The 72,089-nt window shown below is 37.1% G+C and overlaps 1 long non-coding RNA gene across 1 annotated transcript; it reads right to left on the bottom strand.

Annotated features, from left to right (window-relative positions):
* Positions 1-27,033: 27,033 nt before the first annotated feature.
* On the bottom strand, positions 27,034-60,542 carry LOC106999302 (uncharacterized). Its single transcript, XR_013395355.1, has 3 exons — positions 60,313-60,542; positions 37,472-37,587; positions 27,034-32,865 (listed from the first exon to the last, which is right to left on the bottom strand). It is a non-coding gene; the product is annotated as an uncharacterized LOC106999302 (long non-coding RNA).
* Positions 60,543-72,089: the final 11,547 nt, after the last annotated feature.

The following is a 72,089-nucleotide window of genomic DNA, read 5'->3' as shown; positions in this document are numbered from 1 at the left end:
GGCATTTCCTGTGTTTTCTTCTAGGATTCTTATAGTTTGAGGTCTCACATTTAAATCTTTAGTTAATCTTGAACTATTTTGGTATATGGTGAGAGATAGGGGTCCATTTTCTTTCTTTTGCATACGACTAAACAGCTATTCCAGCACCATTTATTGAATAGGGAATCCTTTCCCCATTGCTTCCTTTTGTCAATTTTGTTGAGGATCCGATGGCTGTAGATGTGTGGTATTATTTCTGCGTTGTCTCTTCTGTTCCATTGGTCTATGTGTTTGTTTTAGCCTTGTAGTATAGTTTGAAGGCAGGTAGTGTAATGCCTCCAGCTTTGTTCTTTTTGCTTATGATTGCTTTGGCTATTTTTCTGATTCCATATGAATTTCAGAATAGTTTTTTTGTAATTCTGTGAAGAATGATGTTGGTAATTTGATAGGAATAGTGTGGAATCTGTTTTTTTTTTTTTTTTTTTTGAAAGTTGCTTTGGGTAGTATGACCTTTTTAATAATAGTGATTCTTCCTATCCATGAGCATAGAATATTTTTCTATTTATTTGCGTTGTCTCTGATTTCTTTTTGCTATATTTTATGTTTTCCTTGTAGAGATCTTTTACCTCCTTTGTTAGCTGTATTCCTGGGTATTTCCATTTTTTGTGGTTATTGTAAATGAGACTAGGTTTTTGATTTGACTCTCAGCTTGAATATTACTGAGGTATACAAATACTAATTTTTGTACATTGATTTTGTATCTTAAAGCTTTACTGAAGTTGTTTATCAGTCCTAGGAGCCTTTGGCAGAGTATTTAGGGTTTTCTAGGTATAGAATCATATCATGATCAAAGAGAGATAATTTTATTTCTTCTTTTCTACTTGGATGTCTTTTATTTCTTTCTCTTGCCTGATTGCTCTGGCTAGGAATTCAAGTACTATATTGAATAGGGGTGATGAGGGTGAGCATTCTTATCTTATTTAAGTTCTCAAGGGACCTGGTTCCAGCTTTTGGCTATTCCATAAGATGCTGGGTTTGGGTTCGTCATAGATGGCTCTTACCATTTTGAGGTACGTTCCTTCACTTCCCAGTCTGTTGAGAATTTTTTTTTTTTATCATAAAGGGGTATTGAATTGTACCTAAAGCTTTTTTCCATGTTCATTGGGATGATTATGTGTTTTTTGTTTTTAATTTTGTTTACATGAAAAATCATATTTACTGGTTGCATATGTTGAAACAGCCTTGTAGTCCAGGAATAACACTTGATCATGGTGTATGAACATTTTGATGTTCTGCTGGATTCAGTTTGCTAGAATTTTATTAAGAATTGTTCATCAGGGCTGTTTGCCTGAAGTTTGTGTGTGTGTGTGTGTGTGTGTGTGTTTATGTGTGTGTGTGTGTGTCTATTCCTGATTTTGGTGTCAGGCTGATGCTAGCTTCACAGAATGAGTTAGGAAGGAGTCCCTTCTCCTCAATTTTTTGGAATACTTTTAGTTCTTTGTATATTTGATAGGATTCATCTGTGAACCATCTAGTCCAGGGCTTTGTTTGGTTGGCAGGTTTTTTTATTACCAATTAAATTTTATGACTTGTTATTGGTATGGTCAGGATGGCTATTATTAAAAAGTCAAATTATAACAAATGTTGGCAAAGGCGGCAGAGAAAAGTGAATACTTATACACTGTTGGTGGGAATGTAAATTAGTTCAGCCATGGTGGAGAGTAGTTTGGAGATTTTTCAAAAAACTTAAAACAGCAAGTATTTAACCCAGCAATCCCATTACTGGGTATGTATACAAAAGAAAACATTGTTCTACCAAAAAGACACATATACTCCTACATTAATTGCAATGCTATTGATAATGGCTAAGACATGGAGTCCACCTAGGTGCCCATCAATGGTGAAATGGATAAAGAACATGTGGTGCATATACACCATGAAGTATTTACGCAGCCACAAAAAAAGAACAAAATATGTCTCTTGCAGTAATGTGGATACAGTTGGAGGCCATAATCCTAAGAGAATTAATGTAGAAACAGAAAACCAAATACTGCATGTTCTTACTTATCAGTGAAAACTAAACATTGAGTACACATGGACACAAAGATGGGAAGAAGTAACACTGTGGGATACTATGGTCTCACATTGCTACAAAGAAATACCTTAGACTAGGTAATTTATGAATAAAAGATGTTTAATTGGCTCATGGTTCTGCAGCTTGCAGAGGAAGCATAGTGGCCTCTGCCTTTAGGGAGGCCTCACAAAGCTCCCACTCATGGCAGAAAGTAAAATACATGCAAGACATCCCATATGCCAGCAACAGGAGCAAAAAAGAACAAGGAAGGGAATATTCCTTACTTTCAAATAACCAGATATCACAAGAAGTCACTCACTATCATGAAAACAGCACCAAGGTCACGGTGCTAAGCCATTCATGACAAATCCACCCTCATGATTCAACCACCTCCCACTAGGCCCCACCTCCAACATTGGGGACTACAATTCAATATAAGATTTGGTGAGGACACAGATTTAAATCATATCCTGCCCCTGGGCTCCCTTGTGTCCTTCTCATATTGCAAAATGCAATTATCCCTTCTCAAGAGTCCCCCAAAACCTTAACTCATTTCAGCATTAACTTAAAATTACAAAGTTCAAAATCTCATCTGACACATGGGTCTTCTTCCTATGAGCCTGTAAAATCATAAACAGGTTAGTTACTTTCAAGAATGTGGGTATAGGCATTGAGTAAATAATTTCATTCCAAAAGGGAGAAATTAGCCAAAAGAAATGGGCTAGAGACCCTGTGCAAGTCAGAAATTCAGCAGAGCAGTCATTAAATCTTAAAGCTTCAAAATAAACTCTTTTGACTCCATGTCACACATTCAGGGCACACTGATGCAAGAGGTGGCCTTCTTAGGCCTTGGGCAGCTCTGCTCCTGTGGCTTTGCAGGTTTCAGACCCCATGGCTGCTTTCAAGTGCTGGCATTGTGTGCCTGCAGCTTTTCCAGTCATGAGGTGCAAGCTGTTGGTGGATCTACCATTCTTGGGGCCAGAGGACAGTGACCCTCTTCTCACAGCTCCTCTAGGCAGTACCCCAGTGGGGACTCTGTGTGGGGGCTCCAACCCCACATTTCCCCTCCACATTGCCCTAGTAGAAGTTCTTCATGAGGGCTCCACCCCTGCAGCAGACTTCTGCCTGGGATTCCAGGCTTTTCCATATCTCCTCTGAAATTTAGTCAGAGGCTCCCTAGCCTCAACTGTCACACTCTGTGTACTTGCAGCCCTAACACCACATGGAAGCCATCAAGGCTTGTGGCTTGCACCCTTTGAATCAGTGGCCTGAACTGTACTTCGGCTCCTTTGGGCCATGGCTAAAACTGGAATGGCTGGGATGCAGGGACCAGTGTCCAAAGGCTGTGAAGGGCAGTGGGACAATGGACCTGGCCCATAAAGCCATTCAGTCTTCCTAGGCTTCCAGGCCTGTGATGGGAGGGGCTGCCTTGAAAATCTCTGAAATGCCTTGGATGTCTTTTGCCTATTGTCTTGGCTATTAGCACTTGGCCCCTTTTTGCTTTTGCAAATATCTGCAGCCTGCTTGAATTCCTACCCTGAAAATGGACTTTTCTTTTTCACCACATGGCCACTCTTCAAATTTTACAAACTTTTGTATTCTGCTTTCCCTTTAAATATAAGTTCCAAGTTTATGCCATTTGCTCATGCATATGAACATAGGTTGTTAGAAGCAGCCAGTCCATGTCTCGAACATGTTGCTTCTTATAAATTTATTCTGCCAGATACCCTAAATCATCATTCTCAAGTTTAAAGTTCTGCATATCCCTAGGGGAGGAACACAATACAGCCTAGTTCTTTGCTAAGGCATAACAAAAGTGACTCTTATTCCAGTTCCAAATAAGTTCCTCATTTCCATATGAGATCTTCTCAGCCTGAATTTCACTGTGTACATTTCTATCAGCAGTTTGGTCAGAACAATTTAGCCAGTCTCTAAGATGTTTCAAACTTTCCTTCATCTTCCTGTCTTTTTCTGAGACCTTCATACTCTTTCAGCCTCTGCCTGGTACCCAATTCCAAAACTGCTTCCACATTTTTAGGTATCTTTATATCAATATCCTACTCCTAGTACTATTTTTTTGTATCAGTTTGTTCTCACATTGCTACCAAGGAATACCTGAGACTGAGTAACTTGTAAACAAAAGAGGCTTAATTGACTCATGCTTCCATAGGCTGTATAGCAAGCATAGCATCTTCTGCTTTTGGGGAGGCCTCAGGAAGCATCCAATCATGGGGAAAGTCGAAAGGGGAGTGAAGTGCCTCACATGATGGGAGCAGGAGCAAGAGAGACCAAGGGGTAGGTGCTGCACACTTTTAAACAACCAGGTCTCGAGAGAACTCACTCACTATCATGAGAACAGCTCCAGGGCCATGGTGCCAAACCATTCACAAGAAATCCACATGTATGAAGGAACCACCTCCCACCAGGCCCAACCTCCAACACTGGGGACCACAATTTGACATGAAATTTGATGGGGACACAGGCCCAAACCATATCAAGGAGGGAAGGAGTTGTGTAAGGGTTGATCAACTACCTATGGGTAATACGCTCATTACCTGGGTGATGGGATTTGTACCCCAAACCCAATATGCCCGTGTAACAAACCTGCACATGTACTCTCATATCTAAAATAATCATTGAAATTATTTTAAAAAAGAAATTATGTTAAATGTTATCAAATGCTTTATTTATTTAGAGATGTTTTCTTTTAATATCTTACTGTGGTAACATATTAAATGTTAATGGGTGGTAACACAGTAACGTATTAAAAACATACATTACAGTAACAGTAACATATTAAAAGAATCACATTAGTGAATTTTCTAATGTTGAGTAATTCTTAATGTATAAGATACATCCAATTTGGTTTTGCTATATTATCTTTTCTCCAGAGTTGGACTTAATTTAAATTTTTTATATTTAGAATTTTTATACCTATATTTATTAAAAAGTATGGGTCTACAATTTTTTGTCTTTCTGTAACATTTTTGGGTTTGGTAATAAGCTTATGCTGAACGCAGAATAAATTGGTCCGTGATCCTTTTATTTTTAAAGTTTTGTAGATCTCAACTTTAAAGTAGACAAGGTCTGGAGTTTTCTTGTGAGAAAATTTTAAATCACTATTTAGTTTCTTTAAAAACCACTGGACTAATTATGCTTTATTTTTGCTTCACGAATTAATTATAAGTCACATTTTACTACAGATATGTTCATTTATCTCAGTTTTCTAAGTTGCTAGCAGATAGTTGATAATATTTGTATATCTGTTTTGTAACAGGTTTATGGAGATATAGTTCATAAATCATACAACTTACCTACTTAAAGTGTACAATTTAATAGTTTTTAGTACATTCACAGAGTTATGCAACTATCATCATAATGTAATTTTAGAATATTTTCATAGCCCCCAAACCCTATTCTCAATAGCTGTCAATTCCTATTCTCTGTCACCCCCAAGCACTAGACAACCACCTGTCTACTTATTTTGACAGATTTGTCATTTGGGGACATTTTATACACATGGAATCATATCATTTGTAGTATTTCATTATTGGTTTTTTTAATTTAACATACTTCATTTTTTTCAAATTCATTTATATCACACCGTGTGTTAATACTTCATTTCTTTTAATAGTTGAATGATATTCTATTGTTTAGATATACAACAATCTGTTAATCCAATCACTCATTGATTAATATTTGTGTTGTTTACACGTTTTGGCTATTATGAGTAATGCTACTATTTATATTTCTGTATAATATTTTGTGTAGATATATATTTTAATTTTTCTTGGGTATGTATCTAAGAATAGAATTGCTGGGACATGTGTTAATTCTAAGTTGAATTTTGTAAGAAACCCCCAGACTGTTTTCCAAAATGGCTGTGCCATTTTACATTCCCACCAGCTATGTGTGCAGATTTTGATTTCTCCACATCCTCACCAACACTTGCTGTTTTCTGCTTTTATAATTATATCCATTCTGTGCTTTAAATGATATTTAACTGTAGTTTTGATTTGCTGTTCCCTAATGATATTAAACATTGTTTATATCCTAATTGACTCTTGTGTAACTTTTTAAAGAGAAATGTCAATTTAGATCCTTTGCCCATTTTGGGGTCTTTGGAGTTTTTTTTTTTTTTTTTTAATTGAGTGGTAGGAGTTCTATATATATTCTAGCTACAAGTCCTTATTAGATATATAACTTACCAATATTTTCTCATATTTGCTGAGTTATATTTTTACTTTCCTATGGCGTCCTTTGAAGCATGAGCTTTAAATTCAATTAAACATAATTTCCATCCCATTTTTTCAACAAGGATGCCCGCTTTCGCCACTATTTTTCAGCATAATACTGGAAGCCTTGGCCAGAATGATTAAGCAATAGAATGAAAGGTTACCCAAATTGTAAAGGAATAGATCAAATTAGCCTTGTTTGCAGGCAATATGATCTTATTCTTAGAAAATCCAAAAGACTCCACCAAAAAACTGTTAAAACTGATGTCAGTTCATAAAGTTGAAGAATACAAAATCAACATAGAAAAATCAGTAGCATTTACATATGCCAACAGTGAACAATCTGAAAAAGAAATCAAGAAAGCTATTTCATTTAAAATAGCTATGAAAATACAAAATACCTAGAAGTAAATTCAGTGAAAGATCTACATTAAAAAAAATGGAACTCTGGTGAAAGAAATAGAAGTTTACACACAAACAAATGAAAGATATTCCATGATTATAGATTGGAACACTTACTATTGTTAAAATGATGATACTACTAAGAGTAGTTGACAAATTCAATGCAATCTCTATTAAAATGCCAATGATATTCTTCACAGAAATAGAAAAAAAAATCTAAAATGTATATGGAACCACAAAAGACCACAAAGGGCCAAAGCAATCCTGAGAAAAAGAACAAAACTGGAGGCATCACATTACCTGAATTCAAAACTTACTACAAAGTGCTGGCAACCAAAGCAGCATGATACTGTCATAAAAACAGACACATAGAGCAATGGAACAAAACCGAGAACCTGATATAATGTACATATTTACAACGAACTCATTTTCAACAAAGGTGCCAAGACCGTACAAAGAGAAAAGAACCATCTTTTCAATAAATAGTGCTGAGAAAACTGGGTAACTATATGTAGAAGAATGAAACTAGACCCCTGTATCTCACCATCACACACACACAAAAATATTAAAATGGATTAAACACTTAAATCTAAGACCTGAAATTTCAAAACTACTCAAAGAAAATATTGGAGAAATGTTCTAGGACATTGGTGTAGGCAAAGATAGTTTGTGTAAGACTTCAAAAGCACAGGCAATCAAAGCAAAAATAGACAACTGGGATTACATCAAACTAAAAATCTTCTGCACAGCAAAGAAAACAAATTGAGAAAACTCGCAGAATGGAAAAAAGATATTTGCAAACTATTTATCTGAAAATGGATTAATAACCTGTATTAGTTTGTTTCCATGCTACTGATTAAAGACATACCCGAGATGGGGAATTTACAAAAGAATGATGCTGTTTATTGGACTTACAGTTCCACATGGCTGGGGAGGCCTCACAATCAGGGAGGAGGGCAAGGAGAAGCAATTCACATTTTATGTGGATGGCAGTAGGCAAAGACAGAGCTTGTGCAGAGAAATTCCCATTTTTAAAACCATCAGATCTCATGAAACTCATTCACTATCACAAGAACAGCACGGGAAAGACCCGCCCCCATGATTCAATCATCTCTCACTGGGTCCCTCCAACAACATGTGGGAATTATGGGAGCTATAAAATGAGATTTGGGTGAGGACACAGAGCCAAACCGTATCATTCCATCCCCGGCTCATCCCAAATCTCGTATCTTCACATTTCAAAACCGATTATGAGACTCGTAATCTTCACCTGTCTAGGGAGGGACCTGTAATCCCCAAGTGTGGAGAGAGGAAAGTGATTGGATTATAGGGGTGGGTTCCCCCATGCTGTTCTCATGATAGTGAGTGAATTCTCACAAGATCTGATGGTTGTATAAATGGTAGTTTTTCTGCGCTGACACATGAGCTCTGACTTGACTGCTACCATGTAAGATGTGACTGTTTCCCCTTCTGCCATGATTGTAAGTATCCTGAGGCCTCCCCAGCCATGTGGAACTGTGAGTCAATTAAACCTCTTTTCCTTATAAATTACCGAGTCTTGGGCATGTCTTCACGGTAGTGTAAAAACAGACTAATACAATATGATAAAGTCTTTTTACTTCTGGGTTATGGTAAATACATCTTAGTTTTTTTGTTTTTTGTTTTTTTTTGTTGTTGTTTTTTCTTTTTTTTTTTTTTTTTGCTCTAGCTTTATTTTGTTTTATTATCAACAAACTTTTTTCTAGATGTTTTATCATTTTTACTTCATATATCTTTGCAGTATTACATGGATTTGTCTTTATTCTTATTTAAGTATTTTATTCTAAATTTTAATGAGTCTTTTGTAACAAAAATACAATTAACAGTTTTTTTAAATTATGCTTTCATATTTGAATGATAGTTTGGTTAATATAACAGCTTTGATTCTAGGTCATATTTCTTCCTTACTTTGAAAAAACTACTCATTGTCATTTTGCATTGTTTTGTTATTTAAAAAATATGATATAACTCTATTTTTTCTTTACATATGATTTACTTTGTATATAAATCTTTTTCTAGTTCTGTAATTTTAGATTTTGGTTCTTTGTCTCTGCTTATTCTTAAATTTTAGGTATGACACTGTAAATTCCTTATGATCTAAGTTTACATTTTATATGTATTCTAGAAAATTTCCTATTAAAATATTTCCTTTTCTTTATTTACATTAATCTTTCTGACACACCATCTTCTAGATGTTAGATCTTCTTTTTTTATCCTCCACATCTTTTAGCTTTTATTTTTATATTTTTAACTATTTTTCCTTTTATTTTTTTCTGGAAGTTCTCTGTAATCTGATTTTCCATTTTACAAATATACTCCCTTGCTATATTCATTCTTCTCTTTATTCTGTCTATTGAATTATTTATTACAACTACTATTTTTCATTATTAATGTTTCTGCTTGATTATTTGAATATTTTAGTCCCATATTGCTAATATTTTCTTGTATGTTTATTGTGTTAATCTGCTTTTAAATTTTTTTGCCTATTTGTCTACTTCTAACGAAATACATCATTCAGTTGATATTCATTTGAAAAAGACTGGATCCTCAAATGTCTTGTTATTTTGACATTTGAGTCCATTTTCCCCTAGAAGTATCGAATACTCTGTCAGGTAATACATAATGTGTAAAGTTAGGCCCAACTGTGAGTCAGCCCCAATAAAGTCACTGGAAGACGGGGAGAAGAAAAGTAGCAGAAAGTGATGGAATAAAGACTGGCTCCAGGAAACACTCAATCATATCACTTCCCATAACCAACTGCTTAGGCAAGACTATTCTTTTTGGGAAAGATAAATGAAATTGTAGATTATAATCTCCAATTATATTTCTTTAGCCCAGGGATATTTGATGGAGGGTATAAACAACCTACTACTTGGAGTTAGTTACTCCCTCTGTCCCATTTTTCCCAGCTATGTTCAAGGCTGACCTAATATAACTCTTGAGGACATGTGAACCAGAGCTACCACAAATGTCGCAGTAGATATATTTTGTTCCAAGGCCATGACAGAAGAACAATATCAGAATTTCAGGACTACCATTCCTATTTCAACATGTCATAGCTATGCCAGGATGCTTCCTACCTGGGGATGGCAAAACAATCACTTCATACACACCACTTCAAAACAGTACTCCGCTATCTGAGAATATTATTTCACTATTTCTCTCTAGTTATTTTCCCTCTAAAATTTATATTGGATTGTTCTTGGAGGAGGGAGCCAGATGTCATATCTATTTTTTATTTAGAAGTAGAATCTTCACATATCTTTTTAAAGACTTCTTTGTTTGGAGTTATGAAAAGAATAACAATTAAAAATTAGTGAGAACAAAAATGGAATTTTTGCTTTTTTATATTTGTGAAAACACCTTCACATTGTATTGTATGCACAAAATTTGCTAAGAGAGTAGATCTTAAATGTTCTTACCACACACACACAAATGAAAACTGGCCTGGCGTGGTGGCTCATGTCTGTAATCCCAGCACTTTGGGAAGCTGAGAAGGGTGGATCACAAGGTCAGGAGTTCAAGACCAGCTTGGCCAATATGGTGAAACCCCGTCTCTACTTAAAACACAAAAATGAGCAGGCACGGGGATGGTCTCCTGTAGTCCCGGCTACTTGGGAGGCTGAGGCAGGAGAATCGCTTGAACCCAGGAGGCAGAGGTTGCAGTGAGCTGAGTTGGTGCCACTGCACTCCAGCTTAGGTGACAGAGCAAGACTCCATCTTAAAAAAAAAAAAAAAAAAAAAAAGGAAACTATATGAGGTGATGGATATGTTAACTAGCTTGATTGTGGTAATCATTTCATGATGTACACATGTAACAAAACATCACATTGTACAGCACAAATATTTACAATTTTTATTTTTCAATCCTATCTTAATAAAGCTTGAAATTAGTAAACCAAACAACTGATTAAAAAAAAAAAGAAAAAAACACCTTCACACTTATTAACTAGTTTGGTCATCATAACAATCCAGTTAAATAGACAAAATATATTAATATTTGAATCTCAGTTTCATAAGGAAACTATGCTTTCTTAGAGTCAAAGAAGCTTGGTGATTTGCCAAGATCCCATATTTAGTTTTTCATGTCTAATGATGCCTTACTCCTTCCTTAGAAAATTTTTTCTCAGTGACTGAACCTCAGCTCTTAATTACCCTCCCAATTTTTAACCAAATTCCTGGTATCCTCCCTATGACCTCAAATTGTGTGTGATTTATTTTTCCTACTAGATGTTGGGAACTTATGATTTGAAGTAATAACAAAAGTAGGTACTTCATGGTAAGAATCTGGGAACTGTGTACCCATACAAGATACCATCAATAGTCATAGCTGTTATTTCCTTTTATAAATAAATATTAATATGTAATATGTATAAATATTTTTATAAATAAATATTGATATTGACATATATTATTTGTATTACATATATAAATATTAATATGCAATCTTTTATTTTCGGTCATTTTCTTGAATTCTAGTTTTTTGAATTTTTTTGCATTTTTGGTTTTTTTTATTTCAAGACTCCTATTATATGTATGTTAGATTTTCTTAGCCTACCTTCTTTTGGTTTCAAATCCTTTTTATTTCTCTCTTTACATCTTTTGACCTTATTTTTTTTTCTTTTTCCTCCTTCTTCATCTTATACTTCTTTTAAGTTCTTATTTGTTATGTTTAATTGTTCTTGTGTTTTCAAAATTATTAATTCTTTGACATTTGTTTTTCCTTTGCAATTTTTTTTATTTGTCACTTCTCTTTAAGTCTTTTTATCAGATCACCTCATCTCTGAATTTATCTAATTTTAATTTTTATTGTCATATCATACATAGCATCTGCCATTTTCCTAATTTGTTTACTTCTTTTAGTTTATTTTAAAACATCAGCATTTATCTGCTTTGTGAACATATCTTCCTAGAATTTTTTTGTGGTCTTTAGGGATAATCTTTTCTTTATTTTCTTTAATTTATAAGCAACATCTATGAATTTGAAAGCCATCATTTTCTATTGCTCAAGTTTTAGACACCTAGTTTATCTTTAATTTTTGGATACTAGGTCTGCACATGCATAATTTACCCAGCGTCATAGTTCTAGAGAAACCTCTTTTATTGTTTCCACAAAATAATAAGATTATATGCCTCTTTTGAAAGTTTGCCTCCCCAGCTCTTTTCCACAGTTTTAATCTGACAATTTATTTCATGGTTGATGTCTACCATCCTTGTCTTGTCCAATTAGGGAGATATTTCTGACAGTTTCTTCTCAATGTGGATCTTTGTCTTGGTAGGGAGTGTCAGGTTGCCAGTATCAAGAGTTCATAGCCCACATGCAGCAAAGACATTTCAGTAACAACGAGCATACCTACCTCTGATATCTTGGCCTCCAATGCCTCACTAAAAAAAAAGCCAGGGATCCTTGGAGAATGGGTGATTCTGACACTTGACAAGATAAGTACAAAATGAGGCTGCAACTTTTTGTTGTTGCTGTTAATTGAAATGGAATATCACTCTGTTGCCCAGGCTGGAGTTTAGTGGCATGATCTCTGCTCACTGCAACCTCTGCCACCCAGGTTCAAGTAATTCTCCTGCCTCAGTATCCCGAGTAGCTGGGATTACAGGTGACTGCCACCACACCCAGTTAATTTTTGATTTTTTTTTTTTTTTTTTTTTTTTAGTAGAGACAGGGTTTCACCATCTTGGCCATGCTACTCTTGAACTCCTGACCTCTTGATCCACCCACCTCGGCCTCTCAGAGTGCTGGGATTACAGGTGTGAGTCACAACACCTGGTCCAGCCTAGAACATTTTTTATGTTTAAAAGTAAATAAAAGTATTTAAGGAAAGAACAATTGCAGATACATCACAAGGACACTGAAGCCAGCTTGATGTGGTTTCCCCTAGTCAAATATTTTAAAACACTTGCAGCATCTAAAATAATAAATTATAGGAACAAACGATGTGCCATTGAAAAATCAGGATTTATGAGTTCATATAGATAATAAACTGACAAATAAATAGCACAGATAAGAGGGATCTGTGTTCAGTGGGATAGTCATTGTTAATTGGTGAATATATAGAAAGAGGTTGGGCATGGTGGCTCGCATGCTGCAATCTCAGCATTTTGGGAGGCCAAGGCGGGTTGATCGCTTGAGCTCAGGAGTTTGAAACCAGTCTAAGCAACATGGTGAAATCCCATCTCTACCACAAATACAAAAAAAAAAAAAAAAAAAAAAGAAAACTACAAAAAACTAGCTGGGCATGGTGACGTGTGCCTGTGCTCTCAACTACTCAGGAGACTGAGGTGGGAGGATGGCTTGAGCCTGGGAGGTGGAGGTTAGAGTGAGCCAAGATTGTGCCATAGCACTCCATCCTGGGTGACAGATCAAGACCTCATCTCAAAGAAAAAACAACAAAAAACCACAAATATATGTATATATGTGTATATATGTGTATATATGTATGTATATATGTATATATGTATGTATATATGTATATATATGTGTATATATGTATGTATATATGTATATATATGTGTATATATGTATGTATATATGTATATATGTATATATATGTGTATATATGTATGTATATATGTATATATATGTGTATATATATAAGTATCTATGTATACATATGTTAGGACCTTATGATTTGAAGTAATAACAAAAGTAGTTACTTTATGGTAAGAGTCTGGGAACTGTGTACCCATACAAGATACCATCAATAGTCATAGCTGTTATTTCCTTTTATAAATAAATATTAATATGTAATATGTATAAATATTTTATAAATAAATATTGATATTGATATATATTATTTATATGTATATGTATACGTATATGTATATGTATCTGCATATATTATGTATATGTATATGCATATATTATGTATACATATGTGTATGTATATACTTATGTGTATATATACGTGTGTGTATATATAGAGAGAGAGAGAGCTGGGGTTGGCACATCAGTATTTAGCAACTCTTACAGTAAAAAGTAAATCAGTCAAGGACAAACAATTGTTGCTAAATCAGAGGTAACATTTTGATAAGGATCAGAATATTTTAAAATGGCTCCCCACAGACTGCTTTAGTTGAATATACATATAGTAATTTTAAAGTGGAGAAATCAAATAGCTGGTTGAACAGACAATGTAAACTAATATTACCAATGGGGAACAAATGGATATTGTTTTCCTCACATGTGATGCCATGAGAAAGCACATCTCTTACACACTACTGTCCTAAGATATCTAACCTGAGTATAATCATAGCAAAATATCAGAAAAATCCAAAATGAGGCCCTTTCTATCAAAAAGGGCAAATACCGTATTTTTCAAAATGTTAATGGCATACAATATACAAGATAACAGAATTTACAGATTGAAGGAATATGAAGAGTTCTGACAGATCAAAGCAACACCTAACCTTTGTCTGGATCCTGCACTGAAGGGAAAAAAATGTTATAAGTAATATTAACAAGGTCAATTGAAAAAAATTTGAATAGGGATAATTGGTTAAATAAAATAAATTTGAGTGTCAAATTTACTGAATTTGATAACTACACTATAGTTATATATAATATCTCCATTCTTAAGAAAAATACACCAAGCGACGTAGAGGTTATTCACTTACCTTCAAATGGTTCAGAAAAAAAATAAAATATATATTTTGTGAATGTGTACATATGGAGACATGCCGACACACACAAACATGGATAAAGAAAAAAAGCAAATGGGATAAACATAATATACAATGTAAAGAATATGCAGTGTGGCTAAATGGTATATGGGTGTTCTTTGTATTAATTCTTCTAACTTTTCTGTGCATTTGAAATTACTTCTCAATAAAAAGTTTAAAATTTAAAAAGAAAAATATTTTGTAGTTTAGACATCTTCAGCTAGCTCAGACCTTAGCCCAGTATGTTTGAATGGGAAGCCACAGTTCCCTTGATCCCCCCACCCCTACCCCCATCCCTACCTGGCTTCATCTAACATTCTCATTGTTCTTTAGTGCTCTCCAGTGATAATTTGGGGATTTTTCATATCTTTACATCCGTCATTCTTCTACTGCTTTTCTTCCTCTTCTACAAAAATGCTTACATCATTTGGTTCTATTGGTTATTTATTCTCACTTATTTGTAACACATGCATAATATTCTAAGGGATGAATCATCACAATTTAATTCAGTACTTTTATATTTTTGGACAGAAGGCTACTTCTATTTTTTTCCTTCTAATAAATAGGAAATTTTTGTTGAAAATAGTTTTGTCCAGATTTTTTATTGTTGCTTTAAAGTTTTAGAAGTATAATTCCTGAATTAATGGATATGGAGTTCTTTTTAGAAGAAACTTAATACGTATTGCCAGATTATGTAGTAATCCAGAAAGAATATATTTTTGTTAAAATATAGTATTTGCACACACCTCTAGAGAATAACTTAAGGACAAAAAGGACTGCATTACAAAAGGATGTAAACTGTTAGTACTAATCATATTTTTGGTGGTCTTGTTAATATTGCTATTTTGAGACAGATCTAGGGGGTAATGTGGAATAAAAAGAACAAGTAAGTGATATTCTAATCCTGTCATCCTTACCAATCTTGAAAATCTGAAGCGTTGGTTTGAAACAGAGTACATGAAGTTCACTAATAATCTCATAGTCCTGAATTTGAATAGGAAGTATTAATATGAACTCCTAATGTATTTTATCTATATAAACAAAACATTTTCTTAGTTTTTCCACTAAAAAGACACAATGATCAACCCAGTAACAATGAGCACTCCTAGGTCCCAGATTGCCGTCTCTAAGTACAATTCCCTACTAGAAGGAACCAGCTCATCTTGAGAAATGGCTGATTACACGACTGGAGTAGGAAATATACAAGATGGTGTTAGAACACTTTGTTATACCAGATATCAAGGAGATTATAAAAGACTGCCAGGGTCATGTCCAAATGACTCAATAGCCAATGTGAAAAGATTTATTTTTCAAAAGGTAGAGACATGACTTGAGGACTCATCCAATGGTATTACAGGTTATATTGAAAAGGAATGAGGTTGTGCTATGTGTACTGTCCTTAGAAGAGTTCTAGAATACACTGTTAAATCTTTAAAAAGGGCTGGGAATGGTGGTTCATGGTTGTAATCCCAGTGCTGTGGGAGTCTGAGGAGGGAAGATCTCTTGAGGCCAGTAGGTCAAGACCAGCCTGGGCAACATAGTGAGACCTTGTCTCTACAAAAAATGTTTAAAAAATTAGCCAAGTATGGTGACAAACACCTATATCTCTAACTACTTGAGAGGCTGAGGCAGGAGGATTCCTTGAGCCCGGGAGTTTGATGCTGCAGTGAGCTATAATCATGCCTCTGTATTGCAGTCTGGGCACCAAAGTGAGATCCCCATCTCAAAAACAACAACAACATTAAAACAAAACAGAAAAGAAAACTAATTAATAATAGAGTCATTAAGCAATATATAACATAAAACAATATGTAATATTATGCTTTTTATAGTGGTAAATATTCTGTGATAAATCAATTTGGTTTCAAGATTTTGCAAATTTTCTTGGCTGGTACATAGTCTTTTAATTTGAGATGTTATAGTAACTATTGTCAGTAGTTATAGCACTAGATTTTGAGCCTCAGTGGACAGGGATTATGCACATTTGGTGAGCTATTTGGCATTTATAAGGGTTTTATGCAAATAAATACATAAATGATTTTAGTAGATGCATTGACAAAAATAGAGAGATGTGTTAATCATATTTAGTAAGAGGGAGGTTATTAAAACTTTTAATTCATGCAGTTTTCTCCTTTTTGTATCAGAATCACATATTTCTTTTATAATCAGACAAAACAAGGTAAAGACAAAATAAAATGGAAAAATATAAGGGAAAGCTTAAGAATATGCCTCGCACACATCACCATCTGGAACCAAAATATTTTCACCATGCCAATGTTCACTGACCCAATAATTCCCTCTTGACCAATATGTGAGTGGAATGGATAACTTTCTATGAAGTTACTTCTGGTTCATTGGCAAAGAGCAGCCTATTGCACAACTGAGTGTCTGCTTACTTCCCTCCCATATTTTTATTTACGGAACAAGTACAAAAGCATTTGTTGCCGATTAGAAAGAAAAAGGAAATTCCAGAGAGTTTCTCAGAATGACTTTTATTTTGATGGATATTTTTTAATGAACCAAATTTATGTGAAAGGTTGTTCTGTTAAAAGTTCACAAAAATATCATGCATGATTGATCTCAAGACTGTGCCTTGATCCAAAGACAACACACAACAGCAGTCAAACATACATTTTATGGGCTTTTGTCTGTTTTGCAATAACACCGGAAAACATTCTTTAATTAAAATTTAAAACCGTAACTGATTAATTTTCTGAGTAAACAATCCTTGTAAACATGGAATGTCAGCATTTTAAGGCTGCGTGAGTATAAATTTTACTTCCGTTGCATAGACATCTGGGAAGGACTTTGGCACAAGCAAAAAAGATGACAAGGTGACCTGGAGGAGAAGGGCTATTTGGAGACCTTGCAAATTCTGTAATGTCACTCCTGTCCATGAGGTCGAGGCCCAGTCAGGGATAGGAAAGCTGCCCTGTCCTGTGTGACCATGTTGGCTTGGGCAGCTGTCACTCCATCTATAACTCTTTGCTAGCTGTAAATTGCCAGGGGCGGGTGGTGTCCAAAAAGCCCACCCGGTATCTGAACCTGCTGCTGCCTCATTGGGACAATGAGGAAGAAATTCTTAGGAATTTTGTTGTTGACATAGCTGTGCAGAATTTAGACTGAGCACTTCCATTTGGTTTCTGTTGTTAAACATCATTACCAATTGTTACAGGAGGCAGAAAGCAATCTCATTTCTCTTAAGCAAATATATATATATATATATATATATATATATATATATATATATATATAAACAGGGGGAGGTTTAAAACTGTTACTTAAAGTACTCTTGAATGGCTTTTTGAAGAAGCATGGAAATATATTGCCAGGAAAATGGGGGAGTATGTTCAAAGTAAGAAAAAAATCTAAGACTCTCTGCTTAGGCATTTGTGTAAAACCTGAATTTTTTTTTTCAAAAAGCTCATAATCAAGTTATTTTTATTAGACATTTATAGTCTTGCCAATAATAAATTTCGTGACCTCTGTTCTTCTAAAGTCTAGAAAGAGAACCAGAACTGAAGTGCTTTGAGCTCCTCCAGGTGATGTTCACAGCTTGGGTTTGTGTTTCCAGCCTGGTTCAGCTCTTTTGAACTCACTTCAACCTTTAGCTTACTTATCCAGACCAATCCTGCATGACAGATACCCTCCCTGGGGTGGGGAATGAAACCATTCAAATAAATACTTTCCTATTTCTGGACCCTGTTTTATTCCTAGTAAACTTATTTTTTTCTCATCAGTGTGTATGGAAGCTTTTTAAAAGAAGTTTCCAAGCTAATTAATTATATTATTATTACTAGAGGAAGAAGAAGAAGAAACTTTCCCCAATAAGAGAAACTTCAGTTTTTTGCCCTCTGCCTCCCAAGGCCATCATTTAAAATTTTGGCCATCATTTAAAATTTTGCAAGTGTCTGTGAAGGGATCTATTAGTTAATTTTTCCATCCTGTTGATTAGCAGTTTTTATTAAGTGCCTGATTCCTATAGTAAGTGGCATAGAAGACAAACATTCTGCATTTCTTTCATAGAGGAAGTGGAGAGGAAAAGAAGTTGCATCTGTAAGCTCTGCACTGAGAGGCAGACCTCAGGGTACTATAGGTTTGCTTCCAGATCACTGCAATAAAGCAAATATCACAATAAAAGGAGTCACACAAGTTTTTTGGTTTCCCAGTACATATGAAAGTTATGTTTATTTTATACTGAAGTCGATTAAGTGTGCAACAGCATTATATCTAGAAAAGTACACACCTTGATTAAAAGATAATTTATTGTTAAAAATGCTGACACTAAGGCACAGAATGAGCACACGCTTTTGGAAAAATGGCACTGATGGACTTGCTCAGTGCAAGGCTGCCACAAACCTTCAGTTTGTAAAAAACATGCTATATCTGCAAAGCACAATAAGGTGAGATGCAATAAAATGAGGTGTGCATGTAAACAGTGAGGAATTCACATTTAATGAGCACCAACTGCAAGTCTACCCAGATATGTTATCTGATATTATACATGTAATTTCAGTTTTTCCATGCCTTTGGGAGATGGGGGAAGTGACATTTTTATGAAGCTAGAAAACTTGGCAAAGGAGGCAAAGACAAAATGCTACTGAGTCAGGATTTCAGGATTTAACCTGTAGTGCAGTTAACTTCAAGCCCGAGTACTTCCTGTCATAGCATCTTGTCTCATAGTCGACAGAATCAGTCAGGCAGAGGGATAATGTGGGTCTTAGTCCATACTTCAGAGGAGAGTCAGATGTGAACCTTAAGGAAAGAGAGAGAGAAAGCAGCAACCTGGGAAGCTAAACTGGGAGGCATGGTTAGGGGTAATTTTGTTGGGATAAAGGGAACGGGAGCAAACTGGAGCTGGGACGCAAGATGGCTAGGCTTTTCCTTTAGGCAGTGAAACACCTGGGCATGTTACAATTCCTAAGGAACATACCCAGGTATTTTCTGGTTTCTCCTTCCAAAGACTCCCTAAGACTTGGGTCTTTGTGGCTAAAGGCCACTCCTTTTTAACTTATGGTAGGCTGTTTAGGTGAATCATACCTACAATGGTCTTACTCAGACAACCATGCAACCACAGTCTAGACCCAAAGGTCTTTTTTTTTTTTTTTTGGAGACAAAGTTTCACTCTTGTTGCCCAGGCTGGAGTGCAGTGGCATGATCTCAGCTCACCGCAACCTCTGCCTCCTGGGTTCAAGCAATTCTCCTGCCCCAGCCTCCCAAGTAGCTGGGATTACAGGCATCTGCCACCACGCCTGGCTAATTTTTGTATTTTTAGTAGACATGGGGTTTCTCCAGCTTGGTCAGACTGGTCTCAAACTCCCGACCTCAGGTGATCTGCCTGCCTCGGCCTCCCAGAGTGCTGGGATTACAGGTGTGAGCCACCGCGGCCGGCCCAAAGGTCTGTCTTAATGGAACAGGTGGATTGGTTTCTAGGAAAGTAGCTGGGAACATGAGATGAGATCTTCTGACATCCAAGTTACCCAAGCCTTCCCTTGGCATAAAATAAAACAAACATATAAATACCTAAGATGCCTACTTGCTCTTAACTAATAAACCAGAAAGCATATCTGTGGCATCAAATACGCACACTCTCCCACATGATCAATGTTTCTAGATCATCAACCTTAGCAACCACTACGAAGCAACATTCACCCTTTGCCTTATTCCTATTTAGAATAGTACTGTGTACCTAATTAGAATAGAACTACTCTAGAACTCAACAAGTTACTGGCAATGTTGGATGCCTGGCTTAGACAAAGTACTTGGGAATCTTGCTGGAAGGCATGGTGAACAGTTATCGCCAATAAAGCATCCAAACCTATTTTCCACATAGGCATTTATTCTCCAAACCATTTTGAAAACTATCAGACCAAGAGGTACTGAAGATCATCATCATCATGCTCATTTTTCAGATAAGAAAATGGACTGCATAAAGATAACATCTTAATCTCAAACAGTCAGACCCACAATTCTCATGAATACATTTGGAATTGCCAGAATATGCATATGGAATCTTGACTGGGAAATGGGGTCATCATCTATCAAACTGGAGAACCTCACACAGTAAGCACTTTTTTCATGAAAGTGATATAATACAGAGTTAGGTGAGGATTTTTATCCTGGCTTCATTTTCCATGCACGTTACCTTAGATAAATTACATAACTTCTCTAACTCACAGCTTCCTCATCTGTAAAATTAGAAAACAAGAGTACCTGATTCATAAAGTTGTTGTGAGGATTACAACAACTTGTTGAGGAGGAGAAGATAAACAGGAGAAAATGAAATAATGCACACAAAGTGTGTTAACACAGCGATTAACACATTCATGGTTCAATATGTATTGACCTGGGCTAGTGTCAGCATTGGGCTTCCCCATTTCCAACTTCCTCAGTTTGTCTTTTTAAACTTCTGCCTCCAACAGTGTGCACACGGCCTCACACACAACTGATAATCCTCTCCCTCTATAAATGCTAGTGGGATCCATTAATATGTTCTCTATTCAAGTCTTAAGCTATAGGTTAGACATCCAGAAATAATAGCTGGTATTTAACTCTCGTCTCACTTTGTCCCAACAAATCCTTCCCTACCCTCTTTTGCTCTGAGTCACAGGCACACATATGGCATCATATTTCTTTATGTTGAGCTGGAAGGGGTGTTCATGTCGATAAGAAACCTTCCTCCCACCCCACTTTGTCTGCCCTGCACTTAGGAACCAAGGTTGAGTTCAAACAGGGGTCAGGGAGATAAAAGCCTGAGGCTTAACCACCAATTCACTAGTCTGGTGGCTAAAACTTTCGTCATTTATTTATTGCCATTAAAAAGGATGAGTCGGGTCCTGTGTCTTGATGGCTGTAGGCAGAAGCGCCTGCCGTTTATTATCTGCCCCTCAGTTGGGAAACAGAGCAGGCAAATGCCCCTTCCCCGGGACATGCTACCCTGCCTGTGTACTGCGATCTAAATGGAAATAGAAGTTTCCTTGCGCTTTATGGGCTCTTTTGTTTGTCATCAAGAGGCCAAGTACGGACATTTTGAAATAATTGTCAAAGACACAGCACATGCAGGCTGAGGGGGGAGAAGCAGAGGGAGGAAAAAGGACAAACACCCAAGGGCTGTAGCCTCCAGACTGAAAGAGATTTACTGCAGCCGCTACAGAGACTATTTGTTAAGGAGGAGAAGATAAACAGGAGGCATCTTTAGAGCCAATGGTCACGCGGAAGGTGCTAGAAGCATTCCTAGGCAAGAGTAGAGCCCAGCAGAAGCGCCAGCTGGTTGCGGTTGAGTCAGGTCTGTCGTGCACAAAATCTTTATCCCCTGTTCAGTTCTTTGCATGGGCTCTTTTTAAATGTTAGTGCTAGGGAATCCAGCCAGGCACACAAAAAGGACAATTGCACAACAGATTTGAGCTAACAAGCTCGTACTCATGCATCCAAAGAAAACCTGGAAGGCACCAGCCAGCGGAGCCTGGACGAGAAAAAGGGTCTTCAGAATCCCTGCATTGGCTGACGAGCTTGCAGGAGTCTGAGCGGTGCCATTTCCCTCCTGCTGTAGATCCCCCAAGCTGTCTGCCCCCCTCCTCCACTTTGGCAAAGCGAACAAGATCATAAACGTCAGATGTGGGCTTGTCGCTGTAATGATCTCGTGGCTATGAATAAAAATGTCCGGGTAACACATTTGTGAATCGAATCTCCATTCTGTGCGGTGGACCTGCGTGGGCCAGGGCTGCTGCTCGCGCTGACTGGGTGTGTGCGCTGCTCATATTAAACTTCTAGCCATTGAGAGTCCACAGGGTTAAGCCTAGAAGGCTAGAATGATATTTTCACCGCCTTTGATGACACACTAAAATAAAGAACGTCTCATTTTGCAGCAGAACATTGAGTCTGTGAAGCCAATGTACATGTGGTTACTATTTGCAGAATTTGGCATTTTCTGTGAATAGTATAAAGCAGGCATTGGATCGGCTGTCATGTTTTGACAGGGTTGTCCTTTTTTTCCAGAATGCCACTCTCCCTACTCCCCACCCTCCACTCCCTCTTATTTGAGCAGCAACCCTACCACTTTTTTTTTTAAGTGGACTAAGAAAATTGATGAATAATGAATTAAAAGCTGGACTGGGTCAGGAGTTTAAGGCACAAGGAAACAGTCACCCTGAAGAGAGTGGGGCCCCCTAAGGGGAGCCCAAGTCCCTGTTATGACTCTTGGTCAGATTGTCTCCAGACAGCCAGGGCCTCCCCCAGCCCCAGGAATGGGAACAAGGTCAGCCGCCAGATTAATTAACAATGTGAAGCAGGAGTTTAAAGCTGTTTTGTTTACAAAGAGCTAATCAGCCTGACAGCGAAGGACCCCAGCCCCTCCCTCTGCTCAATATATTAATATTTGATTGCTGTTTGGGCCTTTGTTTTCCTATTCTCTCAACTTTAGACCTTTCTTTCATCCACAACCCAGACAGGAATGAAGTTGACAATGAGAAATAAGTTTATCTCCTCACGGTGACACACATCCATCAGTTTCAGGCATGGAGGTAAACCTGGGTGTGAGGCTTCAAGTTCTCTGTTTGCTGTGTTTTACCTGTAAGCCATTATTAAACACACACACACACACACACACACACAGAGAGAGAGAGAGAGAGAGAGAGAAAGAGAGAGAGAGAGAGAGAGAAAGCCCTCTTTGAAACTCCTGAGAATTTGGGACTTTAGATTTTCACCTTGAGTCCTCCATTTGTTAATTAAACTTTTATTTCAAAAGCTGGATTGGACTCTCCAATGACAACTTTATTTTTCTTTTACTTTTGTTCAACATATGTCACTTTTCCCTCTGTTTTCAAGGGAACAAAAGTCAGAGTGGCCCTACATTGAATACCTTTTTTAACCAATCCTTCAGGTTTATATCAAAATGGTCTCATTGTGAATCTGTTTTTCTGTATTAGCAGAAGCAACTGATCTGGCAGTGGAAAAAATAGCTCTTGCATGTATTTCAAAGAAACAATGGTTTTCTGATTAAGCAGCATTATCTTGCATGCTTTAATGAATGACACAATTACAGTAAAGACTGAAACCAATTGTCACGATGTCAACGTTGGCTTGGAATGAGTGTAGTATAAATCTACTCATGGAATTTTGCAGAGCAGTAATAGGAATATCAAACAGGTCATGCACTGTATTCTCATTTCATTGTTATTTATGTTTGCCTGGACTTGATTCAAAGTCTCAGAAACCTCTTACTCTCAAGATATTTTTACCTATTAAATCATCATATCCTACCAGAAGCCTGTAGATGAGCCATTTCTTAAAGAAAATGAAGTTCTAAAATTAAATTTGTGTTATTGTCTATCTTTGATTTGTGTAGAGGTCACCACACCTCATGGCCATAAACACACTCGTTAATCAGATGAAAATGAATGCATTTAGCCATTCATTTATTTTTCATAAAACCTACTGAGAATCTACTGTGTGATAAACACTGTGATGACAATTTCCAGAGATATGAAGAAGATAAAAAAAGTGTGTTTTCGAATTGCTCTTGAAATGACAGATAAAACGATGCACATATAATCAATGATGAAATATATTTTATGTATGTAATACTATGTATCAGATAGATATATATTTGTTTCTCTCTGTTCAGGGAAGACTCTATGGCATGAAGCTATTATCATTATTCATCATCTATTGAAACAATATTACCATGCATGTCTTCAACATTGTACAGTTTAGTTTTTATATAATTAGTAAAGATAATTTGCTTTATACAAGGAGAGTTTCAAAAGACATTTACATCTATTAACTCATTTATCTGTGCTCATAATACTTTTCACCTCACATTTCACATAATAAGGCATAACAGAAATTCTTTATCTAGGGACTTAGCAAATGCAAGAGTTTGAAGCGAGCAGTTCATTCATTCAACAACAAATGCATTTTGTTGTTAGCAAATATTAATAAATACATATATTTGGCCCCATCTTGGGTCGTGTAAGGAGTAACGAACAAAACAGTTCTTTTCCTTGCCTTATGTGGTGCATGCAGACTAGTGAAAGAAGACAGACATTGCACAACGAAACACATAATTAAATATTGGACAAATTGTTATTAGGAAACAGAATAGAGTTCTATGAAAGAGAAGATCAATGAAAGCATACGATTTAGAATCAAGAACAAAGGACCCCCCCACTGAGGAACTGGTACATGATCTGAGAATTGAAGATCAAATTAGTCAAAGAGTATTAGAAAGAGTGTCCCTAACACAGAAAAAATATATGCAAAGTGACAAAGTATAAAATTACAAATGTATTTAAGAAACTGAAGAATGCAAGAGTGCTGAGAATGTAACATACAAGAGGAAAATAGTGCACAATGAGCCTGGAGAACTAGGCAAGAAGTGTATCAGAGAGGGCCAATAGGCTAGACTATACTGCAATAACAAATAACTCCTCAAATATCAGTGGCATAGCAAAAAAAAAAAAATTATACTAGTTTACACATGTCATAGTCTGATATAGTGGTGGTGATAGTAGATAGAAAACTTCAGCTCTGCCGGACATGGTGGCTCATGCCTGTAATCCTAGCACTTTGGGAGGCTAAGGTGGGTGGATCACTTGAGGCTGGGTATTGGAGACCACCCTGGCCAACATGGCAAAACCCCCTCTCTATTAAAAACACAAAAAATTAGCCAGGTGTAGTGCCACACGCCTGTAATCCCAGTTACTTGGGAGGCTGAGGCACGAGAATTGCTTAAATCCTGGAAACGGAGTCTACAGTAAGCTGAGAGAGTGCCATTGCATACCAGCCTGGGCAGCAGAGCAAGACCCTGTCTAGGGGGGGAAAAAAAAAGAGAACTTCACCCCAGTCATATAGTCACAGGGGTTGGGGTGGGGAGAGCTATACAGAGAAGGTATGCATGCTTTAATTGCCTTAATTTACAAGAGGCACTTATCACTTAAACACAATTTAATTGATGGGAACTAGTTCACAAGGGCCCACCAGGATGCAAATGGACTTGGAATTGTGGTTTAGTTGCATGCCCAGTACAAATAAATGATTTGGCAAGGTGCTATCCGGTGTCTATTCAGATCATAGAGGAAGAAACTTTGTATTTTATCCTAAAGGTTACTACAGGGTGGTAACATTGCTGTGGTCTGAATGTTTGTGTCCCACCAAAATGTGGGAGGTTATTAGGTCATGAGGGTGGGGTCCTTATGAATGAAATTAGAGCCTTTATAAAAGAAGCCTGAAATGTGATTATGTCACTGTACTCTAGGCTGGGTGACAACAGGAGTGAGAACCTGTCTCAAAAAACCCCAAACAAACAAACAAAAGCAGACAAAACAAGCAAAAGAGGCCTGAGGGAGCTCAGTTGGCCCACAGAGGGGAAGACACAGGGAGAGTGCATCCTTTCTGAGCCAGGAAGCAGGATCTTACTGGACACCAAATCTGCTGGTACCTTGATTTTGGACATCCCATCCACCAGAACTGTGAGAAATAAATTTCTGTTGTTTGTAAGCTACCCAGTCTGATGTATTTTGTTATGGTAACCTGAATGGACTTAGACAAACATAATCAATTTTTGTGTGATCACTCTACTATCAGTGTGAAGAACAGAGTAGAGAGGCTCCCTCTGGCCTCTGAGTAAACTTATGAGATAGATATATTTTTCTCTTCTGTTAGGCAAATGAATGATCCTTATGTTTCCATCTTCCTTTTCCAAAAAACTAAAACTTATAGCTAACTTTTCTTGAGAATCACATGAGGAAAAACAAAGTACCGCTGAAGTTGAGTCCACAATTTAAAAAAAACTAACAGAGGGCTGGGCTCACACCTGTAATCCCAGCACTTTGGGAGGCCGAGGCGGGAGGATCACGAGGTCAGGAGATCGAGACTATCCTGGCTAACAAGGTGAAACCCCATCTCTACTACAAATACAAAAATGTAGTCAGGTGTGGTGACATGCGCCTGTAGTCCCAGCTACTCTGGAAGCTGAGGCATGAGAATCACTTGAACCTGGGAGGCAGAGGTTGCAGTGAGCCAAGATCACGCCACTACACTCCAGCCTGGGTGACAGAGTGAGATTCTGTCTCAAAATAAATAAATACATAAATAAATAAAATAAATAAACTAACAGAATAGATAAATAAAAACTCTTCCAAGATAAAGAACCAAAAAAATACAATAAACAACCTTTAGAGCTCCAAGAAGTAAAATTAGAATACTTAAAGTTATAAAAGAGCCTTAAAAACACCACACTAAAAAAAGCAACACTAAGCGATAAAATACAGAAACAGTATGAAGTAGAATTATAATTGTAGCATATAGTTCTTAAAATAAAATGACAGTAGTTAATAGAGTTAATAGATGAAATGGCAAATTAGACATATATAATAAATGCATTAGTGACTTGATTGAAAGTTCCATATCGAGGATCCAGTGTAAATGCCAAGATGGAGACTATAAGGGTGAGATCAAGTAATATGGGGAAGAGAATGGAAGGGCCGAAAGAGGGAATGGGGAAAGGGTATTTTGAAAAGGCAATGCAGCACTTTGGGAGGCCAAAGCAGGTGGATCACCTGAGGTCAGGAGTTCAAGACCAGCCTGGCCAACATGACCCGTATCTACTAAAAATACAAAAAAAAAAAAAAAGAAAGAAAGAAAAGAAAGAAAGACAATTAACCAGAGGTGGTGGCAGGCACCTGTAATCCCAGCTACTCAGGAGGCTGAGGCAGGAGAATCGCTTGAACCTAGGAGGTGAAGGTTGCAGTGAGCCTAGATCATGCCACTGCACTCCAGCTTGGGCAACAGAGTGAGACTCTGTCTCATAGAAAAAAAAAAAGGCAATTCCTTGCCATTTTACAAAGGAGTTGCTCCTCGTATGTGAGAGGCATGAGACTGAAACATAAAACAATTAGAAGCAGTGCTGGACTGGACATGGAGGCAAACATCAGGAAATCGAAGAAAAGGAAAATTTTTAAAATGACTGTTAAGAATAGACATATTACCTCCAAATGCATATGCACTCGTTATATCAACCTTACATTTTTCAAAAAAATTTTCAAAAAAAGAAACATTTTCAAAACAGAATTTTTTTTTTTAATAGAGGAGAGAGGACATAACATTTTCTTATTCCTCTTTCTATCTATATACCTCCAAATAGTTATAGAACCTGTATCTCTCATGGTATGTACAGCTGAAAAAGGAAAAATCATAAAAATGTCCAAAGACATGCTATTTAATTGTGTGGAGGGATGAATAAACATTTAAAGAAATCATAAAATGTGTTATTTTATTATTATCTGCATTCTCATCTAAATGATCACCTTTCTACATTTCCCATGTTATAATTTCAGTTTTTACACAGTGAGGTTTCTAACAGTCCACACACTTACAGTTTGTATAAAGGTGTATGTGTATGTGTATGTATATATGTGTATTTGAATATTTAGAAGTGAAGGCTCTGTGTTTAATGAAACCATGATATTAATTAAATTTTAATTCAGAGTGTCATCTCCTCCAGCTCTTGTTCCATCTGCTTGTCTATTCCTACTTCTAATTGACTACTTTCTCATAGACTAAAACCACATCCAAGATTGTACCATACAATGAAACCCAACAATGAAACCTTGGGTTTAAGCCTCTAGCTGATGTGGTCTTAATAACAAATGCCACCAACCTCGCATGTCTCTCTGGCTCTAATTATCTCTTTCTCCTTCCCCTCACTGAGGGGTGTTTCCAAAAATGACCAGTCACCGAGGTCCCTACTTTAAATTTTCCTTTTCTCTAAATTTTTACCAAGTACAGGCTTTATCTTTTTGCTTTTTCACTATCGTCCCTCTGAAACTACCTTAGCAAGCTCATCAATCACATCACATTTCTAAACCCAATGCTTTCATCTTGCTCTCTTCCTCAGATGTTAGAGGATTTGACATTGTTGAACTCTCTATTCTTCTTGAAGTTCTAATATTGGGCTTAGAGTCCTCACACTGTCCTGGCTTTTCTCCAATCACCCTGGGCCTTCCTTTTCCGTTATTAATGCTGACTCCTCTTCATCTGATCCTCCCGGAACCGTGCCCCACCTCACCCCTGTGTTAGATGATGGTTTCTTCTGGAGAGCTTACGTTCAGCATAATCTGGAATGAATTAGCCAATTTGATGGCTGAGAAGCTTTCGTCCAAGCCTTTGTGAATATCTTCTGGCTCAGCAAGACCCAAGGACATCAAGTCCCTTGTAAAATTCCGTGGTCTAGAATAAGGGATTTAGTGGGGAAGACGAGAAGGTCAAGGGAAACTAGAGGCACATTATAAACATCTGTTATTACAAATCTCTTCTCTAAGGCTGAGATTGTGAATCACAAGCCATTTAATTTCCACTGCCGAGTGGGAGGGTGAACAGTGTGAATCAGTGGTTAAGATGAGTAACTTAGGAAAACAGATACCTATGGTGATAGGGTCAGCTTCCAACTTCAATAACATTACCTCATTAGCTAAAGTATTTGATGTCTGTAATGTTGACGTTTTTGTTACCTTTCTCTATTACTTAAAAATAGTTGAATTTTGTATTCCAAACTCTTCTCCTTCTATTCTAGAAATTTTTTTTTGCAAGTTTACCCAGTGAGATTCTGTATAAACTAGAAGAATATTAAGTCCTTCAAAACAATGAAACCTTGAGTTTAGGCCTCTAGCTGGTGTGGTCTTCATATACATAGTCCTTTTACAGCTGGCTGACAGTCCCTCAAAGGGACTATGGGTCGACCAGCAAGTGTTCACGCTCTAAATTGAGGAACATAAAACAAGGGGTGGGAGTACGCTTTGGGACAAAAATGCCGTAAGAAAACATTTGATTATTTTTGAAGTGGAAAGATAGATATTTTTGGAGACAGATACTTCTCTGGGTACTAATAGAAAATCCATTCCTTCGTTCCTTTTCACTGATGGAATTTCTATTTTGTTGGGGCAGCAATGTTATAAGATAAAAATCACATTTCTAGGAAGATTAGATGACCAGTAATGATCATGTAAGACACATTTTTGGTCATTTCAGTATATTTCTGAAAAATACTTTGCTTTCCTGATGTAAATGCAACGTCTTCTTGTTTCTAACTCCTTTCTGCAGTCTGGATTACAGTCACGATGGCTGGAATTGCAACTGCCTTCATGTGCCTGATCACATGGGAAACCAGAAAGCATTTTCTTTCCACCAGCTTCAGACTGTTTATGTCTGAATTTATTGTTATATGGAAGAGAAATAAATCTCTGTTTAGTCTAACTGGTGGTCACTTGGATTTTTTTGTATGCAGCTGAACCCAAACCCTAACTGATGCAGTTTCAAGTCAGATGAGCCAATGCAGCAGAATGAAAAGAACAGAGACTTGATTCAGGCATCTGGTTTGCATCCCAGATTAGCTACTAACATCTGAGAGACCTGGGGCAAGATGTTAAAGCTTCTGAACCTCAGTTTCTGCGTCTGTGCATTGGGGCTTACGATATAGAACTCACTCCCTAAGTCGGCAATAAGGACTAATTGAATTAATGAATAGCTTCTGTAGACAGGAGTTAAAATTATAATGAAAAACTTAATAGAAGAATGTTTTGAAAGTGCTCTCCAAAGTAACATACATCCAGAAGAATCCATTTAAAGGTGGAGTCAGACTATTTCTGACCCAGTCCATTTGTTTTATGCACTGCCAGCAATATCATTGTAGCGGAAAACATATTTTATGGTGTGCTGGGTGGCTGGAGTAGCACTCAGATGCACGTGCACTAATTCCAGGTCAGCAAGAAAGTTCCAAAACACCCCTGACAAGACCCAAGCTGACCCCTTTTAACTCTTGAGTGAAATGTTATTTTACTCACCCAAGAAATCACTGAAAATAAAGCTATTTCTCAAAGAGGAATTTAAATAAATGCCAGAGAAAGAATAGTTCTCTCCAGGGCCTCATTCTGAACTTCCAATTTGTTCTTATTGCTGTTTTTTAAATAATAATGCATAGTATCAGGTGTGTTTTCCATTTCTAACCTCAGTATAACTACATACACTAACACACATGCTAGTTTGTCTTTTCCTGCTGTGTTCTTTCCACTTTCAGGAGTGTGGAAATATTTATGGGAAATTTCCAATAACTCGAGTGTATCTTTGAGATAAGGTAAGCCTAATGGGCCATGTAATGGGACAGAGGTGGCTGGTGGGGGGCCCTTCTTCTGGGTCAAAGGAACAGAGATATATCTGAGCAACTTCAGAAGGTAGCAGAAGAGAGAGGTGGTTACCATGTGCTGGCTAGAAAACTGAAGCAGGGAAGTAGAATGAAAGCGACATCCCTCTAGGAACCCGCTCTCCTGCATTCCACTCTCTTGTCTGTCGCTGACAGGCTTCTATCTATTTTCTCTACCAAAGAATTCCCTTTGCAACAGAGTACAGAAAAACTAAATCCAGAGCTTCGTGACTCTGACTTTCCTAAGTAGGATCATAATGATGATTGTCTATAGCATGATTTAAAAATTCACTAAATGTTTTTATACCTATTTTCTTATTCCTCAAAGTACAACTTCTCTCACCCTTCATTTGAATTCATCTCTATTCTACTCTAAATTAATATATTATCTATGAGGATTCAAAATCTTCATGGAAAGCAATCTCCCAAAATCCAAGTTACAAATCCCGAACAAAATATCTATCTACACCCCTGAACTAAAATCAAAGTCGAATTTATTCTTCATATTCACTGTGCACTGCTCTTTTATTCATCACCATAACCATCACCTATAACTTTGGTTTTGCTCAAGCCATGGTCAAAGTACCATGTTGCTGAAGGATTGGAGACTTTGTGACTCAAACAATTGAACAGAGACTTGACGATCCCCTTTGATTCAATTGCCATATGTCAGTTTCCTGTCTGTCCTGGAAAGCTGCACCTTTCTCAGAATCACCCATGTCCTGCTTTCTTTTCCTGTGTTGGGTGTATGGCTTCCGTCAGTTCCTCTGGGGAATGAGCTGCCCTTCTGTTGTAAAGCCTGTTTGCTTATCAACCTTTCAGGGAGGTTTTTGTTAAGGAGTCAGGAGGAAGTGCTCATCCAGATAGCACATGTGTCCATTCTTTTGGTGGCTGTAGTCACTAGGATTTCAAAAGATGTTCAATACATTAGCAATGATCAGCTTCTTTCAGCTTTTTCAGGGTTGCCAAAGAAAAGAAATGGCAGGAACTATTTCACATAACAGAAAAAACACAAATAGCCAACCAACAAAAGACCTCACACAAATCAATTAGAGAATTATTAGGAAGCAATAGCAAACTTTTCAAGAGAGAAGTAGACTTAGTTACGTCTTCATCTATATGCAAAGATTTGGAGGGAAATAAACCACAAATTTGTATTTCAGTTGCAATGTGATATTAGTATATTTTATTAGTCTTATACTTCCGTTTACATGTTGAAAACTATCCTAAATAGCCAAAACATGAATGTGAATAGATTTCTTTATCATATTTGTAAGGCTACAGGGGTAATTCATGAGCAAAACAGATACAGTAAATTCATGTATCTTCCACAAGGAAAGGCATCTTAGATTTCGTTGTAATTTTCTTAAAGTATTTCCAAAAATACAACCAAGTCTGTAAGAATGGAGGTTAGAGTGAAACAAGGCACTGAAGCACCAACCTTTAAGTGGTTATTTCTACTCTCCTGTGTCTAAAGGCATCCTGGAAGAACATTTCTCACCAGCCAGAAGCCAGATGAAAGGATATGTTAAGTATCCTTATGGCTTCCCACAACTCTAAGATAAGTTCTTTCACTTATTCCCCCTTTTTAACAAAGTTATAAAATAACATCAGTGTGAGAATGTTTCATAATGTACTACCTGGGGTGAAAAACAACCCAAAATACTCTTCCATAGAAAAGCCTATAGAATATATCTTAAAACCCCAAATTATGCTCTTTAAATGGATAGCCCATCTACAGATCTTTTGTGAAGCAATTTTGTCCATAAAGAAAAATAATCATTTTCTCTATGATCTCTTGAGTAGGGTGACTCTTCTTGGTGCTCCCATTGTCAACACAATTGGTGCTTCCATTGTTTACTTTTATCATCACTGTGGTTGCTGATTGCTTTCCCAGTAGATTAACAAAAAGCTAATTCCAAGGGATTGTAGTGGCCAGAAAACTAATATGCATAAATGATTTTTCAGGGAAGGAAAGGTGACTAATGCATCAATTATTGAGAAATATATATAATGTTGTGTGTTACAAGTGCTATACTCTGCACCCATTAGTTCTACAATTACGTGTACATTTTACACAAATCACTATTTAATAAAAATAGGCATGATACAAATGTCAAAGCTATTGCTTTGTCTTTGAAAATCCACATTTAGGAAAATAATCAGCTTGCTTATGGGAGGGATGAAAAAGAATAATGGGAGATTAACTAATGGAGATACAATACTTACAAGAGAACCTCTGGACCCAGTAACTGCTTCTTCAAAATTTTCAACTAAGGAAACAAAAGAAGTTTCTTTATAAATATTCTCTTGCAGTATTACTTTCAATAATAAAAGTTTGAGAACAACTTAAATGTTCAACAGAGGGGATCGATTAGGGGAAAACGGGGGCAAGTTGATAGAATATTAGTAACCATTAAAATTGAAAATTATAAAAAAGGAGCAGTGAAACAGCCACACTAAAATATGGCATCTCTTTCCTCATTGGAACCATTTAAAATTCATATGTGATTTTTTACAAGGCCTGGAGAGAAAGTGAAAAACTTGAAAAGAGTAAATTTGTTACAGTAGTGGAGTTATATATATATATTTAATTTGGCACTCTTGCTGTATCCTAGTGTACTAGTTGAACTAAAAAATGTGTAAACTTAAAATTTCTTAGAAAGTCTAAGAGAGCAATAAATAAATTGACACATATCAGGAGTTATAGGAGGCCAACACCTGAGACGCACATGATGAATATACACAGTCAATGCTGAAATGTGAAGAATGAAATCTTCTGTGCCAACTGGACTGGACAGAGAGAGCCTTTGGGTAAGAGTCCTTCACTTATCTCTGTGCTTAATGACTTTTTCCTTGAATCCCAAGGCTATGATTTTAGTTTTTTGCCTTGAACTTGTTTGTTCTCTTTGTCATGACAATGTTCTCCTGTTCCCACTTCCAAACTGCAATACCTTGCTAGAGAAAGTCCCTGAATTGGGTGGAAGTGAATACTGCTGTCTCACACTATCTAAATACAATGGAGCTACCAATATGAATATGGATATCATCTGTTGATTTTACAGTCCATCGAAACTATTGTTAAGTAACTTCTTCACTCTGTAAAATAAGAGACATATGCCTTTGAGAGTGTGCTATAGTGGCAGGAGGATGGTTTTGCAGTCAGACAGACCTGAGGTCAGTTTCTGGTTCTCCATCTATTATCATGTGAACTCCAACAAGATACTTACCTTCTGAAAGCCTCAGTGTCCTCCCACAAAAATATACAACTTCAACAGTGCTGCTCTGAGACTTAACTATAGTGCTAGGCACATGAAAGGGGTTTAGCAAATGGTATTATTATTAAAACACTGCCAGCCAGGGCTGGGTGTTGGATGGGAAAACATTCACAGCCAGGAGTTGAATGGGTGGGAGGAAGCATGGAAGGAGTGTAAGGTAACCCAAACTTTTCAGGCATGAGTGGTTGGAGAGGGCTGTTCTTGCCACTAAGACAGACAAACACATGAATACAAAGTTGTAATTTTGGAAGAGCTGGTAGTAGGTTTTTATTTTCTTAGGGACCCATTCCATTTTTACCCTTCTCCTCCATTAGAAGAAAAGGTGTCTAGCTTCCTTGAAATCCTTTCTTTCTGATCGAAGCTCCTGCTCTCACTTCCTCCTTCAACTCTCCCTTGTGTCCATGACCTCTGGCCCTCCCTTTCAGCTGACAAGCCTTATGCCTGCCTCTTTCATGTACATGTTCCCTGTACTGAGAACAGCACATGTGACTCTTCAATGCTAGCTACCCTGTTTTCCTTTCCACTCTAAGGCTTCTAGGATGACTCGTTTTTCTAAACTCTGCCACATCTTCGTTATCGTCTCACAACTTAACTCCCTGCATCTGATGTCTACTCTCATGACTAATCTAAAATTGTATTTTCTCAAAACTCCAACCATGGCTTTCTTTTCTTTGGATTCACATCTTAATCTATATTTTCCTTGGTGTACATCCTTGATGTAGGACATGTTTTGATACTGCCATCTTCCTAAATGTTTCTCCTCATAGTCACTTCTATATTTGTCAGCATTTTCCCCTCTGTTCTCTTTACTTCAGTTAAACAATCTCCAATAGCTATGTAGTTAAGAAACTGTGTTGTAGCCAAGAACATTCTATTTGTATTTTCTTTGACCTTGCAACCTGGGCTTCTCTAAGCTTTAATTTTCCCATCTATAAAATGGGGTTAATAATCATATAACTGTTGTGAGGTTTAAACAAGGTAATGGTCAGCACAGGGCTTTATACACAGAAACCATCGAACAATGCTATTTGTGTTGCTGTTATTCTTTTTTCTCTTTTTTATGTTTTGGGACAGAGTCTCACTCTTTTGCCCAGGCTGGAGTGCAGTGGCGCGATCTTGGCTTACTGCAACCTCCACCTCCCAGGTCCAAGCGATTCTCCTGCCTCACCCTCCTGAGTAGGTGGGATTACAGGGGCACACCACTATACCTGGATAATTTTTGCATTATTGGTAGAGATGGGATTTCACACATTGGCCAGGCTGGTCTCAAACTCCTGACCTCACGCGATCCGCCAGCCTCAGCCTCCCAAACTGCTGGGATTATAGGTGTGAGCCACTGCGCCCGGCCTGTTGTTCTCTTTTAAAAAAATTAGATTATAAAAGAATGCTTGGGATTGGAATTTCCTTGCTTGGGACTGGAAACACTTGGCACTCTCATGAAACAATTTTACCTGTTCTTGGGAACAGCTGAGACTAATTAGTCAATTATGATAATTTCTTTTAGGCAATATTTACAGTATTTCCTGAAAGATACTACAGTTGAATGAATACTATCTAAACATCTATAATTAAATTTCCTTTGCTTAAGGGTTATGGTCACTTACTCTTTATGTCATCCATCTCCTTGGACAGATGAGAAAGCAGCTTATCCCTCCTTATGCTAAACAAGGCAGTGATATGCTATTGCTTTTTTTCCCCACAAAACCACAAATAGCAACCTGGCAAACATAATTAAAAAGTCAGATAAGCCCTCTTTAGGTTAGAATTGATACCTTGTTTGTTCCAAACTCTAAACTTGACTCTAAGCCATAGTCGAGAAACCTCTTTCCTGTGCTCTCAACCACTAAACGAGCAACATCAGCACTGGCTTTTGAGATTAATCAAAAGGTGGAAGATTCAGAGGTTCAGACAGAGTGTACTGGAGGCATTAGGGAAAATATCTGGATTTTGGTCAGCATTGTTTCTGATGAGGAGTGGATTGGGAGAAAGACTGTGAAACCCATTATGAGTTTTCTGTCTTTGCTATATCTCATTGAAATAAAAATATCAAAAAGTTGCCTGAGCTTTATAAGGGAGATGTCCCTCAAGAGGTAGACTCAAGCACAAATCCTCAAATACCTCATTTGTTTCCAAATGTCTTCAAATATTGCCTTATTTAGACATCTTCCAAACCTTTTTCTCTAGAAACGTTAGAGGTTTATCTAGACACAGTTTGCTACAGTGATGATGTCACACGTGTTTCACCTTAAATGGCTCACTGTCTAAATGAACTCAACACTCTTGCCCTCTTCCCTTGTTGCAGATGAACCAGCTTCATAAAGAAGGTCCCCATTTGTGCAGTCTTCCAGCTCTGAAACCTCACAGTCACCATTAACTCCTTGTTTCCTTTCCTCTAAAGCCCAAACTGTATCAGTCCCCAAATTCTCTTGACATTATCATTGAGATCTTGTTATTTATCTCCAGTTTCTTCTGTCTTTAACTTAATTCAGATCCTTTTGTGTCACTGTATGTCTGGAGAACAATGAAAGCCTCATAACTCTCCCATCTCACCAATCCATCTTGCAGGAATAATTGAACTAAGAGATTGCTTTTCATCATCTTTGACCTTTCAAAGACCCTGTATCTTCAGAGTGAAGACCAGATTGACATTACAGTCTTCAACCAGCTGGTGCAGACTATCATTACAAACTCACGCCTCTCACTGCTCTGGCGCATAAATTTTGTTTTCTATTCAAACTTGTACCAAAACCTGCTTTGTAGACTCTATATAATACACTAAGAATAACAGCTCTTCTCCTCTCTGTCTTTGAACTATTGCCCCTTCTCCAGAGCCTAATTCAAATTTCATCTTTTCTGTGTGACTGCCCTAATCATTTAGTCAGATTTTTTGCCTACAATTTTTTAATACTTTCTCTAATAGTCTGTTCTCATGCTGCTGAGACTAAGCAATTTGCAAAAGAAAGGTTTAATGAACTTATAGTTCCACATGGCTGGGGGAGGCCTCACAATCACAATGGAAAGCAAAGAGGAGCAAGTCACATCTTACATGGATGGCAGCAGGCAAAGGGAGAGCTTGTGCATGGGAATTCCTCTTTAAAAAAACCATCAGATCTTGTGAGACTTATTCACTATCATGAGAACAACATGGGAAAGACTTGCCCCCATGATTCAATTACCTCCTACTGGGTTCTTCCCACAACATGTGAGAATTCAAGATGAGATTTGGGTGAGGACACAGCCAAACCATATCACTTTCTATAATATTAATAAATTTTTCAATCATGTCAGTTTCATTTCTCCATAGAATCTTTAACTTCATTGATGGTAAGGCCTCCATTTCATACCTTTTGCAGTCCCTCCAATGGTCTGGCATAAGGACTTGTGCACGACATTAAAGATATTATTGATTGATGGCAGTAGAGTAGATGCTTGCATTCCAAAAGATGACTGAAAACATTAGAGTAGATGGATAATTCCTCACATCAGAAAGAGCCAAGTTTGGAATATAAAGAATTAGCTGTCACTTAATCAGGGTTGGTGCATATGACAGGATAGGTTGTGCACAACTTCAACAACTGTGCATAGCAGCACAACTACTTACCCCAGAGGTCAGAGCTGTAGGTATTGATACAATCTCGTAAGAGTCCATGAATTGGATGCATCCTGTGAAATTCATTCTATGCAGCTTACAAAATCTGGATGTGTCAGAGTTCTCACCTGTAAATGGAGAATGCACATAAATGACAACTGTTGCACAACAGTTGTTACCAAACTGTCAAGGGGCATTCTTTTGTGTGCACAAACATCACACTATATAATTTTCTATCCTCGAAATTGTATTTTTCACGGAAAATGGTTCAGCCACTATGGGAACGAGTTTGGCAGGTTTTCAAGAAGCTAAACATAGAATTACCATATGACCCAGCAATTCCGCTTGTAGGTATATATCCAACAGAACTGAAAACAGATACTCAAATACACATATACACATGCTCCTGGCAGCACAATTTACAAGAACTAAAAGATGGAAACAACATAGTGTCTATCAATGAATAAATAAACTAATTGTGACAGATACATATAATAAGATATTTTTAGCCATGCTATGATATGGATTAAACTTTGAAACAATATGCTAAGTGGAAGAAGCCAGACCCAAAAGTCCACATATTGTATGGTTCTATTTATATGAATTACTCAAAATAGGCAAATACATAGAGACAGAAAGCAAATTGGTGTTTTGTAGGGGATAAGTAGGGGGAGGATACGAAATAATTATTTAGTAGGTACAGGGTACCCTTTTTGGGGTGATTAAAGTTATTTTGGGACTAGATTAAAGGAGTGTTCTCATATAGTTGTGAGTGTATTAAATGACACCTAATTGTTAACTTTAAAATGGTTAATTTTATCTTATGTGAATTTTGCCTCAATTAAAAACATGGTTCTCCTTATTACTATGCAACATATTCATTATACTCATTGCTTTTTTAGTGTGTTTCCAGCATTACACTGTAAAGAAAAACAGTAAATAAATAAAACAGTTTCCCTGCCATCAAAGGTTTTTGAAACCATTTGGGAAGTAAGTCCTAATCAAAGCAATTGGATAATGATACAAAACAAACTATAAAAAGATAGTACCATTAGCATCTGAGAAGGGTTTGCTTTCCTTAATTCCTCCCCGGGTTTTCCAGATAGCTTTTGAACCTGGGCCAGTCACTTGATGTCTCTTAGTTAATAGAAAGAAAAGATTGAATGTGACAGTCTCTAGGATTACTACTGGGTTCAAAAGGATTGGGAGATTTTAAAGGTGATATTGTATGGCAGAGATAATATATGTTATAATGAGCAAATTTCTGGAAAATACATGAGTGGCAACAGTCTCTGGCAAATACTTCAGAGGAGAGTCGAAAGTGTAGATGTTGTCTTTAGCCTAGAGGACAGCGTTGGAGAGGTTGCCGTTGCCATGCTACATGAGAAGAGAACCTAAAAATATTTTTAATATTGAACTAATATGAGAGAGTATATTTTCTGTAAAAAAAAAAAAAGAAAGTATATTCTTAAGTTACAGCTAAGTCACTCACAGATTATCTTCTATTCAAGTTATCTAAGGGCACATTCTTCTCCGTAACTGAGACCCAATCATATAAAAATATGGTGTCTATAATAAAATCATTAGAACCCCAACAGAAAACACATTATATTTCATCATAATGACAGTTAAATTTCACCACATATGAAATGAAGTTCTCAATTATGAATCTGTCCGGTTTTATCCTCTGGCAGTTTGGATTTAATGAACCGAAGTTGGGATGAGTAAGACTGAGGTGTGAAAGCATAGAAGGATTCATCTTTCATACTGTGTATTACCAACCTCAAATCTATCAGTTATTTCATTCTCTATATAAATCACACAAAACAAACTTCTCCCTAAGCAATAATTACACTAACGCCTTAAATAGACATTTTCTCAACATCCCTAGAGTAAATGCATTATTTCAAAGGATGATAAAATGTCTGATGAAAGGCTACCAGGATTGCTACACGACTTTGCATTCCCCATCACCATGTTACAGAGAAGAGGACCCGGATTTTCTTCTTTCACATTCTTTTACGATACACGAATACTCTTTGAAAGGTGCTCTCCTTATCGCATTTCATCTGGTATGTAAATTGCCAAACTGCAAGTCTGCTTGTCTGAGATTGTTTTATAAACCATCATTGTTTATACATGTCACTGATTAGTTTCTTTTTTGTAGCTTGGATTGTTACTTATTTGAAAAAAGTGTTGCTCTTCAACTGAAGTGCCCTTGCTTCTCCTTTCTCCAACTGGAGTGGGGTGGGACAGTGGAAGTAGACTGAGCAATTCTTAACCTGGGGGGAGCCACTTCCGGTCAGAACATCAATGACTGCCATTTGAATCAACAAAAAGAAGGAAATATCAATTTGAGTTTTGGAGAAGATGAATTTTCTTAGTCGCAAAACTTGGCAAGCTATGATTACCTGTGGCCAGATTGACACACGACCCTCTTCGCACCCTCCCTCCAGAAGCCCCTTCACACACATATCCACCGATAACATGCCCAGGTAGAGAGGGAACCCTGAACACATTGCCCCAGCCATTGCCTCTGGCTCCTTGGGTGCTGTGGCTGCAAGTACACCTTTCAGAAAAGCAAACAGAGATTTATGTTCCTTTTCACACCTTCTTCAGCAATCTTCTGTGGCAGAATATTTGGGAATGGGAACAAGTACAGTAGCAAAAAAGAAAAAAAAAAAGAAAAAGAAAAACTGTTTATGAATAATGGAACATTTCAAATCCATCTGGTTTCTGAGACATTTTTTAGTTTCTCACTACAGCCAATTATATAGCATGCTTGAGTGAGAACTGGTTCTATCCTGAGGCTCATTCTGCTCTCAAATTTCTACATTGATAGTTGCTACCAACCTCTGAGGTTGGTAGCCATATGGTAGTCCAATATGGTACTTTATACTCTACTTGTTATACAGTAGGTGATATTCTGGTGAACATAAATCCACATTGTAGTAGGCATCATAAAGGGAGACCCAGGGTGGGGAAGCTGGAGGGCCTTCCCAGATTTTGGCAACATGCAATAGTTTCCCTTTTTAGTTTAAGGATGCTGGGGAATTATTTCCATAGTTTTTCCTTTTGCTGTCTATGTATATCCAGTGTGTCCCTGAGTAAATGACGAGAGCCCATGAGAAAAATAGGGAAAAAATATTTTGGTTTTGGGAAAAGGCATTTCATTCATTCCATTCTTCAAGCATCTTGCATTTCTATAAACTTTTATTATGAAATATTTGAACTTATAAATGCATATCTATATACTATTTTTTCAATTTGTATATTTCAACTTATAATACTTACATGCATTTCAATTTACATATTTCATTATGTAAAAGTAGAGCTAATACTATATTGAACCTTTCTATATGTCCATACATAGCTTCAAAAAACCACTCTCAAAAAATAAATTTAATATCATTGCTTCTAAAATTTTATATCAGTAATGCTTTATCATCATTAAATATCCAGTCAATTTACAGAGTAATGAGGACTTTATATTTGCCTATTAAATAAGCAGCTTTCTTGTTATCTAAAGGCCTCTCTAGATGACTCACTAGAGACTACTATGATTGTCCATTTCTACAGATAAGGGACTGAGGCTCCAGAAATGTAAATACATTGCCCAAACTTGCAAGGTAAACAAGGAACAAAGTGCAGCTCAACCTCAAATCTCTGCCACTCAAGTCTGTTGTATTAAACTGCTTTGCCAGGAGCTCTCTGGGTCTAGTCTTAACCTTAGAGAGGGAGGGCCATTGTGGACAGTCCCATGCAAACACCCAATTTCCAACAACATTTGGCTGATTCTATGTCTGTAGAACTGGACCCTCAGGAGGGTTATGAATATGCACTGAATACACATGATGCATTTATATGCATGGTGTATGTGGTTGAAGTTTAACCTTGCCACAGGAGACAATGAGGTTTTGCAGTCCTTCTTCAGTGACTGTAGCCTTCTCTGGCTTATTCTCAAGTCCACTCTCTTTTCCTCTTATTATTGCCACTAAATTACAAATCTTTCAAGGCAGAAATGTATTTTAAATGTTAGCATACTTCTCCCCTTTGGCCAGCACTATATGTTGTATGTAGAAGTGAGAGGTGAAGCCTGCTGGACTTCCTGGGTCGAGTGGGGACTTGGAGAACTTTTCTGCCTTACAAGAGGATTGTAAAATGCACCAATCAGCACTCTGTAGCTAGGATTGTAAAACACACCAATCAGCGCTCTATAGCTAGCTAGAGGTTTGTAAAATTCACAAATCAGTGCTCTGTACAAACACATCAATCAGCACTCTATGGCTAGAGAGAGGTTTATAAAATGGACCAATCAGCATTCTGTAAAATGGACCAATCAACAGGTCATGGTCAGAGACAAATAAGGGAATAAGAGCTGGCCACCCCAGCCAGCAGTGGCAATCCGCTGGGTTCCCCTTCCATGCTGCGGAAGCTTTGTTCTTTCACTCTTCCGGATAAATCTTGCTGCTGCTCACTCTGGGTCTGTGCCACCTTTAAGAGCTGTAACACTCACTGCGAAGGTCTGCGGCTTCATTCTTGAAGTCAGCGAGACCACAAACCCACAGGAAGCAACCAACTCCAGACACAGAGGGACTAGATAAATACTGGTTGAATGAAGGAATATGAACAAAGCCACTTGTAAGTATTGTAAATTTACTGTTAACCATTTTAGGTAACGTGTATCTAAATTTCATTCCAAACAGCCTATAATAGATTATGTAATATGTGCAATAGCTCCTCAAGCTAAACTGAACAAGACAGTAAAAATGTAGAATATTTAATACCATATTCCAAGTCACAGTCCAATGAAGGGTGGCGTATCTTAACAAGTAAGTGATTTTTTTTTTTTTTTTTTTTTTTTCTCTCTGTCGCCCAGGCTAGAGTGCAGTGGCGGGATCTTGGCTCACTGAAACCTTCGCCTCCTAGGCGGGAGTTCAAGCAATTCTCCCGCCTCAGCCTCCAGAGTAGCTGGGACTACAGGTGTGCACCACCACATTTGACTAATTTTTTTGTATTTTTAGTAGAGACAGGGTTTCACCGTGTTAGCCAGGATGGTCTCCATCTCCTGACCTCATGATCCGCCCACTTCGGCCTCCCACCATACTGGGTATTACAGGCATGAGCCACTGTGTCCAACCTGAATTTTGAATTTTCTGCATGTATCTACTCTGACCTTGGCATAGAGCATGTCAATCTGCTTTAGCTAACTACGTGCTTCAACACGTAGAAACATGGCTGCTTCAACAGGAAGATCTGAGTGGTTTTATGTGGCCGGAGGCTTTCATTTCTCCACTGAATAGTAAATTTTAAGCAGCAGAAAATGATTAACCCACAACTTAATGTATCATGGAACAGTATTTTAATTCAAGTCTATCAAAGAAGTATTCATGTTCTCTAGTTTTTACATTTATATTAGGTTTAATGTCTTTCATATTTATGGGGTGCCAGGTACTTGTGCAGTTGTGATTTACCTTTTCATTAAAAGGTGTTTATACTGTTTTCCTTATTTCAAAACTAAGAAAACCGAGATATGTAAAGATTGATTGGATCAAAGTGACGTCAGCTGGGTGTGTTGAGCTGGCTGTCATACCAGTATCTCTGACATTTTAACTTGCACTCTTCCCTCTTCAGGAATCCCTACTTTTTGGGTTTCTCCAATAAAGTAGAGTCACCAGTATAAGAATGAGAGGCATCTGTGTTCTCTAATTTCTAAAAGTGATTTCTAACTTAAAAATAATAATTAGGTTGAAGCAACCAGATACCTTCTCAACCATGATCTTACATGTAAAGTGCCTGGTATAGAGCTCAGCATATTGTCATTCTCACGAGTGGCAGGTAATTAAAATGATGTGTCAGTGCCTATTCACTTCATTTCCTCATCTTTAGTGGTGGGCAAAAGGAGCTACAAGGGAAAGAGAGAACGGCTTTTCACCTACTTATTCAACCTTTTAAGCAAGTCTGCCTAGGGATCATCTGCTTGCAGGAGAATTGCTGTTCCTCTGTATGCATGAATTTTAGCACAATCCCTCAATGAGCTAGGCTCACCAAGTTTAATTCATTTAACACTCCAATACTAGCAAAATTTGTTAAGATTTTCTTGCTTGGTATTTGTGGAAATTGGTGAGGGGAAAAAAAAACGAAGAACAAATAGCTCTGGGCAAAACCAGGCATCTGAGAACAGATGGTGTGCGAGCTTCTACCGCTGAGCGTAGCTGATAAACCGTAACAGTGGCCTGTTCCGACACACAACTACTGGGAGTTTCGTGAGAAACTGGAGAATTCCCAGCAAAGCCAAAACGTTCCCGAGTGACCTTGACTTTATTTTGTCATAACACCACTAGACGTATCTTTACTGGTGGCATTATGGGATAACAGCAATATAAAAGTCCTTTTTAATAGAAATACTATAGGAAATATGTGGCCTCATCATGCTGTAGAGAAGATACAGACATTGATACACTCAAAACAGATCTACAGTGACCTGGGGTATTCAGGCATTAGTCTGATTCCAGAAGGATTTTCACAAGTTTGGGAAAATCACAAGTCCTTAGTGACTGTGTATTCAACCTCCATCTTTTACCCACCATTGCTCTCTTCCCTGAAAAAGTACAAAATAAGTCAAAAATAGCAAAAAGAAACCATTTAACTTGGCCAAATAGCTCTTTTAAATCAGGGATGCAATTGTTTTAACAGTATTCTAATCTGGAAACCTTAAGGTCATTTGTTATCCAGAATTTCCAATCTATGTTCCACATTCATTTTTGTCCTTTAATCCTAGGGATTATTTCTTTAACTGTCTCTCAAATCTGTGCCTTTCTGTCTTCCTCATTGTCAATCACACTTTTAATTCATACCCATATCATTTCAAACCTGGAACACTGTGACAGCCTCCCATCTGGTCTCTTTGTCTTGCATATAGTGATCATATCCTGTAGCTGTGAGAACACTTTGAGAAACTTCTCTTCTCGGACCCCGTGTATATCCTGAGGGCCTCTGCCGACACCACAAACCCTCTCAGATAATGAGTTATTATCTTAGTTTAGCCAATATATGATATAACCTAACTATTTCTGCCATATTAATTTCCACATATTTTCACACAGCCAAAAATCTTGTGTCTCAGTATCCCTCTACTTCACTGCCTAAATTCAAAGCCTACCATAGATCAGACTTGTATAGGCACAGCCATTTATTCATTCAACAAATATTTATTGAGTCTGCTCTGTAAAAGGCACTGTGTTCAGTGCAAGGAATGTAGCAACGGATACAACATTGACCCTTTCCCTATGGAGCTTATGTCCTAGTGGGAGGAGACAGACAATAAATGGATAAGTAAAATATATATAGTGTATGATATTATGATAAATGTGGGAGAGGAAAATAGGGCAGGGAAAGCGGATCGAGAACACCAGTTATCACTGTGCTGTTGCAACTTGTAAAAGGGGGAGTAAAAGACTAGAAAGAGATGAGACAGTAAACCATGGCTGGCATTTGGGTAAAGAAAAGTTTATGCAGAGAGAATATCCATTGCACAGCCTTGAGGTCAAAGCGGGTCACATCTTTTAAAAAGTATATTATTATTATAGCAAGAATACCTGGGAAGCTGGAGTGCAGGGAAAGAAAAGGATGACAGTAGTAGGGGATATTGTTGGAGAGATGACAGAAGGCCACATTTGTAGAACCTTTAGGCCATTTCAAGGACTTAGGCTTTCCCGGAGGGGGTGGAAACCCACCATTAGCAGGTTATAAGCAAATATGCAGCATGGATCATTTAGATGCTGTTACTCGTAGACCGAATGGGAGCAAGGCTCAAAGAAGACAGTCTAGTTAGAAGACAATGGTGATAGTCCAGATGATGATAATGATGCCTTGTCCCAAGGGGACAGCAGTAGCTGGTGACAAGCAATTACATTCTAGGTATGTTTTAAATATTGAACATAAAGGAATTGACACTGAACTATATGTGAAGTGTGAGAGAAGAGTTGAGAATAATGGCAAAAACATGTAGAATGATGGCATTACAGCTTGCTGAGACTGGAGAAGAGGTAAGAAGAGCAGGTATGGGGCAGAAATTATCAACAATTTGGCTTTGTGTATGGAAAGTTTGGTAAACTCACTGGATAGCTCAATAAACATGATGAGTAGGCAGCTGGAGATACAAATACAGAGTCCAGACAGTAGTCTAAAGATTTGCATTTGTAAGTCATTAGCAAATTACTTTATAATGGTTTCTACTTTGTGAATGAGCTGGAAATAAAGGTCATCAGCTGAGAGTGAGAATGGGGAACAGTGGATTGGAAGTTTGAAGAGTTAGAAAGAATCATGAAATAGTGGCCTAGGAGAGCAGTGGAATCAACAGATTAGGGATGTGATATGATTTCCTGTTGCTGACTTGAGCTGATGATGATGCTTGTCTCTTTTACACATGTGAGTGCAGGCAGAGCTGACTGAGCGTACAATTTAACAACTTCCCTGACTTCTGTCCCATAAAGCTCCAAAGGTTTCTTGGGAATGCACGCTCTCGCACGTCTCAAACCCTTTGTGTTCCTCTTTCCTACATACCTTTCATTTCTTGTGTTCTGTTATTTAAATCATAACGAACTTTTAAAGCCATTCTCATGTCCTTCATCCTTTATCAATTTTCTTTCTGATTTCACCTAGTATTTATTTATACCGCCTATCATATATCCCAGAATTTTATTTAATAATGAATAGTAGAGTAATAGAGTGAAAAACTTTGGAGTAAAAATAATTGGAATTAAATTTTGGCTATGTCACATATTATCTGAGAGATCTAGGAAAGTCACTTAATTTCTTTTAACTCCAATTTATTCTTTTAAAGAATGAGAACAAATGTAATAATCTTATCTCACAAAGTTCTAAGAATTTAATGAGAAGTGATCTCAAAATAGTTTGTAAATTATATGGGGTTAAATAAATTGAAGATTGTATTATTCAATTTTATATTTTCCATAAATTATATTAATAAATTTAGTTTTCTTTCCCAAAGTAGATTTTAAGATCTTTAGCTATAAGGATTTCAGATCTATTTTATCTCTTACTGCAACCAGCCTAGTAACTTGTCTTACACACGGCAGAAATTTAATAAAAATAAAGTTGTTAAATAAAACCTTAGTAAAAATAATTCAGTCATTTTAAGAATAAATTAGTAAAAATGAACGCACTTTAATGAAGGATTTTTACCCAGGAAATTCCAGAATTTATAATACAAACAGAATATAACCCACATATTGGTTAAGATTCTTTTAATTTGAGGTTGTCAGATTTAGCAAATAAACAACCAGGATGACCAGTTAAATTTAAATTTCAAGTAAACAAAAAATAATTTTTAGTACACATATATGTTTCATGCAATATTAGGGACATACCTATACTAAGACATTTTTCCTTCTGTTTGTCTGGTTTTGAATTTAACTGGGTACCAGGGTTTGAATATTTGTCTCCTCCGAAACTCATGTTGAAATTTAACAGCCATTGTGATGATATTGAGAAGTGGGACTTTTGAGAGGTGTTCACGTCACAAGAGTCCTTCCCTGGTGAGTAGACTAGTGCCATGATGAGGAGACTGGGTTTGTTATCATGAGAGTGTGATCATCCCCTCTCTTGCTTTCTCTCTCTCTCGTGGTCTCTTGCCCTTCTGCTTTCCCCCAAATAGGACACAGCAATAAGGCCCGGTTAGATATTGACACCTTGATATTTGATTTTCCAGTGTCCAGAACCATAAGCCAGTATATTTCTATTTGTTGTAATTGCCCAGCCTCTGGTATTTGGTTGCAGCAGGACGAAACAGACTAAGACATTGGGCATACTCTATTTTATTTGGCAACCCTATAAATTTAGTTACAAATTAAAGGAATCCAACTCAAAGTAGCTTAGATCAAAAAAGAATAATTTAATGGACCATTTGTCCGAACTGTTGGCAGGGCAGGAAGTAAAGCAGCCTCTTGGTCAGTGGGGCAGAATGCGCAAATATCATCAGAAGTTTGGCTATTATTAACCTTTGCTTTTCTCTGTAGGAGCTTCATTACCTCTGATGGTCTCATTCTGCCAGACACTTTGGGCTCACATCTTTCTAGAGCTGTCATCACACAAAATAAAGACTTTTTAAATAAGTTTAAATCACATAATCCTAGGCAAGGTCTAGGTTGATCGACCAGGACCAGGTCACCTGTCCATCCCCCAGAGCCATAACTGTAGAGAAGGAAATGTGATCTTCAGATTGGGAAACCTTTCCACACCTAGACCATATCCTCTGACCACGTAAGTAGATGGAGGCACCATTTCAGATCACGTATTTGTATAAGGAAGGAGAAACTGTTTCTCCAAAACAGGGAGAAAGAGATTCCCCCCAGCAAAAAGAGAAGAGATTCAGAACAGAAAAAGTAATAAATATTCACTATTACTTGAAATGTGAACAAATGGATTTCCTTTTAACATTATTAAACTGACTTCTTTCCCTCATTTTGACTGAGAGCTTCATGGAAATCTGCGTAATCTCTCCCGCTGTGATATGTATGTAGGTACGTGGCTCAAAATTCTTGTGAGTCCTCACTGAAAACCTTGAATTAATTTTTGGATAGTTTTACACAACTTTAGATTCAAATCTCTCAGTCAAACTGTCCCAAGCTTTTATTCTTTTGCCTTGATAGAGGGCATTCCACATGAAATAAGAGGCCCGTGTTTCCTAATTTAGTAAGACAGGTTGTAGATCCTTTCTCAAATCTTTATAACTGGTACTTGAGAACTCTGCAAATAAATTCTAGAAAATATATGCAAGTCTAAGTGACCAGTTCAGAATTTTATCTCCTGAAGAAGCTGGCCAGGCATTTTAGAATGAAATACATGTATTGCCCAGACTCTAAATTGGAAATGAGCATGTTTTAAACAAGTCCAGTGGAAAAGAATTAACAGTAGAACTAAAAACACCATATGCTTGTAACAGGAAAAGTCTTTCAGAGCAATATGCTATAATGATATAATTGAGTAAGGACCCAATTACATCAGGACAAAAGCTAAGATGCAGTGAGTAAGTTAGGCCTGATAACTCATGTTGCCTAGTTAAATTTACATATAAAAAACAAGGAGAATCTTATTGCCTTTTATTTATATTATAGAACAAAAATATCTCCGGTCGGACTTCTGCTTTTAGTAATAATGTACTAGGCAATTTGGACTGGTGAGGATAACCAGAAAAGTCATTTATATCTTCTCTTTGAAGATACAAAATTGCTATCAGGACACTGCAAAGTGGCTAGGCCAGGATACAGAGGAGGAAAGAGATCTAATGAACAGGAGCCTGAGATTTGGAATCATTTTTCTCCTGGGGGAAGTTGCCAATCAAAATGGGGTGGTTGAGAGGAGAAGAGATCATCGATGATTATGACCACCCAAGAAGACTAGAGAATCAGAGAACAGAGTCTGGAACTTGGCAAAGGGGACCCAGATGAACATCCTTGTTTAAGCTGATCCACAGAAGAATTCACAGCTTAGGAGGAAGAGTAAAGTGGATGTTGACAGTCTCTCATAGAAATTGCAGCTCAGCTTTGAATCTTCCTAACCAATAAATTGGATGAAGAAAATTCCATTTTGATATTGCATCCAGTACCTGGTAGAAACAACTGTTAATCATCTCTAAAGGAGGGGACATTATCCTAGCTCTTACACTATTTCTACAAATAATTTTAAAAATATAACTTAAAGCACACAATAAAATTTCACCAGTTTATAAAAAAAAAAGTAACATGAATAAAAGCCAGCAAAAACCTAAAGCACTACATACACAAAGCTGTTCAAAAGCTTGAGGGATTGGAACTATCAAACACAGAATTTAAAATATTCATGCCTACTATATACCAGGACATGGAACATAACCCACAGGTCAAAGAAAAAGTCAAAATGAGAATTAAAAAGATATCTGAAGCTGGGTGATAATGAAAAAGTATGATACCTAAAAACAATGAAAGACATCTAAAGCCATGCTTAAAGGAATATTTCTAGCCTTAAATGCACACCTTGGTAAATAAGAAAGGCTGAAAGGTAATAAATTAAAAATTCGTCTCAGGTAAGAAAGAGAACAAACCAGCCCCAAAAGAAGTAGAAAAAATGAAATAATGAATATAAGAGCAAAAATTAATTAAAAGTGACTGCATCATAAAGAGAATCAAGACAGCTAAAAGTTGTTCACTGGAAAATAAAAATAAAAATTGCTGTAGTTGTTATGAATTTGTTCAAGAAATATCTGAGAAGGAGCAAGTAACTTATATCTGAGCCATAACCACTAATCCTATGATAAAAGGTTCAAGTATAAAAGAGGATAAAAGAAGATATTTTTGACAAAACTTGTGTTAATAAATTTCAAAATTTAGATAAAAAGGCAAACTTCTAAAAAATTTATTTAGCAAAATAAATACAAAAATGAATGGGAGCATTGACTAACACCACTACTTTAAAAAAAAAAATTGAATCGATAATGTAAAATTCTTGCCTCAAGGAAAACTCTTCTATAAATTAATGATAAGGAAAAGGCAACCAATTAGAAAAATTGACACCAGCCTTGTAAAGGGATTTCATAAAAGACTATGTCCATATGATCAAAAACATACAAAAAAGCACTCAACATTATCGTGTATAATAGAAATAAAATTAGACTCATGTATAATAGAAACAAAGTGATACTACTAAATATCTACCAGAATGTCTAAATTAAAAGAAATACAAAAACAGAAACACTGGCTGTGTGAAGCAATGCAAACACATCCAGTTGTGTAAATTGGTCACATCCACTTTGAGAAACTGTTTAAGAATTTTTTCTAACATTGAGGATATGCATCTTGTATGATTTCTTAATTTGATTCCTAGGTATATACCCAGCAAAATGTGTTCAAATATCCACCATGAGACGGTGATATGGTTTGGCTGTGTCCCCACCCAAATCTCATCTTGAATTGTAATGCTCATAATCCCCATGGGTTGAGGGAGGATCCAGGAGAGAGGTGACTGGATCATGGCGGCAGTTTTTCCAATGCTGTTCTTGTGATAGTGAGTCAGTTGTCACGACATCTAATGGTTTTCTACCGCAGTTTTTACTGCTCTTTCTCACACATATAAGACATGCCTGCTTTCCCTCCCACCATAATTGTTAAGTTTCCTGAGGCCTCCCAAGCATTGCAGAACTGGGAGTCAATTAAACTTCCTTTGTTTATAAATTACCCAGTCTTGGGCAGTATCTTGGGTAGTAGCAGTGTGAGAACAGACTAATACACATACAAGAAAGTTCATAGAGACATCATTTTTAATAAACTTAAACTAAAACAACCCAACTGTCCAACAATAACAGAATGGGTAAATAATTACAATCCCATAATAATGGAATATACAAGAAGACTTATGAACTACAGTTTCCCATAGTAACTTAATGAATCTCTCAAGCACAATGGATATAAATGAAGCCAGACACAATAGAATATAAAGTTTACATAAAGTTCAAAAGAAGACAAGACTCAACTGCCATGTTTAAGGATGCATATGTAGGTGGTCAGTGTATAAAGAGAGCAAATAAATAATGTTCTCAAAAGTCAGAAGTGTAGTGATCTTTGGAAGAAGGAATGGTGCTGTGATTGGGAACAGATTTGCTGGAGACAGGGTTTCTGGGAGCATTCTAACTTTTGACACAGTGTGGATTACACATGCATGTGTTGATAATAACTCATTGAACTCCTTTGTGTGTGTCATTGATACTTTTTTGTGTGTGTTTTATATTTACAATAATTAAAGCTTTAAGATAAGGTTAATAAATAAGATCTTCATGTATGTCATTATTCATATAAATATGTAAAATAAGAATAAAACAAGGTTTGTCAATCACTTGGAACTTTTAAATTACTCCTCAGGTTGCCACAGGATCACAGAGCAGATAGCTAACAATCCTCTCCTCCACCCACACATTTCTAAAGAAAAAGAGAGTTTTTCTCTTGGCTCTCTCAGAAACTTGATAACATTTAGTCTCTCCTATTCATTTCTTTCTGAAATCTTACTTTGTTATCTCATGGTCTATGAACATGGGATGCCAATTAAAAATTATTTTATTTTTCTCATAGGAGATTTCAAAATATAAGGGGTTGGTGTGCAGTTGAACTCCCAAGTGTCAGAGAGTATGCAAAAAGATGGCCAACATACTTTTCAAAACACAGCAAACTTTATATGTCACATTTAGACTATGACTTCATTTATGTGTCATTAGCCCAGCTTAAGACATATATTTCTCATGTATTTCTAAACACAGAAATTTGTAGAGACTGAGTTCAGAGGATAATCACCCAACACATATCTCTGGTCCCTTGTCATACAGTTTCTGCATAAGCCAGAGAGACAACTGTGGGGACGGTCAGATATTTGATGCCTTTTACAGTACTCTCAGTATCACTGTGTAGTAACATGACTGGTTGTACAAGCCAAAAATCTTAAACTTTTGAGAAAGATATAAGAACATATATTTTATGACCAATATATGTATCAAATAGCCATGCCAACTAACCATCGTGGAAAGATCATAGGATTCAGAAAATATAGGTTCAAATTCTAATCCTGTCTCTGACTGGTATGTGATCCAGGACCATTTTCAGTGTGAACATCAATTTCCCATCTACATTGACAGTGAACATTATATGAGATAATGCAAGTGTAAGTGGCTAGCTGCTACTTGTGATACGGGCTATACAGTAGGTGCTCCATAAATGTTGGTCAAGTATTCACAGAAAATTCCCAAAACAATAAATAGAATGCATTGGGGAATATTTTAAAGGAAAGACACAATTTTGGAAAACATATCTTGAGAGATGGTTAATGCTTAACTTGATGGATTTTATTTTCCTTTGTCAAAGATCCAAAGAGAACTAGAAATAAAGTGTACACTCCTGTGGGATAGAGACCATTCTTCTGAGGTCCCTTTGAGGCTTCTTCCTTCCCTGCCCAGTAGTCAATGCTAGTGTTTCACAGGATTCTGAGGCTAGTCGTCTCCTCTTTCGGTTACATCTGCTCTCTCCTCACTCATCAATCCTCCCTGCTAAGTCACCATCTTTACACTGGCCACGTCCAAATCTCCATCTTCATCACCATTGTACCACCTGAGCTCCAAACCCCAGAATCATGGAAGAGATCCTTCTTGCATCAAGTCTGCAGCTCTTTTTCTTTTAAATGAATATTTTGATGCAGTTTGGAACACTTAAATGATGAGTTCTGACAGCACACTTCAGCCTGTGTTATATATATCTGAGAAGTCAGTCAAGCAGAGGTCTCCTGGAATGCTTCTCAGGTTTCCACTGGTGCTCTGAGGGATTCAGTTCACCTGGAGTTATGATTGAATCTGAGCCTCAGGCAGTAAATGAGCAGCTGTCTACACAGACATCTCCTTTAGTCTTCAGTTATTACCATGAGAGTCTCACGTACTTGCAGTGGAACTGTTACTGGTATAATAGTCCTGTCATATACAAATTTTAATTCATTTAATTTTTAAGGAATTCAGTTTTCTGTCGGCAAGAAGGACATAATTGAGTTTTCATGAAGGTGTAATTAAATACAGTGTATGTTGACCTTGCGGAGATTTAACTCACTTCACACAGGTTTGTATTCCAATGCCTTCAAATAATTTCCATCAAAATAATAGGTGTTTCCCTGGAAAATGGTAACAGAAAATGTGTTCACCATGTCTTCCCCAGTCCTTCAATGACTTAGCAGTCCATTACAGAGTTTCAGGCAATAGGTTGGAAACTGAGACTCTCCCAATAACTTAAAAACTCAACTGACTACAAAAGCTCAATCCAGCATTGCGGTTTGAGGAAGCAGACAAAAAAGACTAGCTTGTAGATTCAAAGGAACTAACATGATCTATGATAGAGATGCTTATCTCCCTTATCTAAATTTTTTGAAAAAAACTACTCAGCACATTTCCTTTTTTCTCCTCCCTCACTCTTCACATCTTTGTAATTTGTCTTGGGCCCCTACGCACCCCTAAGAATGCTCCAGCTAAGTCCACCAATGACTTATTCACTCCTTAAAATTATATAGATGTTTATCAATCCTCACGGTTTACTTTACTTCCTTGAAATGTACCACACTTGGCCTTCACTTCTTTCTTGACATGTTCTTTTTCCTTGATTTCTGTGGGAATGAATTCTCCCTCTGGGTTTCCTCCTACTTCTCTGGTATTTCTTCTTAGCCCTCTCTCCAAATCATAATAGCTTTTTTTTCCAACTGGCACAAAATAGTTTCTATTCTGAAAGTAAACACACCATAGTAATATATACCTTCTTAGACATCCCAAATGAATGTTTCATAGGCAACTTAAACTCCACACTGAAACAATCGGACTCCATATTTTCTCCCTGGAACAGGTTATTTGTACTGAGTTCCCTATCAATCAAAGTTATCACTGCCTTGCAGTTTCTTGGAACATAAATTTGTGTATTCTTCTGTGTTTCTTTGTATTTGGCTCCCATATTCAAGTAGTCAACAGTCTCCTTTGATTCTGTCTCCTGATAATTGCTGACTCTCCAGACTTTTATCCATTCCACTAACCTTTCACTGCATTCAGATCTCCACAATGACTCACCTGTAAGTCAAAACTTCTATTGGCCTAGTAAGAAAATATAAATTCTTAATCCTTTACAGACTGACCTCTGCTTAATTATCCAGTCTATTTTTTAATTCTATTCTTACCATTGAATTCTATATTTAAACCAATTCATTCTACCAGTAGTTTTCCCCAAAAATGTGTTCTTCTGACAAGAGAAAGCATTCATTATCAATTTCCTAATGATATAAAGCCTTTTTTTTTTTTTTTTTTTTTTTTTTTTTTTTTGCCTTTTCCCTATTTCTGCTTGGGTCATGACCTTACCCCAACAAGGAAGATGCCCTTCTTGCATAGCCCTATATCTTGAGCTTATGGATGATTTATTGCAACTGGCTGTTACTTCTCTCCCTTGAGCTCACGGAGGGTGTCTTGCCTGATTATATTTCAAGCTGTGAGTAACACGGTTTCTAAAAGTGTAATAAGTTGTGTTGACTATTGAATGAATCAAAGAGCATCCAAAGTCCCACTGGAAACACAGAGGAGGGAGCAGTACATGCAGGTTCTGGAATGACTTAAGTGTTTCATAATGGAAATGATATTAGGACTGGGTCTTACAAGAATATGAAGAGTGATACACAATTATGTGTCTATTATTGAAGAGATACCTTGGTTATGTTTATCCTTGCAACATAAGGTAAAATGCATCTGGTTATTCCGGCCATCCTTCTGATTCAAACTATCCCCTTTCCTGGTATGATATTTAAATTAGATGTTAGTCAACACTGGCCAATACATGAAACTCACTGATTCTAGCTATGGAAGAAAGTGACCTAATTCTGAATAGTGTCCACTATCCAGGCCAATACTTTGTGAGTTGAACAAAGTTAAATGGAAATAAGAGATTAAATTAGTATGATTTCAGCTTGTACATTTAATCAGCATAAGTTAGAGAACAAAGACAGGCCAGGGAGGCAGTGAGGCTCATGGCGGGAGTTTATTGTATCACTGTTGTTCAATTACATGGCTGCTTCCTCCTCCAGTCCCTATGTTATAAAACTGGTGGGCCTGGGGCTGCCTTTGGATTACAGCCCCTTGAAGTGATAAACATGCTGTTTCTCTGGGATTTGCCCCAGGAGATAAACATCTCCGATGGATTTTTCTGACAAAGGCAAGAAAGCTAATAATTGCAATGTCAGGCAAAGAAAAAAAGTGAAAACTAATTCAGTGGGATCCCTTATGAAAGAAGGAAGAAGAGCAAAAGATGTTTCACAACTGGAAGCATGAATTGTCAAAGCCTTTTGAGGATCTTTTGAATAAGCACATCCGCCAGGTTATAAATAATGACAACAGACAGTAATTTGCATGGATTAGGGTTGTTAACATTTATCAATTTCTGCATTGTAAGATACTCCCAAATTCTGGATGAGGAGTGTCTCTTTGTAGTGAAGGATTGATAGTGGGAGTAAAAGAATCTGATGAATTTAAAACTCAGATGAGAGAAAGCAAAGCTGTCCAGATCTAAACGGAGATACCATTAGTAGTTCCCATAAATCAAATCATGTTTATAGTGAGGATACAGTTGAATTGCCATCTGGACTTTTTAACCTCGACATTTATTTCCGAATCATTCCCTAATATTGGAAGTAAACTTAACCCTTGCTTTCATCTCCAGGGTTTGCCTTGATGCCAGTTTTTTTCTCTTTAAGAGAAATGATCTGATTTTTGATAAGGACAGAATGCCATGTGTGGCATGAAGTTGGAAGAACCAGAGAAATTCTTGTGTAACGTTAAGCTATAAAAGAAAGAAAACATACTTAGCTTTAAACCACATCAGCTGAGAAGAATTTAAAGTGAAGTCAGGGGTTGGGAAAAAGCAGGAAATCTATATTTCGTCTGCTTAAGATTGGGGCACCTAAATGAAGTTAAAATATACAATTATTTGATTTCTTTCCCCCCCAAAAATCCTATGTACATATAGAAAGGTTTGACTACAAATAGAGAGAAATCCACATAGATTTTCAACAACTAAGACTAAAGCTCTCATTAAATGACTAAATAATCAAGTCACATATATCTTGAACTTTTTGGAACTCTTATTTTTCTTTTAAAATTTTCTATTGACAATGTTTACAGTGACAAAAAGAAAAAGCCAAACTTCACATATGAAGTACTCTTTTTTTTTTTTTTTTTTTTTTTTTTTTTTTTGAGACAGAGGCTACAGTGCAGTGTTGCCATCTCAGCTCACTGCAAACTCCGCCTCTGGGTTCAAGCGATTCTCCTGCCTCAGTCTCCAAAGTTGCGGGGATTACAGGCACCCGCCACCATGCCCATCTAATTTTTGTATTTTTAATAGGGACTGGGCTTCACCATGTTTGCCAAGCTGGTCTCAAACTCCTCACCTCAAATGATGCACCATGTCCGCCCTCTTTTATTTTTACTCTTTAGACTTCAACACTTTACAAAGTGGGACTCATCAACTGCTTTAGTAATTAGTATAATGTTAAACATAAATCAAGTGGCTCAACAGGAAAGAGAACCTTAGGGTAGGTATTGGCAGTGATGGTGATGGGTGAGGGGTGGTGCTGAACAGTGGATACATTGCTTTCTCTGGACCTGACGGGACAGACAAGGCGTGTGGATTCTTCTTGGAACAAATTTGGAGTCAAATTATGAGAACACATCTTTGACTATTCAGATATTGCTATCCTATATAATAGAAAACCATTGCTTTAAGGGAATAGACATTTATGATTGAAGGGAAGTTTGTAAGCTGCAAGGCTATATAGTGGAAAGGATGAAGAATATAGACTTGGGAAATAGAAACACATAGGCTCAAATTTCAGATGTCACTTACTGGTGAAACAAAGTTCAACAAGTTTCTTAAATTCCCCTGAGTCAAAATTGGTATTACCCTTAAACTGAAGATAACAGCATCTAGCTGGAAGTTTTAACATGAAACCTAAATTATAAACAGTGCAGGTCATGACTGGATATATGGGTAGGTGATAGCTGATGTTCTATATAAATAAAACATTTAAAAAATGGGTTTTGTGTCAAATCATGAGATGATGGATGGGTGCAGCCCAAGCAACATGTGTGAAATTCACATTTGAGAGGCTTAAATAACCCCTAGAAAAACATGAAGAAACAATGAACAAGACAACCTGTGGTTTCAGACGTCAGCCTCAAACTCCAATTCAGAATGGCCAGCAATCCATAGTGATGGCTCCAACAGGCATGCAAGTGACTTTTCACCCAAGAATGTGCTGTGTTCCAGGGCAGTTAGCAATTTCTCTGATGGTTAATGATCCTCCCTATCAACCCCGGTGGAAGACAGTTATTCACTGCTACCAAGTGCAGAACTTTTTCACTTACTTTACCATTTAACTGTGAATATTATTAAAGAAAAAGATCTTTTTCTCCTCCCTTCTAACATGTTAAACTAAGAATCTTCCCACTGTGAATTACTGGCATCTTACTTTTTGACTCCTTGACAAGAAGAGTTGGAGTTACTAAAATGCTGTCATTTAAAGTGTTGGAGTGGAAACCAGAACATTACCTATATCAAGAAGGGGTTCCTTCTCAGGCATTCAGGTCTGGATAACATTTGTGCAAAATGAATGGTCCATTTGGAAATGAGTGGTTGGAAAACAGTCTGACACTTAATACAGAATGGTGAGTCAGACTTTAGAAGCAGGTACCTTAGCTCAGGCTGTTATAGCTTCCAGCTTAGACTTGGAGGCTTATAAACAATAGACATTTATTTCTCACAATTCTCTGGCTAGAAGTCCAAGACCAGGGAGCCAGCATGATCAGGTTCTGGTGAGGACCCTCTTCTAGGTTACAGATTGCTGACTTATATCTTCACATGGTGGAGAGAGACAGCCCTCTCTGGGGTCCCTTGTATAAGAACACTAATAGCATTCATGAGCACTCTGCCATCATGACTTAACTCCCAAATCCCCCACCTCGTAATGCCATCACATTTGTAGAAGTGTATTGGGATTTCAACATATTAATTTTGGGGGGACAAATAGTTAATTCACTGAAGCCCAAAGAAACAATCTTTTCAATTGCAGGATCTCTGAAATTAGTCTATCCTTTTCCCCCATGATACAGCTCTGATCTTGTTGTTAACATCTTTCTCAGAAGTTCAGCATTTCTAGTGCCAGGAGAACTAAATGTTAACTCCTGAGAAAAAATACATTCTTTCTCCCTGGAATGTGCTCTTTCATCTTCCAATTTTAAAGTGGAATGGAACATTTTTCTTTTCTCATTTTATACATGAACCAATTCTCTTGTCAATACCAACTGTATCTCGTCAGTGTCATTTATAGTTATTATGGAAAGTTAAATGGAATGAAATTTGATAAAAAATATAAACCACTTATTAAAGCTACCTAATTGGGGAAAGGTGAGTTTAATCTACTGTTTCATTTTTAAGTTTCTGTTTCCTCTCCTTTTCCTCATAAATAGGAAAAAAAAAATTGGCACAGAAACTTGGCTCTTGAGATTGTGAAGAAAGTTTATTCTACATGGAACTTGACACAAGCTGATCAGGGAATGTCTTTTGTCTGCAGACTTTCTTTAAAGAGAAGAATTGGTTTCTTAACTGCTTTCAAAGGTTGCCTTGATAAGTTTCTTTGTGTCATTGTATCTTTCATTTTGAGTTGAAGGTTTTTCACCCAGCCCTTATTATAGATGACCTAACATTTTGCTCCGGGGCTGATGCCAGAATCCTTTTCCTTTAGTTCCTGGCAAGGTTGCTGCCATTTCCTATCTCACGCCTTCCTGAATTTACCTAAACTGAAGTTCCAGGCTTTTGTTGAAATGCTTTTCTCCCTTCCGCTCTTGTGTACCCTGTGTCACATTATCTGCAAAAGGTTGCAACCAACTTCCCTTCACTGTGGACACAGGAAGGGGAAATGAAGAGGGGAGAAGTTACTGATCTGATTCTAGAGGTCAAGGGTGTGGGAGGGTGAATGTACATTTCTCAATAGCTTTCGCTGCCATGTGTGCTTTCCTTTGTTGACCATCCCTTGCTATTGTGTTGGGGAGTCTTTTAATAACACCCAGCAGAGTTGACTCAATGGCAATACCAAGATGAAAAAGACTTGGTTAAAAAAAAAAATTATATGTGCACATTTGCCAGGCACATACGCAACAAATAACCAGCTATTTATTTCTGCAGGATATTCTGCGTCTGCAGCTTTTCTCACGTCATAGAGAGTATCAACGTACTTAATTCTCCCAGCGTCTCATTAAATTAAGTGTTCTTTCACCACTCTAAAGTGAATAAAACTATAAACAGAGAATTAGGGAGGAGCAGTCTGTTGTCTAAGATCACACAGCAAGTGAAAGGGCCACTGTTCAAAATCGATGCCCACCCCTGCTTTTTCAAACTTCCAAGCTGCTGTTAATGTATGAGCACACAGGCTGCTGACGTGGAAATCAAAGTTACAATCTAGGACAACTTTTTCACACCAAAAGGGCAGTGAGATTATCTTTTTGATTTAAATTATTCTCTTCTGGTGCAGCAGGCTAATTAATGTTAGTGTATTTCCATTTTTCCAGCCCAGAGATCCTTGGATGACTCTCAAAGTGCCTCACTTGCAACCTGGGTCTCTTGCAGGCCTTAATTAATGAGATTCCTCTGCTCCACTGTCTCTGCAGGGCTGATGGTAGCCCTGTGGCTCTTCCATCCAGTTTGTGGTGATTACAAAAGGAGCCTCGGAGTCATGTAATAGGCAGGACCACTGCTCTTAACAGGGTCCAGCACCTGGGAGGGTAAGGCCTGGCATGGGGCTGGGACAAAGCATGTTTACAACACCCTGAAGAGTGAGCTTGAGCTTTTCAAGACCATTGAGAGGATACTTTCGAAAGTGCAGGAGTGCATTAATGAACACACAAATGTCTTTGATTTATTAGCATCCCTTAAGCATGAGAACTAATAGAATAACACATCAAAGGTAACATTTGCGTTATGAAGGGAGGGCTCTGTAAACATGAACAATGGAGAGAAAGAAAATAGACCTTCTGTAGAGATGTCATATCCATCCTCACACCTGCTTCTGGTCGGAAGATGCAATCCTTCATTCTGAGCATTTCCTCTGGCCAAGTCCATACTTTGGGGCCAGAATTAAAGGGAAAGAAAAAGAAAGAGAGAGAGAGAGAGAAGAAAACAGAAAGGAAAGACAGGAGAGGTGAAGCAGATAAATGGAAAAATCAGTGAGGACCCAGAGAAGTAATTGTTTGCACTTACTTTAAATGTTGAAAGTTGTCTTCTTCACTGCTTAATTCAAGGACAAATAGTGAAAGTATTTTCTAGAGGGAAATAATGAGGCATCGAGAGGTTAAGTGGGCGGCTGGGAGGAGCATCCAAGGCTCTGACTTTCCGTCCCCATCCAGCTGCTCTTCCTCCTCAGTTGGGGCCAAGTCCAAGACCACAAAAGACGCACTAGGCGTCCAAATAAAGCAAATAAAACAGAACATGCAAACCTTTATGCAGACTTAATCAAAGCAAATGGATGGGACATTTTAAAGATATAACTTTAACCAGACCATTGCCTAATGGCCATATTTTCAAGTCAAAATGTATCACAATCACATACTAATTTAAATGATCACTCTTACAGAAATTAGATAGGAAAATTTTAAAACTGTATGCATCTCTGAAACATTTAGAAATGCATTGCTCTCCAAAGCTAAATTTTGAGAGAAGCTGAGAGCTTACACTTATCGACATAATTTTTCTTCTCCACCCTTAACCTGCTTTTTATGTTACTTCCTTAATGGTCTTTCTTAAACAAACACAAAAGTAAAGATTTTCTTCTGATTTTAGAAGCAATAGGTACCTGTTTTAGAAAATTTGGAAAGCACACAAAAGTATCAACAATAAAAATAAAAGCCACCTATAAATGCAAACATACCTTTACTTTGGAGCGCCATATGGGGTAAGAGGCACTGGGAGTTAGATATGAACTGACCCAGGTTTAGCCCCAGCTCTGTCCCTCAATATTGATGAGTCTCCAGGAAAATTACTTAGCCCTTTCAGGACTCACAATGTCCTTTGCAAAATGGAGGTACTAAGAGTGCTTATATTGTAGGATGCCAAAGAGGACTAAAGGGTGTGTGTCCAGTGCCTAGAATGACAGCACTCAGCAGGTTTTATTGAGCACTAACTCTTTGCCAGATGATAAGTTCAGCTTTATGTACAGATTATCAAGTTATCAGTGGGGGAGTTGAGATTTGACACCCCACCCACAATGATAAAACATTTTATTAAAATTCTTGCGATTATGTTTCCCAGAAATATTTTTCTAAATTTGATTTTATAAAATATGTATAATTTTGCATATTATGTGGAGTGCTGTAGCATAAATCCCCAGATAATATATACACTCAAATATTTGTGACAGCTGCATGATACTTCAATATAGACTATTACATGGTTTACGTAAGTAATCCTCAATTATTGGACTTCTAAGTTTTTGTTTGTTTGCTTGTTTTTTGAAGAAAACACTTTTGTTTATCAACCTTTTAAGGAATCTTAGATTTCCCTTTACTTAGAATAATATGATTGGGTCAACATTAAGGTACACTTTTAAGGTGTAAGTTTCATCTTGATGAATTAGTTTCTATCAAAGAAATTCCAATTAAAACCCTAAAATGATTTATTTGAAGATCAGCTCTTTGACAGAAATTGTAAATTTCACCCAAAACACTAGTTGTTAGAATAGACAGAACTTTTTCTCAAGTGAAAAACTGAGATCTACAAAAGTTCAATTTCCTTAGTTCTAAAAATGTAAAATGAAAATTATATATGTATGTATAATTGGCTCTGAATTTTACTCTCTGAATGTAACAGCAATTTGGTCTTACTATGCTGCCCCCAGATTTAAATATTATGCTTTTATGTTTTAAAATACTATAAATGAATTAACCCCCAATTTGCCATAGGTAAACCAGTCAATACTTAGAACTCTGAATTTTTCCCCAAAGCTGCGGGGTTTGCATATGCACAGTAATGAAGTCCAAAAATCTCACTTAGCACATACATCATATAACAGAAATATTTACCAGTTGTTCTCAAAAAATAAATAGAGGTAAAAAAATAATTTCTGGACAAATGGATTCAAAATCCCAAATTGGGACCCCAACTACGTAATGACATCCCTGCTTTGTCCCAGCTCACCTGCCCACCAGACAGCAGCTCCTGTCTCAGTTGCTGGATGTATCTGGTGGCTTAGTTAGTGCAGGGTTTAAAGCAGGCAGGGTGAGGGCTGCTTTTGCGTTGTTAAGGGAGGCTGGAGAAGGGGATGGTAGAAGCTCAGGGCTGTGACCCTGTGGTGTAATGCTTGTCAGAAACTTGAAAGTCTTCAGCCTTTTATCCATTCCAAGTGTTATACATTTGGTCAATTTGTTTTGATGTCTACTTTCCCTAGCTTTCTCAAATCATTATCCCCATCACATCCTGGTTATTGCTTATCAGCTCAAATCCTCATTATCCTGATACATTTAGAAGGCAAATAAATGCAGCCACAGCACAGTAAGATACAAGGACTTGGCTGAGAGTGAGATCAGAACTTCCTGTGAGGAAGCAACAATGGACTATAAAAGAGGTCATTTAAAGCCCTTGTTAGATGTAGTAACATTCCTTAAAATCATGTGGTTTGCTTAGGATTAGGGTGCTTGTAAGTCAGTTGGAAAAAGGATACTCGTAAAAATCAGTCTTTCCTTAGCCTCTTCACTCATAAGCTACTTTTCATATTCCTTATGAGAATATCCTATTCATTATTCTTATATAATGGTTTTAATGTTTGCCTGATATTTTCTTTATGAATGTATCCTGATTTTATAAAATACCCTTCTTTGAAGACTTAGATTTTTTTCTTTCTAATTTTGACTTGCTATAAACTACACCAGGATTAACATAGTTTTAGCTATTGCATTATACATGTTCGTGATTATTTCCTTAGGGCAAATTCCTGGAGAGGGAAATGCTGCACCAATGGATACATGAGATGCCTCCCAGAAAAATCATACCAAGGTTTATTCCTGCCAGTAAATATATATAATACATGTATACATACACAGATATAAGCACACAATTATATGAGCCAATGAATAGCATATATATGTCCACATGCTTATACATATATATTAAATAATTGTCATTTTCAGTTTTTAGAACTAAAGAAATTGAACTTTTATAGTCCTCAATTTTTTCACTTAAAAATTCTATCTATTCTAAGAATAAGTGTCTTTGGTGAAATTTGGAATGTTTTGTCAAATAGCCAATCTCCAGATAATTTATGTTGGGGTTTTAATTAGAATTGCATTGTCTTTATATATTAACTTGTGAATAATTGACTTTTGTTTAACAATTAATTTTTGGATTAGAGCATTCCATGTTTCACTGTCTATTCAAGTCCTTTTAAGTGTCAGAAAAATACTTTGAATTTTGTAAGTGCTTATTGATACAAGAATTTCTAGACATTTTATAATATTAGTCTTACAGTAAATGGGATATTTTTTAATGTTAGAATCTAACTGATATGGTTATCTATAAGCAAAAGTGTTTATTTCATTATGTTAACTGTGTAACTGGTAATTTTAGAGCTTCTGTTATCAATTCCAGTAGTTCACTTTTTTAAGTTAATTATTTTCAGTTTTCCAGCTAGACAGTTATATTATCTGCAAATGATGATAATTGTTTTTCTTTATATATACTTAATTACATATATTATCTATATTAGATGTTTACAGATATAATTTTTTATTATGTTGTATTTGTTAGCATTTGAAAACAACATTACACAGTGATGGGAATAGTTGGAATTCCTTTCCCTAGCTTTAATGAGAATATCTCTAGTGAATTATCATTAGGCATAATGTTGGTGGCTTATTTTATCAGAACATAGAATTTATCATACTAAATAAATGTCATTCAATTTGTATATATTTTGAAAGTTTTATTCCAAATGTATGTTGAACTCTACCAGATGCCTTTTGGAAGATTTTTAGATGAATAGATGGTGTTTCCTCTTTGATATATTGATGAGGTAGCATATTAGTAGATGTCTTCACCTTGAAAGATCCTCATACTTATAGGATAAACCCCATTTTACCGTGGATATTAGTCACCTGATATGATACTGCTGTGGCATTCTTTAATTATGGAAAGTTGATTTTCCATGTATACTCAAGTTTGAGAGAAATTCATTTTGTTTTTATGGTGAGTCACCTCATGATAATAATTGTAGTTTTCCATTTTTTTCCCATCCTTGAAATTGGTATAAGAAGTAACTATTGGCCGGGCGCGGTGGCTCAAGCCTGTAATCCCAGCACTTTGGGAGGCCGAGACGGGCGGATCACGAGGTCAGGAAATCAGGACCATCCTGGCTAACACGGTGAAACCCCGTCTCTACTAAAAAATACAAAAAACTAGCCGGGCGAGGTGGCGGGCGCCTGTAGTCCCAGCTACTCGGGAGGCTGAGGCAGGAGAATGGCGCAAACCCGGGAGGCGGAGCTTGCAGTGAGCTGAGATCCGGCCACTGCACTCCAGCCTAGGTGGCAGAGCGAGACTCCGTCTCAAAAAAAAAAAAAAAAAAAGAAGTAACTATTCCTTGATGTGTGAAACACTTACATGTAATTAAGTGATGTGTCTTTGATTGGACATAAGGTGGACATTAGAAGCAGCTGTATTTTGACAAATTTTCAAATTCCTGCCAGAGTTTTTGGACAAAAAGTTTGTATGTATAGTTTGGTTATTTAGTAGAAAACCACTTTTTTTAACAAAATGTTCAACTTTATTACCACTAAAATGAAATATTTCCTTATAAATGGTCTACTGAATCTTTTATAGATGTGAAATTTAAAAAAAATTCTATGTAGGTTATTCTGTCCTTTCTTCTCAGTAACAGAGATCTTTTCAAGAAACTATTCTCAGATCTTATTGGTCTTTTCAAAGTCCATTCCAGATTAACCAATATTTACTGCTCTTTTAATTCATTAATTTCTGCTTTTATCTATATTATCTTCTTTCTTCTACTTTCCTTACATTCGATTCATTTTTTTTTTTTGGTTCAGTTGCATATGTGATTTATTTACCTTCTTTTTAATTTTGTTTGTGTTTAATAAACACTAATACAAATGATTTTTCTTTACCTCTATGATATGGCCATCCGTACCCACAGCATAATTGCTAGGTCCGCTGGTAAGCATTCTACTTAAACTTAATTTCCCGCTCACTCAACTTTTGATTTTTACTGTGAGCTGACTCGAAAGCACTGTAGTTTCTCTATAGTTTGATTTCCTTTACTTAACGTGGGAAGAGGATAAGTCTGAAGGAGATGGTTGTAAGGTTGTAATGGTCACTTTAAGCATGGGAAGTGTTGGTCTGAGTCATTCATTTATCAGTTTTTGGCTCTTAAGCACCAGAAATTAAGGACCTAGGTCCTGAAACTATAAAGTATAGAGCTTATTTTACGAATTTCTCTTTATTTGAATGGCTATTTTCTTCATCTTTGACTGGCTGTCTATATTTACAAGTACATCCTTCCATTTGTCCTTCCCAGAATTAAACCATAAATACAACTTAAAGCTGCTAGTTTCTTAAAATATTTTTAATCATCCAGAGATTCCGTGCACAAATGACAAATCTTTTTCTCTCTCCTAGCATATTAACAAAAAGTCTTACCCTTGTACCTACTTTAATCAGATCTGGCCTAATAAACGTGGTAGGGAGGCTATGAACAGAAGTTAGAAACAGCATGAGCCTCAAAGTAGAAATACGAATCCAGAAAAATTATTTGCTGAATGAGGAAGATAGCAGGAATGATTGGGGAAAACACATGCCCCAACAGCCATGAAGCAGAACTTTCATTCCAAACCATCTTTACATTAAGTTTATTTTATATTTAAATTACATTTTTATATATAGATTCATGATTGACTGCACCATGTACTATTTCTATTGTTACATTATATATATGTGACTCTAGATGAGGAAGGCATATTAATGAAAGAATTCTGTTGGAAAATGTATTTCACTATAAATTTATTTTTTTCATCTTCTGTTGAGGAAAAGGCTTATCCTCTACTTTATTATTTGAAGGACTGGTTTTATAGAAAGAAGAGCAAAAGGATACTTAGAAAAAGGGAAATACTCAGGGAAAATAGAAAGGACGGTAAGAAGAAATAAAAGTTGGGAAAATTAGTACAGCTTGTATGGAAAGAGAGTGGGAGAAGAGGCTGCACTTTACTGACTTGTTTCAAGACCCAAGTAACTTGCAATCCTTTTTCGGGGCACAAAGAACCCCTATCTTAGTAGGTGTGGTACCTGCATCACAAGTCAGGCTCTCCTGGATTCTCTGGATTCTTTTTTTTTTTTTTTTTTTTTTGCTTTCCTAATGACTAATAAGAGACATCAACTTCTCCTGTGACTTCCACATCCTTGTTCAGTTTAGGGCCTTGGGAGCATGAGATGCCTAGTCTTCCAAAAGTAAGGATTACCGATATGGATCTCGAGGTCCTTATGCAACTACAAACGTGATGGAAGATTCATCTCTAGATCAACTAGAATTGTAGCCCATATAACCCATTAGATTTTCTAAGGCCCTCATAAAACCTACCCTGGTCTCTCCATGCTTTATCAGAAATCATCTATTGCCTGAGAGAAGATAATGGGAAAACAATGTCAATCTTATTAAGTCTTCTTGTTCATTTCTCTGTTGTCTGTATCCACTCGCTAGAATAATTTTTATGAGAGCAGTGATTTAGTTTTCTTATTCCCTATCACATCCCCAATGCCTGAATCAGTGTCTGACACATAGTAGGCCATCAGTAAATACATGTTGAACAAATAATAAACACAGAGGAATATTTTCTTACAATCTGGCTGATTGTCACAAAGACAAAGTATGTTCATCTTAAATGAAACTCAGAAGGTTGTAAACAGCATTTCAAACTTGGAACTGCTCTTTAACTGTTAAGTACATTTACAGTTCAGTTTAACACAGCCTACATCTTCATTTATAAGCCTGGTGAGGGTGAGGATTTGTGGCTTTTGTAATTATTTTGTTAATTCTCTTTCCCCAGAAGCTCCATGGTTTTGTCAGCTGAAATAGTACACCCACTATAGAGTAGAGTGAATTCAGTGTTTATTTCTGCTGATGATGAAGGAACCATTCCAAATTACTGTACCGGATTTACATTGAACACGGACAAAAATCTTTAATCAAATAAATTCATACAAAAGGAACTCAGGGTATTTAATCAGAAGAGAAGGAGACAGAGGAGGCAAAGATGCCATCTTCAAGTGTCGGGGAGTCCATATTGTCATTTAGAAGAGGGCGTGGTCCTGATCAGTGTTGCATATATTATTGCTCCTTTCCATGCCTATCTCAGTAAAGAAAATAGAGGAGATTTTAGTTCAATATAATCAGTAAACAACACTCAGGTATAACACAGAAGCAACAGTTCTCTAGAAATACAAAGCTCTCCCAAATTGTATCAATTCAAATGGAAGCTAAGTTCCTATATGACTTTTTATAAATATGGTAAGAATGACTTCTTGCCTATGTGAAAAATGAGATTCAACTAGATGGCCCATAATTTGCGTTCCAACTCTAAATTTCTAGTGTATATGACTGAATGAGTACCTGTAAAATAGTTTGCATTCCCTAAGAGGTTAGAGAGCTCTTAAAAAGTGTAAAACTGGTCACAAATATTAATCAAGAAGGTGGCAATCTATTGAGGAGCTCACTGTCAGTTCTAAGAAAAAGAAATGAAAGAATGCAATGCAGGAGTTCAATACAGAAATTTCAGAATACATTGCTGCTTAGTCCTGTAATTTTCCATAGCTACAACATCTAAGGCAGATACTTGAAGTGTCCAGCCCAATCAAACATCGTTTGCTATATGAGCACAAGTCCTTCTACTATAGGGGTTGTAGGATGGTCTTTAAAAAGTCAAGAAACTGGATTTGGAGAGTAAGGTATACTGTGATCAATAAAAGACCTTACTAGCAAAAGGCCCAATAAGGTGGGTTCTATTAATCCTCAGAGATAAGTGAATGGATATTTGAGGACTGGATTAAATATTCTCAACTTGGAGCATTTCTAAAGTTTTTTAACTTTGCTCACTCATGAGCTTAAATGTAGAGGAACAGGTGCCACTGAGCTAGGCGATCAGTGCTTAAATCCGTAAGCATCTGCATCAGAGTTCATTGATCTGTTTCTTATCTAATATATAGTTCCATTCATTCCTCATATCTGCCCTGTGAGATAGGTATTTTTTTCCCATTTTACAGATCAGAGCAGAAAACATCAACATCCTCAGAATATAGCCCTAATACAGCCCAAAACCTGGACTAACATAGCTGGAATGATGAATGGGTTTTGGGAGTGAAATAGGAGATTGGAGAATAACACCCACATGGAAAGATGGAGGACTACATGTTTGGCTCCTTCAAGCTGTCTGTTCTCAGTCATATTTGGAGAAACGGAGGTAGTTGAATAACTCCTGTGGTTGAAAGCCCCTAGGATAGCTCCCAGTGACCCTGCCTCCTGACGTTCACCCACTGTGTAATCCCTTCCCCTGGAGTATAGGTTGAATTACTTTATTCTCTAGAATAGAATACAAAAAAAAAAAAAAGTGATACGTTGTCATTTCTGAGATTAGGTTACAAAAGCATCGTGACTTCCGTCTTGCTTGTCCTCTCTGGCTCTCTGGGAGAACCCCAGTGCCATATTGTGGTGGAACTCTGGAAAGGCCCAGGTAGCAAGAAACTGCCATCTCCAGGAGTAAATAAGGACTTGAGGCCTCCCAACAGTAGTGTGAGTGAGCATGGAAACAGGTCCTTCCCATGGAGCCTTGAGGTGACTGCTGTGCAGGCTGACACCTTGATTGCAACCTTGTGAGAAGCCGTGAGTCAGAGACACTCAGCTAAGCCATACCTGGATTCCCAACTCACATAAATTATGAGATAGTAAGTTTGCTGTTTTAAGCTGATAAATCTTGCTATAACCTGTTACACAACAAATGATAACTCATACACTCCTGTTAAAAGTGAGTTATCTTTGGGATCTAGGAGAGATTAGGAAGATTTTAGGAGGAGGACTGGAAGTTTGAACTAGAAAATCTCGGCTAATAGAAAGTCTTGAATCAGTGCAGAAAACAAACTGGGAATATACAAAGATGCTGAGACTGATTTTCCCTGATACAGATAAGCAGAGCAGGAACTATAGAGCCACTAATATTAAGTGACAGATGATGTGCCAGGAAATAATGAAACTTAAAACAGCTACCTGAACAGGTAGGGCAGTTGTTCCTACATTTTTCAATTACAAGGATGTTTTATTCTGTTTTACTCTGGGGGTGTAGAAAACCAACCTTGTCACACTCTCATCCAGCACCTTTCCTTGGCTCCCCACTATCTACACAAACATGCCTGATCTTTCTAGTGAGGCACAGCAGGCCCTCCCGTTGTCAAGCATCTTCCTGCCCCTTCAGGTTCACCTCTTGCCCATCACTTCTTCAGACTTTATGCAAGGAGGTCTCTAAATGCATCAAAGACTTTAACACCGCTTGACCTTACAGCGATGATCTCATGTTCCTGGAACGTTCTTTATCACCTTCTTCAAAGGTTAACTCCTCAGATGCTTTTATGATTTCCTGGAACCGTCCCACTGCCAAGGCAGAGTTTCCTTTCTGTGTGTCCCCTGAGGACCAGCTGTAAAGGCAACTGTAGAACACCCCATGTTGTATTGAGATGATCTTTTCCTAGGTCTTTCTTTCCATCCCTCCCTACGGTAGAAGCTGAGCTGAACTGCCCTATCACTTGAAATATTTTGTGTGTAAACCCAATTTTATAACTGTGTTTTGCTTCATCAAAAGCTTATATAGCTGCCCATTAGAGCTTAATATCAGACTGAGACAAGATCGGGATAGATTCAAACATACTCAATATATATCATTTATGTCAAAAGCAGATCATCTCAACATTTTTGTAATTTTACAGAGATGATGGTATGGTTGCTCCGTTGCTCTTAGTCTCTTTAAAATGTTTTAGTAGCTCAAAGACACCTCCCTCCCCACTACTGGTGTTCTTAAAACCTGTAGAGGTCCTTGTGCAGCCCTGTGATTTCTTGTTTTCCTGTAGAATCTGTTGACTTTTTGTGAGCTACAAAGCAAAAATAAAATAAGGAAACCCATATGTATGCTTGTGTTATATATGCATCTTGAGTAAGTTCTCAGAAGTGCTGGAGCAGTGTTTTTCAACATGTTGCAGCCTCGGTGGTAGGGTTTAATGTGGTTGTTAATTTCAATCAAACGCAATGCCAACTACTATAGTCCATGCACCCCTTTGTCATATCTGCAAAATGAAACAGGGACATCTCATGGTTCTTCTCAACTCGTGTTTAGTAAAACACCTCATATAATATTAGAAAAAAAGGAGATAGTGGCCAAAATGTCTCTAAAAAGTGACATAGTTCGAAGGCTGGAAAGGATGTCAGAGACCGGCTGGTGCAACATCCTCACTTTTCCAGTGGCAAAGGTGACTGAAAGTTGTGAACTGACAGACTCAGTCACACAGCTGGTTAGTAGCAATGCTGGGAGTGATGTGGGAACAGAGGCAAGTCAACAATTTTCTATTTTATAAGCAAAGGCAAATATCCTCAATTTTGCTTCGACTCTCTGAATATTTGGGACAGATCATATATTACCGTTAACAATGCAGATATCAGCCTTGGGCTCTGCTTCCTTTTGTCTATATAAAGAGCTCACACTAGATCAATCAACATGTTGCATTTGCATGGTGTTGTACTGGCTCACATTTTCTCTTGGATCCTGCCTTCTGTTCTTTCCATATCCCTTTTGTGTATGAAAACATGGAACACGTTGCAGTCTGCAGTTACACTGGCTGAGAACAGACATTGAATCAATCCCTGGGAGCAATAGATTCAACCTTGGGAAGCTCCAGCATGTTCTGGCAGCTGCTAGTGAAACTTGTACTATACATGTCTCCCAGAAATTTCCTGGGCATGTTGCTTTTTAAGAGAAACATTTATATAAACTACCCATTGTGCAAACTTAACATCAGTTAGTGGTTTCTCATGCAACTTGTAGAAACTTTGCACAATTCTCTAAAGAGAAAGCAGTGATTAACCCAGAAAGAGACCTGCTGAGAGAAATAGGGCCTGAGTAACTAGAAAGAAAACCCAAGTCTGTTGGAGACAGGGTTACTGACGTTCTGATTCTTCCTTTGCCTTTTCCTTGCTGTGCTAGAGAGAAATCAGTCCACATGACAAGATTTTAAGTATATATGAAATCTTACTTTTTAGGAGTTCAAGGAGAAAAACAAACTGAAACAAAAAAAAACCAGCAGGTATATAAAAAACACGTGTGAAAAGGTGAGCATTTCAAAGGAGAGAGGGATAACAAATAATGAAGAAATGCACTGAAATATCCTCAAATAGATGTAAAGCAAAGTAATAATGCTGTATTCCTTTCTGCAAATTAAATTAAATACACTACATTTTATTACATTAATTTTTGTGGGTGCATAGTAGGCTTATAGATTTATGCAGTGCATGAAATATTTGGATACAGGTATGCAGTGTGTAATAATCACATCAGGGTAAATGGGGTATACATCACTTCTACTATTTATCCTTTGCATTAAAAACAATCCAATGATACTCTTTGTTATTTTAAAATGTACGATTAAATTATTTTTGATGATAGTCTCCCTGTTGCTTTATCAAATACTAGAACTTATTTATTCTCTCCATTTTTGTATCAATTAACCACCCCAGCTTCTGGTAACCATTCTTCTACTCTCTATGTCCATGATTTCAGTTGTTTCAATTTTTAGCTTCCACAAATAAGTGACAACATGTAAAGTTTGTCTTTCTGTGCCTGTCTTATTTAACTTATAATGACATCCAGTTCCATCCATGTTGTTGCAAATGACAGAATCTCATTATTTTTTATGGCTGAATAGTACTCCATTGTGTATATGTACCACATTTT

Source organism: Macaca mulatta, chromosome 7 (assembly GCF_049350105.2).
Source record: "Macaca mulatta isolate MMU2019108-1 chromosome 7, T2T-MMU8v2.0, whole genome shotgun sequence".
NCBI classification, from domain to species: domain Eukaryota; kingdom Metazoa; phylum Chordata; class Mammalia; order Primates; family Cercopithecidae; genus Macaca; species Macaca mulatta.
The sequence above is the reverse complement of the archived record's forward strand: the minus strand, read 5'-3'. Positions and strand labels throughout refer to the sequence as shown.